We start from the raw sequence: 72,089 nt of genomic DNA on the forward strand, positions 1-72,089 counted from the left end.
CTTCACTGGGGAGGATTCAGCTAATCTTGATCAGAATGGTATAAGTTGAAATATTAGAGTTTTTTCCATGATAAATATGTTCTGTTTTTTCTATTCCTGAACCAGAGAAACATGAGACTTGCTTCAAGGTTTACACTATAGTCTCTTTTAAAAAAATTAAGACCTATTTTTTTTTAAGAGAAGTTTAAGGTTCATAGCAAAATTGAGGAAAAACACAGAGATCTTGTATATGCCCCCATTCCCCACAGCGGATACCAACAACCCCAACTAGAGGAGTGCATTTGTTATAACTGACCTACATGGACACCTCATAATCCCCCAAAGTCTGTAGTTGATGTTAGAGTTGACTCTTGCTCTTGCACATTCTGTGCGTTTAGACAAATGTGTAATGACATGTATCCATCAGTGTGGTATCATATTTCCACTGCCGGAAAAATCTTCCACGACCCACCTATTCATCCTTCCCCTCCCCGCCCTGCACCCCCCCACAACCCCTGGCAACCACTGATCTTTTCACTCTCTTCATAATTTGGCCTTTTCCAAAATGTCATATAATTGGAATCATATAGCATGTGGTTTTTCCAGACTGGCTTCTTTCACTTAGTAATATGCATTTAAAGTGCCCCCATGTCTTTTCACGGCTTGATAGTTCATTTCTTTTGTAAGTTCTGAATAATACTCTGTTGTCTGAATGTATCACAGTTTGGTAATCCATTCACCCACTACAGGCATCTCAGTTGCTTCCAAGTTTGGGCAATTATAAATTGCGCTGCAATAAACATCCATGTGTAGGTTTTTGTGTGGACATAAGTTTCCAATTGAGTTTTTAAAAACTATAAAATAGACACTGATTTCCATTTAAGTCTAGATGGTTGAACATATAGCTTATGTCCACTTTTTCCTAGGGTTTCTCTGAAATGATAGTAAAGCATTTTTTTAAAGGTGTCCAAGGAGAAGGAGAAGGAAACATGAAATTCTGATAGTTAGGGGATATTAACAAGATTTTAGAAGATGGAAAGCTGATGGACAATTGGAAAGTGGTCCAGATAGTGGGGAAAGATGAAGTTTAAATGCCTTTCCTTGGGAAGCCAACAGGAGGCAAACCCTGGAAAAAACTTGGGAATTGGAGTGACCAGGTAACCCTGAAAGCAGGATTTTGGGCCTAGGGTTAAAAATAGATGGTTTGCTGCAATTCCATATAAAGAGGATTTAGACCTACTGCAGCCTGTACAGATAGGCAAATATACCTCACCTGTTCAGAATATGGAAATTTATCTCTGCAGTATGAATTGTGCCTCAGTGAAGGCAGGCACAGCTGAGATCTGAGGTGAAATGTCTTACAAAAATCAGGAGGAAGATGAAAGTTTGCATACTGAATAACAAGACTCTGTATCTGTCTCCTTTGTCTACTCAGCTTCTAGAATACTGGTTGCCAGATGTGTAATCTTCTTTAGGAAAAATATTGGAGGACTCCTATATAGAGAAGCTCATGGAAGCAAGAAAAAAGGTATATTGTTGCTATCCAGAACCCACAACTGAAGGGGGGAGTTTTTGTGTGAACTCAGTTGGTAAGCCCCATACCCACAGTGCCTTACTCTTGGATACAAGTGCACCACTGGTGACCCTTAGCTGTTTAAGGAAAGAGTCTAAAAGAGTCTAAAACAGAGTGAAAAAGAGGAAATTAACAGAAAAACAAGGGCAAAGAGAAAACTAAAAATAGTAACAGCCTTCTGAAAGTATTATTAGCTGCTATTATTTTTAGTAACAGCTGGATCATGCTTTGGGAAAAAAAAGACTAATTTTTATAATATTTCACCAGATACACTATTGCAATATTGTTTTCTGAACTGAGAATGCTACCTGCATCTTCCCTCCACAGCTTACCACGTCATTGCCTGATTAAACTTCTAGGAATGTTACCCTGGTTATTTATAAGAAAAAAAACACGAATTTTTAAATTAAAATCTGAGTTCTCTGAGAGCAAGATCTGTGTATTATTTTTCCACTTCCCTGGTATCCAGCAAAAGACCTAGCACATAATCATAACTTAGAAATATTGAATACAAATGTAATGGAATTAACTTGAAATGTGAAACTTTTTTGTCTTATCCTATTCTGCCTTTCTAGTAACCACATGCGAAGTAACCGCTTGAGCTAAAGCTGACCCTATTCTGCCTTTCTAATATGTTGTTCTCTAATTACTTTTATATGACCCCTTTCTCATTCCAGTGTTTTTAATTTATATTCTAGACCTCAAATCTATCTATTCATCCTTTTTTTTTTCCTATTCATCTATTTATCTATCTATGAAGTACTTTTAAGGTGATAAATCTTAAACTGTATTCTCTCAGTTACAAGTAATGAAAACCCCAATTCAAACTGGTTTAAATATTAATTAAAAGGAACTCAGTGGCTCCAAATTTTGGAAAGTCGGTCTACATAGAGAGTAGGCTTCAGGTGTGGTTTGATCAGATCTCTGACTCTGTTTCTCTACAATGAATGAGCAAAGGGATAGGCACTCAATATCCAAAGTGTCAGCAAATGACCATAGCCTCTTCTTTTTACACAATAAGATCTACTCACCACCGTCCTCACCACAGCATAATGGTGTCTTTACCATTACCATATTTCCATAGGCTGACATAAAAATGTTGTTTAAGTTGTGACACAATTTTTCAGTGCTAGCTAATCGGTGCCATTTTACTCTTTGTACTAGGGAAAACCCCCACACAAATACTATTAATGTTATTTAAGACATGTTTACCGGCTGATTTTAAAATAATTTAAATCAGCATGCTTTAGGTTAGCCTTTTTAACTCAAAGAAATCATTTTCTTTTTCACCACTAGAGGGCAGAGCTTAGAAAAATAGCCCCCACTGTATTTCTTTACATTTCTGTTGCTATTGTTATTGCTGTTGTTTTTACTTCTCCAAACTTGTGATAGGGTATGCTTACAACAATGAAATATTCTGTATTTTAAATATTCTGTCCTATTAAAAACTATGTACTCATATCCTTATTTTGGAAAATGTCACTCTACATATTCTAGAAGTGAAATTACCCTACCTTCTGCCTCTGCTAGCTTAAGTCACTTAGAAAATATGAATAATTTAAAAACAAAATATCTAGATGTTTGAAGCCACGTGGAAGATATCAATAATGTTAGATGCTTTCCTTGAAGGAAGATAATATTCCACAATCTAGAATGACAAACATATGGTATTCAAAGGGAGGGAATCAGTAACCTAGGCTGATGATCCCTACAGGATCCAAAGAGAGAGAAAGACATTTCAATTAGGTAAGATTTCATCAGACTCTAAGAATGTTACATATCACTCATCTCTTAATCTCTTTATTTATCTGTAAAATATCTTGAGTCATGGTGATCTCTGCCTTGGTCTTCTTTATATTGAAGTGCTTATTTCCTTTATTCTCTTTACAAGTTGCATTTCTTTTCTGTCCTAATTTCTCCCAATATTCCTTTATACAATCAACTTTTACTTTAAGAAAATATTTTTGAGAGTTTAAAGAGAGTTAAAAGCCCTTCTATAATTTATCACATTACTCTAGATCTAGAGTATGGGATTCAAAATTAGAAATACTTTTGAGGCATTAGACTAACAGTACTTGGTCTCCAATTACTTTAAGCTTGGATTTCCCTAAGACATAATGATGTGTAGTGAATAAGAATTGTTTTCTCTGAGTACAGAAAGAAAGGACTGGAAAAGATGTATAAATCTTTCTAATGGTAGATTATACAGGGTAAAATGTACACAAAAAGAAGAACACATTGCATCAATGATTATACACATACATTTTTGGTAGTTAAAATCTATATTTAAGATTACAAGTTGTTTTATTTAAAACTTACAGCTTCTAGTTTTTTAATCAAACAGATCATAGGGAAATCAAAAGATGTTTTATACTAGGCCACTAAATATAGCAGTGCAACATATTGGGTTATGCACACAGATGTGGATAAGACAAACTAAATTATATCTTCTATCTCTGGCACTCAAGAAATTGTATAATCATAATTTCTTGGAAATATCTTTGAGGCTAACACTGCAAAGTAAAGTCAAATAAAGCTGAACAAAACACTGTCCACTTAAGAAGCCTTGATAAGAAACAAGTCACAGATGAATCCTAGAGCTTATTTGTATAGCCTCAACCTGAAAGATGTGTGTAATTATTAGAATGAATGTTGATTTAGGAATTCAAGTCAAATAATAAGTGATACTGTAAAAAAAAAAAAAAGAAAAAACCTTTTCAAAGCACCTTTTTTCTTCATATATACTCCCTATGTCTATTATAAAAACCATAATACTTCATTGGGTTACATATTGCAGAAAAGGGCCTAGCCCACCAGACATGCAAATTATCTGTTAAATGAGTATTTGTAAAAAAATAAATAGAAAATGTTGTATTTAAAATAGCCTCAGAATTAGACACCTTGAAGAATTTTTTGAAATAAAATTGTCTTGAAAGTGCTCTAGCAAAATTTATGAATAGCATTAAATATGATGCCTCTAAAATATATTTTTTTGGTAATGGAGAAGGAAACTTATCAAACTTATATTACTATTCCAAAATATTTATAAGATTATCACAATTAATTCTAGGGATTAGAATTTTAACTCATTTACCCCCTGTGTGATTACCATACCATATATAAATCTTAATAGAGTTAAATTTCCTTATAATAACTCTTTGGTTAACTGATTCTTACATAATCAACTTATTTCTTTTTTTTTTTTTTAATTTTTTTTTTTTAACGTTTATTTATTTTTGAGACAGAGAGAGACAGAGCATGAACGGGGGAGGGGCAGAGAAAGAGGGAGGCACAGAATCGGAAGCAGGCTCCAGGCTCTGAGCCATCAGCCCAGAGCCCGACGCGGGGCTCGAACTCGCAGACCGCGAGATCGTGACCTGAGCTGAAGTCGGACACTTAACCGACTGAGCCACCCAGGCGCCCCCATAATCAACTTATTTCTAAAGACATGTATACTTGCTCAGGCAATTGTAAGTATATTGGGCACAAACGTGACTTCATATTTTTAGTTGTAGATATTAATTTAACAAGTACTGAAAAGAGAGGGAGAGAGAGAGAATTGAGAGAAAGAGAGATTGAGAGAAAGAAAGGAAATAGTAGTTTTAATGACATAATTAAGGACAATTGCTTCTAAAATAATTGTATATCCCTCCACCAGAGGGCAACATTTGCAAGTCATTTAAAGGATCTCTCAAATGTATTTCCTCACAAGGATATAAACAAATGCAAACCTATCACATTGTTATTGGGTAATATCTTCTATAAATTTTAAAGAATACTACAAAGACAATTATTTAAACAATTGCATATAAAACTCAATAACCAGTCATAGTAAAATAAGCAATAAATTTATTCTTCTTTCAATATGTAAGAAGATACAACTTTCAGAAAGAAGTAGGGTTTTCTATAGTATAGGCATTTTTCTCTTTTCATTATTAACCATTTAGCTCAAATACAATAGAACAATCTTATGGTGGAATAAACAAGGGAATTGTGGCTTTACATCAATGAATAAATTAACAAAAAAAGTCATAAAATTTTACAAGTAGAAGGTATAATAGAAACCACTTACTATAAACCTTCATTTACACAATTAAGGAACCGAAATTTATTGAATTAAATGATTGATTAAAAATTATAAGGATGAGGGGCACCTGGCTGGCTCAGTCGGTTAAGTGTTTGACTTCAGCTCAGGTCATGATCTCGTGGTTTGTGAGTTGGAGCCCCACGTCGGGCTCTGTGCTCAGAGCCTGGAGCCTGCTTTAGATTGTGTGTGTGTGCGCGTGTGTGTGTGTGTGTGTGTGTCTGCCCCTCCCCTGCTTGTGCATTCGCGCTCTCTCTCTCTCTCTCTCTCTTTCTCTCTCTCAAAAATAAACATTAAAAAAAAAGTTACAAGGATGATAATCCACAGAATCAAGACCCAAACCCAGGTCAGCACATTTCACCTTTCATATCCTACACTGTCAATAGTCAAAGTGTGATTTATGAGCAAGTAGTCTTGAAAACTTGTTAAAACTGCTGAATCTTGGGCTCCACTTTAGACCTATTGAATCAGAATCTGTGTTTTCTTAAATTGCGAGAAACTACACTAACTCATGCTCCTTCTTCATCACTGTTTGCATGTCTTCAGGCAATTCATTAAATCTAATTTTTCTTCTCAATAAATGGGAATAAAATTAGTCTGAAGAATACAAGGAATAAATGAGATCATGTAAATCAAAGTCATTCATAATTTGTAATATGCTACACACATTAAATAAATTCAAAGAAATCTTTTATTTTTAATAATTTTTCATAGCTTATATATTTTGAGGGGGAGGTAGGATCAGAAAGAAGGAGAGAGAGAGAGAATCCCAAGCAAGCTGTGCACTGTCAGCACAGAACACAATGTGGGGCTCAAACTCAGGAACTGTGAGATCATGACCTGAGCCAAAAACCAAGAGTTGGATGCTTAACCGACTGAGCCACCCAGGCACCCCGAAAGCTTTTATTTTTAAGAGTGCTTGGGTAGAGGGGACAATTCCTCTATAAGAAGACTTGTCTAATAATTCCATTTAAAGCACTGTTAAAATTGGCTGGAAGAAGATGGAAGAGGTAAGGAAGGTAAGGGAGTAAGGAGGTAAGGGAGGTGTCCACAAAAAGGAAGTCTTTTCCATATGACTAAATTAATACCATATGTGTAACTACTACTATTTTTGCATAAAGAGAAATCTGGTGATATTAAGGTCACAAAAGTACATGTTCAGTGTTTGAATTTGGGGATCACACATGAAGAGAATCTATTAGATATGTAAATAGTGCCTGAATATTTGTCTCTTATATTGGGAGATATTAATTCAAGAAAAGCCTACATGGCATTCTTTGGTCTCAGGTGGCCTAGTAACAATTCTTGTAATTTTCCACATACAATATTTTTCCCTTGTTTATGACTTTGCTCAAGATGTCCCCTCTGGCTGGGATGCTCTCCAAGTATCACCACCCCTCCTCACCCAATTCCACTAGGCTACCATCACCTTCTTGGAGCTAAGTTTCTCTTAAAGTATTAAGACAGAAAAGGAAACATCATTTCCTAGTTTCTCTTCCATATACTTTCACTCCCAGGCTCGGTCATCTTCTTGTCCAATTTCATCCATAATTATTTGTAATTGTATTTATGTGTCTATTTCCCATAGCTTGTGAGATCTTTCTGGGAATATTCTCAGAATCTAGTACAATTCTTGGCACTAAATGAGTATTTTTAGAATGAATAAATCAATATTAGCAATAATTCTGATTCAAGTACTTGCCCTGTTATCAAGAGAATGGAGGAACCAGATGACATTAATTTCAATAAGGTGAATGTAATTACTTTACTCTAGAAACAATGTTTTCATGTTGGATTTATATTGCTTGGTGCCCCACAGATAATCTATAGTGCAGAGTTAGCAATTAAGTTTATTGGTGGTTTAGATCTCTAGTTATTTGAGGTGAAATGTAAGCAGGAGTGCTGAGGAGAATCAGTTTTATATCACCTTCCTAGCTTCACAGATATTTATTTAACTTCTATTTTTTGCATCACTTCTCAGAATTTCAAAATCATGGATATCCCTAAATGAATTTGGTCTATTGAACTTGTTCACTAAAGATTTGAAAAACATACATATTTTGAAAAACACCCTAGATGAGTAAGGTCCTAATTAACTTGAATCTTTTATTTGGAAGGAGGTAGATTAGTGGGTTTTTTTCCCCTTCTTATACTTGATCATCTTTGGGGATAGATACTATCTTGAGCATTCTGGAGTTTAAGAAAAATCTGGTCCACTGTTTTATAGGGATATATATTTTAATACATGTTTGTAAAAATGAGAGAAAGATGCCTCTAATATTCTTTTCATCATTATAATTCATAATGAAATATAATATGACAACTATCAAATTTAATAATGACAGATGGTTTTAGCTACTTTTGATAATCTTTTTTTTTTTTGGCTATCCATTCAGTGTATACACATCCATAGTATAATTTGTCCTATTCAGGGAACATTCTTACATGATTCTCTATTTAGATCCATACTTTTGAGATTTGGTCCCAAAATCCCTAAGAAAAATCTACTCCCCCTGTTGGCCTAAATAAAATCCAAGGATTTTGACCTTGGCAATGTGACTCAAGGGCAATCAGTTTTGTAATCACTTGGCTGAATTGCATCTAAGAGGTTTGTGATTCATGTTAAATGCATTAATAATTAACATTAAGCTAGCATAGCTTTTTGGCTTTGCTTAATGAAATAGATTCATTGATGCTGTACCTATGTATGTGAAAACAAATGTCTTACATGAATGTCTCTCTATAATTCTGTTTTAGGGGAAGATGGTACAAGGAAAAAAATCACATTTTAAAGAAATGTAAGCAATTTCAAATAAATCATGAAAATATTAATGATAATTTGTTGACAAGCACAAGATACAGCCACAAATTTTGTCAGTATATTGATATTTCCATCGTGTGCTGCAAATTAGTTAAGCAAAGAATCAAAAAAATTCCAAGGAATTTATATTAAACTGCCTATATTTTATTTAACCAAGGGCAATGAGGTTGCAGCTTGTCTTTTCTTTCTTTCTCTCCCCTCCTCCTTCCCTTTCTGCTTTCCTCCTCTCTTTTTCTTTCCTTTCTTTTCTTTCTGTTTTTCTTTCTCTTTTCCTTCCTTCCTTCCTTCCTTCCTTCCTTCTTTCCTTCCTTCTTCCCTTCTTATCAGGAATTAAAACAAAACACAACACATGAACAATGTAATTATGCATTCTGTGTGCATATGTTTTATATCCAAGAGAGCCCAAATGCCCCAGAATTCCACAAACATAAATGAAACATGTACTCTTCCTTCCCTGCAACATTGTCAGAGCTGGCGGTAGTGTGCTGGGCAAAACGTAGGAAACTAGAAGTAACTTATCAATTTTTAATTAAGTCTTCCTCCCTTGAAGAGTCAAATGCACCATTCTCCCTGCAAACTCTGGAGATGATGACATATTTCCACTTGGTTCCCATAGCATCCATTCCTGAAGATCCCCAGAATGGTCTTTGGTCAGGGCGACCACCCAGCTTCCCAAAAAGTTGGCAACCTGGCCAGCCAAAAGCAGCTTTCCCTTTTCCGGAAACTTACTCTGTCCGTGGTGCTGAACAATTCTGCCGAGACGCGCCCTGAGGAGCGCTGTCAGCCGCGCTGAAAAAATCTTCCCTGACGCTGCCCAAATCAGAACTGTGTATCTGTTATTTACTCACGTCCTCAAAGAGCAGCAAGCTTTCTCCATCTTAATTCGACACTACCGCAGAGCAGAGTTGCGCCGGCGTGATAGGAGGAGATCATAGGCAAGGAGGAAAAACTAACATCAGCATTGCTCACCTGAGACCTCAGATGCTCCCATGAGTTTGGAAGTGCTCTGCTCCTTACAGCAAAGACACCATTAAAAAAAATACTATTCTTCTGACTTTGCTTTTACACAAGGTTCTGTGGTATTTCCGCCTTTCGTTTAAAAGCCAGAAGATTTGGCAGCAATAAGGTTTTCAAAATCGGGAATTTGCATTGTTTTTCAGTGGACTGACTTCCAGGACAAGGACTCATCTGCACCCGCCCAAATACCATGGCACTGCGTGCGCCCTTTGCCACCGGATCCTCCCCTTCCAATGAGACTTTCTGATTGTGTCTACCAACTCTCCTATTAGGAAACCCGTGGGTTGCATGCAGCTATTCTGTTGTATTCTCTTTCTCACTCCCTCCCCTCTCTCACTCACACTCTTGCTGGAGGCACACCAATACCGTTCTGCTGAGAAGAAAAAGCCCACAACTACCTTAAGCGATTAAGACAATATGCGCAACTCTCGCCTTTCATAGCGATCACTATACAAATCTGGCAAGAGCCAACACCAGTCTTTGCAAGAATGGAGTCGGTAAAACAAAGGATTTTGACCCCAGGAAAAGAGGGGCTAAAGAATTTTGCTGGAAAATCCCTTGGCCAGATCTACAGGTAAGAGAAACCCATATTTGCCTGGGCAAACCCATATTTGCCTGGGGCTCAGCATGAAAAAATCTGCAGGGCTATTTCCGTAAACCCTGCTTGCTTTGAGAGGTTGTAATATGATCGGAAAGTCTTTTTTTTGTTGGTTGCTGCTATTGCTCAAGCAGGGCTGCTCTGGAAACCTGCTTATTAATTCAGGAATGTTGCACTAAATGAACCTGTGTGCTGTGTGTGTGTGTGTGTGTGTGTGTGTGTGTGGTTTTTGTTTTGGTACCTGCAGATTCTCATCCTTTCCTACCCGGGATTTACCCTCTTTACAATTGAGAAATGACCAGCACCTGTTCAAAGAATCTTTCTTTCGGTGCTCATAGTGACAACAAATTCCTTTAATGCAGACACATGAATTTAGAAAATACAACCCTCAAAGAAATCAACCAAGAAATTCCAAAGAGTAATGGCAGAAAGAAATTTAGACCTCAGCTTTAAAACAACTCAAGTAGATAATCTCCCAGTGGAATCTTCCTTCTGTGCTGAAGGAGGAAGAATCAAAATATATCAATAATTAATAGCTGAAGCATTTCCTCTATCCAAATCCAAAACAATATATATGTGCTTTAATTATTTGACTTTTCTGAGAAGTCTATGTCTTGCATGGCAAATGTCAGTGTTTATAAGAAAAAGCATAATGACTTTGAAAGTACTGGCAATAATTTAATTTTTTATCGTCCCTGTAGTCAATGTACTAATTATGCTGAAAATTTTACAACTTTAAATTATTTTAAGAATATCATATGAGTACACTTTCCTTAATAATATGAGCAAAATCAATAAGAGAGGGCAGAAACAGCAGGATAAACGATTCCAAGAGAGCGCTAATTTTCACATTTGGGAAAATGAAGCCCTTAGAAGTGTAGAGAAAATGTACACAAAATGACCAATGCACTTCCTGATTTTCGAAATCTCTTTGGATCTGGTGGGCTTCATGTAGGCACCCCATCATGCACCTATGCGGCAATAGATACCGCAAGGGCCCTGCAGTCCTGCAGCTGCCCTGGAAAAAAGCTCTTCTTTCCCAGCTCAATTGCCATCAGGTGGGGAGTTCAGGTGCATAGTCCAACTTTGCATATAACAGCCTAGGAAGCCAATGTAAAAAAAAAAAAAAATTGAAAAGAAAAGAAAGAAAGAAAGAAAGAAATCACATTAGTTGAATTTTTTCTCCCAGAATAAATTGCCATGTGTTCTGACTTTGGGATTGAACTTTAAAAATACGAATTAACATAGCTGCAAAAACCTTTATGACTTATTCCCCAGGTGGTATTTTGTAAAATTTGGAAGTCTGACATTTTTTTTTTTTCTGGTAGCCTCAAATTGTTTGGCAGTCAGCTCCTAACCTGTGCATTCTTGGAATTGATCTTAAAATTTCATTTGCTTTACTCCCATGTATGAAAATAATTGTGCGTGAATATATCACTTAAAAGGGCACACAGAAAAATGAACTATACAGTGGATTGAAAAACATCTGCAAACTGTAAACGGAGAGGTTCTTTGTTTAAATATCGAAGTATCCATCCCAAGAGTCCACAGTAATTGTACTGTTCACATTCATTCTCTCTCTCTCTTTTTAATAGACATTTCACAGATATATCGTGGACTAGCATAACAGCCTCAGCTTTTAGCAAAACCATTCCATCACTCCCCATTCCCCTTCTCCCTTCCTCCTCCCCTCAAGGACGAAAACCTTAAAGGAACTGAATTTTAAGGGTGAAATCTTGTGAAATACTGTGCAGATTAAAAAACACAAAACAAAGCAAAAATTTGAGATCTACTGTGGTGTGGGACATCTTACCAGAGTTGATTTGGGGCACGTCCGTGTATCTGGAAGTCGCATTTTACGTCTTTGGAAATGTGCCCAAGCCATTTTTCGGTGTTTGTAACGGAGATAGTAATGACGCAAGATTGTGAATAATTAATTATTCATGTTCTGGCAGTAGGAAGCTTAGGTGTCGGCCATATGCTGCGGAGGCCTTTGTTTCAAACTCGAGTAACAAGGAGAAGAAAGTAAGATGTGTAACGGGAGAGTAAACGGTGAACAGGCACCCTGGGACTGGAGGAATGGGCAATAGAATGCGTGCGTGACACTCTCAGAGAGCGCTCACAAGACCTTCTCGGCGTGGGCGCCGGTCAGGAGCGGCCTTAGTCCCTGGGGGTCCCCGCGCTCAGCTAGGAGGCAGGATCGCGTGTCTTTAACCCAGAAGGTTCAACTTAGCTGTGAAGGAAGGGGTAGCGCGGGTGCAGGTCTGAGCTGGGCTGGCCTGCAGAGCACCGGCCCTCAAGAAGCTAGTGGCTGGATAAAACCGACCATCGCCGGGGGTAAAGCACTGCAGGTGGGAGAAGTCTACACGGTTGCTGACGAGGCGCCGCTCCAGTAACCCACTCCCTCCCAAACCACAGACCCTCGGAGAAAGTTAGGCCCCAATTGCCTGTGTCTGTTAATCCAACCCGCTGCGGGGTGGATCCCGAGGGAATGCGGGCTGGGTGCCACGGGCCAGACGGCATTAAAGTTGAAGAGATGCTGCGGCAGGGAGGGGGGCTAGCAGGAGGCTGGAGAGCCGGGGAGGTCCCGAAGCCTGGTGGCGCCCTAGCACCCTAACTCCTGAAGGAGTCGAGCGAGGCAGCGCCCCTCCCCGCCCCCAGCCCTGACGGGTCCTGGGAACTGGGATGGGTCGGCGTCGGGGGTGCCTAACCCGCCGCGTCCTTGCCTTTCCCCCGCTCTGCCACGCAGGGTGCTGGAGAAGAAGCAAGACACTGGGGAGACCATCGAGCTGACGGAGGATGGGAAGCCCCTGGAGGTGCCCGAGAAAAAGGCTCCACTGTGCGATTGCACCTGCTTCGGCCTGCCGCGCCGCTACATCATCGCCATCATGAGCGGCCTGGGCTTCTGCATCTCCTTCGGCATCCGCTGCAACCTGGGCGTGGCCATCGTGGACATGGTCAACAACAGCACCATCCACCGAGGGGGCAAGGTCATCAAGGAGGTGGGCAGCCGCTGGCCGTGTGGGTTCGCAAAGCCGCCTCACCTATTTGAGCTCCATTCCCCCCCATGAAAGAGGAAGGCCTGAATGCTCGCCAGCCCCCTGCTAGCGGTGCGCTTCTAGAATAGGAATAGACCGCGATAGCCCTTAAGGCCTCCCTTTTCGCTTCCGCTCTCTGGGCCTTCCTTTTCTCACCTGCACTAGCTTCTTGTCAAGAGTGACTCCATACCAGAAGTTGGTGCTTACTAATGTACGCTAAATTTAAATCGAAATATTTTTCTTTCACTCGGAGGAAGGAGTAAGGCAGCATATCAGTGATAATGTCTCCCTGATTTCCTCCAATTCCTGCCAAACAGTCTTAATAATAAAAATGAAACAAAACCGAAATCAGATCAACTGTGAGCATATGGGCAGTTTCCACCCAAGGGCCTTTAGGAGTTGTCCACTTAACTGGTGGAGAGAAAAGCCAAGCTCAGCAGTGCCTTGAAGTCACCGGTCATCCAGTCCGGTAATCTCCTGAAGGGTGTGTTGGGGTGATGGGTAGGGAGAGGAAGGTCAATGTCAAAGTCACTGAAACCTGTGGGTCTAGACGTCCAGTTCAGGGATCTGAGCGACAATTAACAAGGCAGAGCCGGGGTAGTGGGGAGAGAAATTCGGGAACTCACTGTGGATGCGAAGCTGTGAGTGCCGCTGGTCCCCGGGTATTCCCAGAGACCCCGCAAAGCAGATTTAGTTTCAAAATACTACTCAAAGAGACGAAAAGGAGCCTCTATTCCTCAGGAGGTATAAGCCCTCCTCCGCCTTTCGGATGCAGATACTTAAAGGTTCACCCAGGCTGGCGAGGGCGGAGTTAGGCCTTGACCTTCACACACACCCCTCTCCAGCTTTTCTGACCACCCCTGAGGAAATCCTCCTCTCCACTGACCGCCCCCACCCATTCCCCAGGCTACTCCAAATCTTGCCCGCTTCCGCCCATCCCCATTTTGCCTGGAGGATCCTTTCCTCTAGCTCCTCCGACCTCCTCACCTTCCATCCCAAATTCCCCACCTTCTTTCCTCAGAATTTCCCTGGTTGGATTTCATTCTGGAAGAGACCCCACTACTGCTTTAGTACTGGCTGGCATCGGTTAAACGGACCCCGGTCAGGGGTCTCTGTCCCCAGCCAGCAAATGGAATCTCTTCCTGAGGAGTTCTGATTTTCAAAACTGGAGCCCGGAGGACTCCTCATTCATCGAGGTGATCAGATCTGGCTGACAGTAGTTGGGGAGCAAAGCCAGGGCGTCCAGCTTCGCCATTAACTGCAATACATTTCAAACGAACAGTTTTTCAGTTAAAAGAAGCATTTCTTCTCCATAAGAAGGTATAGATTCAATTTTGTTAGAAAACGAAAATTCAGCCATCTCCAACCCCAGAATGCAGGGAGCACCCGGGGGATTGAGGGCTCCTGAGCGTGAGTCTGCAGTCCAAACACTGACTCTCCTCTTTCCCTCCACCCCGTTTCCCCTGTACCCCCCATAGAAGGCCAAATTCAACTGGGACCCAGAAACCGTGGGGATGATCCACGGTTCCTTCTTTTGGGGCTACATCATCACCCAGATTCCGGGCGGCTACATCGCGTCTCGGCTGGCAGCCAACAGGTAACGCGTCCCCAGGGCGGGGGGTAATGGGGCTTGTACCCTCACAAGGGGCATCAGAGGCTGGGGGCAGGGACCACAGCCCCGCGGGGACTGGAACTCTTGGGCGAGGTCTTCTGGTCCGCCGGCACCCCATCTCTCCGGGCTGGAACTGTTCGTGCCTCGTTCCAGAATTAGGCACCCAAGAGGATTTGGGATCGCCAGGCAGGGCCCTAGTCGCCGCTTTCTCTCTGCCTTGGCTGAGCCAGCTTTTCGCCAAATGGTCTACGTGCCTTAAGGCCTGTAAGAGCTGAGGCCAGGCGGGGTGTGGCCGGGCCGGGACTGAGCGGCTGGGTGCACAAAGGCGAGTGTGTTGGGGGGCGTCACGTGCTGCGCTCTCGTCAGGGCGTCCCTCGGGTGCCCCGGCTCCCTGTGGTGCTGACCTCCCGGCAGGGCGAATCGAACGCCGGGCCACCGAGCCCGCCCAGATGGTGCTCTGGGTCTGAAGGATTTGTTTCTATGGAGGCAGGCGGGATTTCAGGCGCCGGGGGTGCGATTCCACCTGTTAATGAGCTCCAGCGAACAGGGGCGGGGGTGGGGAGGGCGCTCAGCTGAGTCCCGCGGCCTCCAGCAATGCAGCGGTGGCTGCAGTCGAGCTCCTAGCACCAGCTCTGGGAATGCCGTCGGGGTCAGCTGCAGAGACACCCCAAAATATGGGGCATAAGGACTGATAAGGTTTGGGATACCAAGGAGCACAGCCTGGCCACTGGAGGGTGAAAGGCAGGTTTATTTGTTTCCTTGTGTATATTAAGATGAATAAAACCAAGTGCTCCCTAAGTCTGAATTGGAAAACTGACAACGCAAGCACTCACGTTTTCAGGTATTGCTTCGTCGAGACTCCAAGTAAAGACTTCCGGTCTTTCTTCAGACCTTGTATCTATGACTTCACCTTTCTCCCTCCCCTCCAAACTCAGATTTTCTGAGGAAGAAATCTTGAACGGGGCACCTCTCCAGTCTTGATCTCTTCTTTGCTTTTGTAAACTGGTCCCTCCTCATTTCTCAGTAAAACCTCCCACGCCTCTTCTAGTGGCTTTTGTCACCTCCAATTCCATTCACCAGCTGTGACTTCCTGCCCAAGACTTTTCAGTCTGCTCCAGAGCCTAGGGAAGAATTCTTGGAAATTTATTTTAGGTTTAACAATCCTTGGACCAGAATTTTTGAACATTTTTTCAAACTGTCAAAAGAAGAGGGCAAAAGATTAGGAATAGTACCTTTTGAATATCATCTTTACCTTGACACCACGATGGTTAGTACTCAGACCCAACAGGAGACAAACCAGTCTTTTAAAAAAGGGATCAGTGTAAAATTAAAATCATTAACTATTTACAAAACCCAATTCTATAGATGAGATAAATCGAATTGAAGAAAATATGTCATTAAATAGTACTGGTAATGTAGTAATGAGCATGTTACATTTTTGGCTTTCGTATCCCTAATGTATAATGTCTTGAATCTTTTTTCCCCTAAAATTTTTTTTAAAACAATATAAACTTCCCAGAAAGATAATCCAAACATACATATATAAGTATTTTCACTTGAGGGGAAAAACAACCGAAAATTCACACACACACACACACACACACACACACACAAATGATACAGCAAACTCAATGTAATGTGAAGTGAAACTATATTATGACTGTGCCTTTAAGTTTTTTTTAGAGTCAAAACCTTCAGCTTGCCAATTGTTAAAATGCTAACATTTTCCTGCCAGGAAAAAACACCAGGGATGCCCCAGCTTTCCCTCTTTGTAACACTGGGAGGTCAGTAAACAGGTTTTTCTGGTTAACAAAAAAAAAAAAAAACAAAACAAAACAAAAAACAAAAAAAACAAAAAAACAAGCTCATTGCTATCATTTGTGTTATGTTTATTAAAGACTAATGCTAACGCAGGTTCTAATTGACTTGGTAGATTTTCCTTAAAGGAAACAATAGTGAACTTTAGAAGTCCTATTTGGATCTGAAATGGATATTCAAGGAAGAGAAACTTAATATTTTCAATGTCTTATGTCCTCCAAGACTGAGAAAATGAAGTTAAAATTTATTGTAAAATACTACAAACATATGGAAAATATAGAGTAACTTCCTTATCAGATCTTAGGATTTTGACATATTTGCTTCATTTAAAAAATATAACAAAACATTACAAATACAGTGGAAATTTTCTGTGAAAACAGGTCTAAAAGATATATAACATTTTCTTTTCTGACGAGAAAACTACTGTATAATAGGTAATGAAAATATATAAAAAATAAAATGTAATAAAAATCATAAATAATTTAATCACACCGAGACCCTATTGTTAATATGGTGGTAAATGTCCACGTAGTCCTATATATGCTACATGGAATTTTATTTTGGAAAAATTTTTTTTAAACATAAAATCTGAAAGACTTTTATAATTGTTTTGAAAGATGTACATTTCCTATGATGTTACCTTTTCAAAAACAGTAAAAAGAACCCAGCGAGACCAGTTTTCCACCTACAGATATCATGTGCCCATTCAAATAAGCCTCTCCCTATAGATCATCTAATAGTAGAACAAGATTTCCCTTGGGGGGGTGGGTACGGGGATAGAGTCCTGTCTGTCTGTTTGTCATCACAGTCATGGGCAGGACTAGAGTAGAGGAACTGAGGTATGTGGAGACTGCTCCTCTAGAGAGAAGAGCTCCTGGCTACGCCCCCTGGCAAATTTCTCAATGAAAAACCCACAGCAGTGATTTTGCCTCTCCATTTTGTGCTTTAAACAAAAGCAGCAACACCCTTGGTCAGAATACAGATACTTGGTCCCTTTCTGGTCAAATTTCAAGTATTCCTGTTTTCCTCCTCATTGAGAGACAAAGCCAGGGGAGTCAAGGGGAGAGAAAGGACTCTTGCATCATTTTTTCCTTTGTCTTTGTCTTAAAGGGCTATTGCACATTGTGGGCAGGAAAATTTGGTCACCTCCATGGAGGGCTTTGGGGTGAGGAAGCCAAGGAGGAATCCTTACAAAATCTGTGGTGTTTTTAGATGAGAACATACTTACTACACGGATAAAAATGCATCGGGGACAAATTCATTTTACCTTTAAACAGTCCAAGACATGGTCTTGCAGTAATCCGGATAATTACAAATGTGGAATTGCTAAGGGTTATTTTTTATCTTGCATATATGGACTGGTGAGGAACCTAGTCAAGTACTTAACAGGAGAAACAACAGAATTTTGACCAAAGACATAACCAAAGATGGCCAGATTTACCAAAGAATATTTGGTCAACGTTATGTTTTTCATGGCCGATATTGTCTTCACAAAGGCTATCCTTTCTGTCTAGGGGCAATATTATTTAAACCTATTTAAAAATTTTCCCTCTCCTGCTCCTGTCCTCTTGATCTTCCAATGCTGATTTGGTTCTTTACAGAGCACTTATTGCCAGCGGTCATACAGGTATTTTACTTATCTGTTTTCTCCATTAAAATGTAAGCTCCATGACAGCAGGCTGTTGTGTCCATGTAGTTCTTCCTGCTATATCCCTAGCATTTCAAGAGTGCCTGGCCCATGACAGACACTTGTCGAATAAAAGTGTTTGGGGTTAAAAAATTTTTTAAAGGCAGTATGGTATAGTGGTTAAGATACAGGTTCTAAGCACAAACCATGTGGGTTTAGACTCCTGAATGTACTATTTAATAACTGAATGACATAAAACATTATTCAACAACTCTGAGCTTCAGCTTATATTTCTGTAAAAGGGGATTAATCAAACTACTTACCTGATATGAGTATCATGACCGCTAAGTAAGAGAATCCGTGTAATGTTCTTAGAAGTGCCTGGCCCGCGGTAATTGTTGGCTGTTACCATTTATTATTAATAACGTCCTGACTTCAGAAGAAAATGAAAGAATAAATAATGTCTTATGGCCATTCAGTATTATTCGTGTTTAAATCTGTCTTAAGCACCTTTAAAATTATTTTTCCATACACATTATTTACAGCTAAAGTTATTGTTCACTGAAAATGCCTTACATCTCATTTGAAGGACTCTCTTAAAAGAGCTTTTCGGCCAATGGTATAGACAGTGCTAGTAATTCAGCGCATTCAGTCTTTGAATTCTAGTCAGGCATTATAAATACACTTAGAGAAATCCATTTAAGTTTGAGGGTAGACTTCTCTGTTGATAGTTACAATTTATTTCCCCCTACGCCTATCCTTTATTTAAATAGTGTCTGATTCTGGTGCAACACTGTCTTTTCAGGTATTTCCTGGGTTTCTAGCCTGACTTTTGCTAAGGAAAAAAAAAAAGCTCTTTATTTGAATTAAGAGATTGAACAGTGGACTTTGGCTAACAGAAAGAGCCCATAGTAAAGCAGAATAAGGGTCATCTAATCCAATCTTCTCATTTAGAGACCAGGAAAGGAAACAGAGAATCAGGGATCACAAGATCACCAAGAGTTTGGGACTAAAACTCAGGTGTCCAGGAATGCATGACCTCAGTCTATCTTTACACTGAAATTTAACATCTCTGCCTGATACCTTGTGCTTCACCACAAAGTTCACTTTCAGCAGCAAGCTGAGCCATCTGCTCTCTCAGTGAGTGCCTACAATCTATCATGCCCCAAATCCAGGACAGAAATCCAAGAATTAGAAGGAGAAGTCTTTAGCAAGCCCAAGGGATCCTTAGATTTTGGTGGTAGGAAAAACATACTGTATTTGTGTGTGTGTGTGTGTGTGTGTGTACAGACTCCCGAATCCATATGAATGATTCTGTTCTTTTCTTTGCCAAAGACAAAACCCAAACTTGGTAACGACTTAAACAAATGACTTGTGATTGTCTATAGGAAAAAGCAGTATTTAGAACTTTTTCTCCCTACCTAGCCCTTTGGCAGTGTGGGCTCCTGCAAGATTATAGAGGTTTGAGCATGACTGGGGGTGGGGGGAGAGGTGGGGTACTTTAGACCTTTTGTCTGCAAAAAAGAAGGGATTTTTCCTTGGGATTTTGACTGATACAACTTAATTCATACCAAAAGAGAGACTGGTTTATACTGAAAAAATCTACAAATTCAAATGCATGGATTTTAAAACTGTTACCTAACGTTGAATTTGCAATTATAAAAATGAAATCTGGTATACTTTAGGTAAATATTCTGACTGGCCTGATTCTGAAAAATTCTCATGTGTGAGGGATTTTCAGAAAAAGAGGAGTGAAGATATTTTAAACTCAACATCTTCATGTTTTAAGCCCAGAAAGGAACAATTTACAGGTGTTATTCTTTTTCTTTCACAGAAATAAAACACTGAACATGTACTTTATTTACTGGAATAAGCATTGGAAATGAATTCTTAAGCATCATTACCAAGCACATATACAAACGTTCTCTGTCTACCTATCATCCATCACCATTTTTTCTTCTCTACTTACCTGTCCATTGCTACCTCTATTGCAAGCAGGGGTTCATGAACCCTTCCAGTGAGAAACATTTGCAAATTCCTTTTGTGTAAGAAAATAATTCAGACTGTGAACATAAAGCTGCTGCAAGAAACCACCATCCTACTGCGGTGGAAATGGTTTATCATCATCCAGTCCTTTAGGGCCAGAGGTGACTCTATTTCACTCATTTAGCAGCCTATCAAGCATCTCACCACCTTCTTATTGTGGGTTCTCTAGGTTATGTGTCTGGGACAACACGGAAGAGACCTTCCTTTTTCTGACAAAAGAAAATACCCTTTGCACAAGACAAATAGATGGATTGAGAGGGGGAGGGGTCCCTAAGGGCTTGCACGTGGTTTGCTGGCTTGAGCTTCTCTTTCCTTCTATTCTCTCCTCTCACCCTTTCTAGCTCTGGCTTCCCCTGCGGCTGCCACATGCAACCTACTGCAGTGCAGAGGCAGCCTCTAGAGGGGAGGGACGTGATTTTGAGGGAGGAGAGAGTCAGGTGGGCAGCTGGTAGAATGATTCTCCCGCTGCCATATGCCACTGTTGGGGCTGTCTCATTTCTCTGTCATGAGTGATGAAGTCATTTTTACAACTTAATGATGTACCAAGGGACCCAGAGGGCTGGCTTGTGCTTGTGTATTCCTTTTTAAATATGGGACCGGGGCATCAGATGTGACAAAGGGAGGCGCCTGAGCCCTGATTTGATTATATTAAATAGATTAAACAGCCTGAATCAGTCTATTCTTACAGACCCTCTAGGAAAGGATTAGTGCCACACCTGGGGTGAGGAACACTAGTTCCCTGTTAAGGGACAAGCCACTGCCCAAATGGAAATGGATTGATTGATTCCGGGAAAATGGATAGCATCTGTAGGAGTGACAGGTCACCAGTGTTCCTGTCATCTCTTCCAGGAAAATCCTTGTGGGGTGGGCTTGGTAGGTGAGGGTGTTTGTGGCTTGGGGGGCAAAGAGAATAATATGACTGAGGATTTCACAGCTAACTCACTCTGGACCACACTGAATGTTAATCATCAGACAGCGGGTGATGCACGTTTTCAGCAAATGCATTTGCTTTTCCAAACATTTCTGTATCCGGGTACTATATGCTTTTCAATTTGGGGAATCTGTTTAGTAATGCAGAGCCTCCTACCACACATACATACACACATGTATGTGCTCACAGGTGCACACACATGTATGCACACACACCAGTGTTCTTAAAATTATTCTGTGTAAGAGAATATGATCATTTCACACTGGAAGACAAAGAAATGTGTGTATGTGTGTGTGTGTGTGTGTGTATGTGTTGTAACAAGTAGAGGAAAAACAAGTAGAAATTAGGTTTTAACTTGAAAATAGGCAAATTAAATTCATTTTAGTGTGTCATTTGCTGCAGGAGAAATCGTGAGGAAAACAACAATTTTAAGTAGCTTTCAAGTAGTTTATCATTTTTAAAAGCAATCTTTTTTTTAATGTTTATTTATTTTTGAAAGAGAGAGACAGAGAGAGAGGCAGAGCACGAGTGGGGGAGGAGCAGAGAGAGAGGGAGACGCAGAATGCCAAACAGGCTCCAGGCTCTGAGCTGTCAGCACAGAGCCCAATGCGGGGCTCCAACTCACAAACCATGAGATTATGACCTGAGCCGAAGCTGGACGCTCAACCGACTGAGCTACCCAGATGCCCCTAAAAACAATCTTAATAAGCAAATGGCCCTTATTTTATTTCACAGAGGTTATAAACATGTTCTGTGAGAAATGGAGAGCACCCATCAGTTTCTAATCCTGTTCTTAAGGCATTGAAATGTTCAGATTTTTCATTTCTTTGCCTTTTTTTTCTTGGCCCAGTTACTGACGCCCATCTCTGACTTATATTCACACTTGAGTGGGTTTTTCAGGTAGGACTTTGTCCATTATAAGGAGAAGGACTTTAGGCAAAATGAAATATGCTAGTTGAGATTCAGCCTACTGTTTGGAATTGAAAGTTCGGCAATACTTATCTACTTAATAACTCTATGGCTTGATTATTTGTTAAGTAAATGAATGGTTTAGTTTATTGCAGAAAATTTTTTTGTAATTTGCCAGAATTTTCAATGATGATTTAGTTTTTAGGTGTAGTACTGACATGAATATATTGCCTGAGATTACATATATTGATATAGCTACTACGTGATATTCTATAGAACCTAGATTTATAATTCAGAAAGTAAAGTAATATATTAAACATGGAAAATGTTTATTTGGGGAAATTTATTTCTATAAATTGTTTTTTTGATGTGAAGTATAATATTTATTTGCCTATACATTATTCACCTTTACTTGGAATAAGTGGTGCATCAGACCTTAAGTGAATTTCTTGACTGACATGGATTATAAAGCAAACAACAAAACAAAACAAACCTGACAATATAAATCAGAAGTCAGCTTACTTTTACAAATGTGTAATTGGTTACCTATATTGAATAGAGTCTTACATTTCTATTCTATAATCGCCATTCGTTAAAACATTCTCAAATAAACTACGTTACTATTTGATGTCATTAAATTTAGCACTTAACCTATTGAGAAACATTGAAAATGTCCCTGAAAAAACCCACAATGAAATTTCAAAAGACAAAAAAAAATTGTAAAAATGAACCTGGAAAGCAGCATAGGCCTACTGAGGTCAAGCAGTAACACGATTGCTTAATTTATATGATGGAGTAGAGGACAGCCTTCTCCTTCCCTGTAAAGAGAGTCTAGAAATCTAGCTTTTAGAATAATGTGGGGAAAAATAAAACCAGCCCAACTGAAAGGAAATATGGAAGAGACACTCTAACCATGTACAATGGACAGGCCTGAGTGAATATCAGAAAAGCTTTTCCATCAATGTGAAGTAGATCATTCAGGGATAAAGTTTCAACCTCTCCCTAAATAGTACATTTGTATTGGGGTAGGAAGAGAGAGGATATGAGTTATTAATTGTTTTTGTAATTGCCTTAGTTCCCCATTTCAGGAGGCAGATGAAATTGAAATTGAATAGAATACTAAATACATGTGTCACTAAACTTTTTATATACATCTTTCTTCCTCATAGAGACTCTGGAAGGCAGACATTCTTAACACTTGTTTTACTGGTGAGAGAACTGAACACAGTATAGCTATTATTTCCTCAAATATTACTAGCTGGTAAGAGGAAGAGCTGGGGTATCAACCCCAGTATGTCTAATTTCAAAGGATGTGCTTCTTTTCTAAACACATTTCTCCTGTTAAATACCTTTGCCTTGTGTTCCTTAAAACATTTTTTTAACAGTGTCTTAAAAAATTTCACTGTATTACTTAGTGATGGGCTAGGTCCATAGGAAAAAACATGGCTGTGGAATAATTTACAGCTTTTTTTTTTTTTTTTTTTTTTTTGCATGAGTTTGGTTTTTACACAAGTCTTCTAATCAGAGGGTAAATCTGGAAAGCCTATTATGGTGGAAACTGCTTTCAGGGCAGCAGTACTATGAGATGCAATTATGTGTCAAAGTTGAAACCAGTGCTAGAGATCATGAAACTCACATGAGTATTACGTGTATAGATTTCCTTCTGTTGAGATACCAAAAATATATTCAATGCTTATGTTTGTTCTTGGAACATCAAGCCAAACAAACCAATGATTATCAAGCACCATACAATATACACAACTATATTAAATATTGAAAAATGGTAGGATTCTTCAAGAGGACAATATGTCATCTCTGAAACATCACCATCTAATTTAGTTATGAAAGCAGAGCTTTAGAAAGAGTGGTTTCAAAGGCTGATGAGGATGCTGTAATAAACAAAGTATAATGGCAGTTGGTTTCAGGAGATTCTACAGTGTCGTTTAGAAGACTTAAGGATGAGGCCAGGCTGGGCCACATACTTGAACTCAGCAACTATCTCAAGTGAGGATTTATCCACAGGAATACTCTAAATTCTAGTCCATAGCTGCCATCCTACAGTTATTCTGTGAGAGTAACTCAGCTTCCTAGGATTATTAAGATACCAAGAACAGCAGTTCATTCCTACTAAAAGCTCAAGAACATACAAATGGTCAATTGATTGAAAAGGATATTGGGATAACAAAGGTTCAGAGAAGAATCTGTTATCACACACATCTCAGGAAGGGAAGTTATCATTGCCTTCTCTTTACAGTCTTTCTACAAAAGTAACTGAATGGTTATTTCTTAAGAGCATGTCATCTACAAAGCATTCTGCTAGCATCATAGGGGTTGAAGAAGTGAGATAAGGACCCTGACTGCGTTCTCCAAGAGACACAAATAATGCAGGGGGTAAGGGAACATGTGATCTCTTGAGTTAAGTCTTATAAAAGCAATCTACAGTGCTTGAGAAATATCTGAGAGGAGATTAGCTGAAAAAAGAGGTGTGTGTGTGTGTGTGTGTGTGTGTGTGTGTGTGTGTGTGTGTGTGTTGGGTGGTTACTAGGGATAGGGTGGAGGGATACTAAGACAGGTATAATTCATTTAGACAATGCTGTACATTAAAAAAATGTTTTGTTTCCTGACAGATATTTTAGATGCTCTACTGAGGCACAGACTGAGCGGCTGATGCAGTTCAATCAATTCTGTATGTCTTCAGAAGGGGAGAGGGAATTTTCAGTATATGTCTTCATACACTTTAAGCTGCTAGAATTTCAAGATGACACGGAACAACTCTGGGTCCGTTGTTATAGAAATAATACTATTTAACTAGGGCAAAAACATTCTGGAAAAAAAAGGCAAAGAATAACAATTCTCTGGAAACTCTATTGAATGTTGGGAAATTCCTGTGTAATGATAGATGATATTTATAAACCATGCACACGCTATGAACCAGGCACTGTCCTCTTTCATAATTGACTTATCTAATCTCCATGATAGTCCTTTGAAGTGTGAAAACTTATTATTTCCATTTTACAAATGGAAAAAGTAAGGCTTAGAGAATTTAAGTAATAACTTGTCCAAAGTTATAACTAGAAAGAAATTAGAGTTGGAATTTGAAATCACACACCGTAACTGCAGCTTTTATTCTCAGTATTATGTTGTGCTGTTTTTATGTCCCCAAGAAAAATATGGCAGCTGCTCAGTCAATTTGGTCAGTGAGGGCAGTCAAAATTAGGCCAGAGAACCTCACTTTTGGTCTTGATCCCACCATCAAATTACAATTTATATTTTGTAAGTGATATCATTTCTATCAGCAGGTGTTTCCATTCCATTCTTGTCACTCCCCTCTATCGTCAAAGGCAACCCCCCCTTTTCTACTTATGTCTACCTCTGTCCATTTTAGGCCTGTCCCCCCACCTCTGCCCCAGATGTGTCCTTTTTGTGATGTCTTCGGGGAATAGCTAGCATAGTCCTGCTAAACCAAAGATTCTCAAGACGGGAAAAGTAACATCAGCATCACCTGGGAACTAGTTAGAAATGCAAATTCTCAGGACCCGCATATACCTACTGAACCAGAAGCTGTGGCACCCAGCAATCTGTGTTTTAACAAGCCATCTAAGGTGATGATCATGAATGATGAAATCTGAAAATCACTATTTTATACTCTGGAACTTGTATTCCATACTTACTTCTATTTCTTCCATTTCTCTGTTAAAACCTAGACTTTGCTCATAGGAAGACAAAACCCTCTCTAAATAAGCTTCTCAATTTAATGACTTTGGAAAATAGGACAGGAGTAGAATCCTTTTTTCCTCCTCACTGCTGCTATCATCCGTTATTCAGCAAGTTTTTGTCCTTCAAAGTTGTTGTTATTTTATCTGGTGCTGCCAGAACAGTGTAAGTATTAGTTATGCTGCTGTTAGAGTACGTAGAACTTAGCAGTTAAGTATCTAGGATCTACAACCAGACTGAGTAAATATAAACCATAATTCTCCGCTTATATCTATGTGACTGTAGCAAGTTATTTAAACTCACTTGCACGTAGTTATTCTATTGTGAAATAAGGATAACGGTGGCAGCTTTCTAATATTATTGTTAGCTTAAAATGAGAATCTGGAACACTGACTGACATACACTAACAATTCAATAACCATTGGCTATTTATTATTATTTCTACTTGACTGACTCATATTTATGGATTTACTATTATGTGCCAGGCACCAGCCTAAGCCTTTTAAGTGCATTATTTTTAGTCTGACAGCAGTCCTATGACATGTAATTTATTAATAGTTCTTTGTACATTTCTTAACACCCCTTAAATGCTTATGATATGCCAGACATTCTTCTGGGTGCTTTACTTGTAATAATACATAGGTTCTGTTAATGTCCCCATTTTGTAGACCAGGAATGAAGCATAGTTAGTTAAGTAAACAGCTCAAGATCACTAAGTAATAAATGACAGAAATAAACCTCAAACCCAGGCCTTAGAATCTGTGCTCTTGACCATTACACAGCTCTGCCCTTTTTTATAGACAAGGAATCAGACACCCAGAGAAGTTACATAACTTTCCAGTTACATAGTTATTAAATGACAAAGCTGGAGTCATAAAAATTCCTGTACCATGTTTATGTCACTATTTCTCCTATCACCATTAGTGACTTTGGCACCTTGCTCCTCTGCAATCCATCATCTTGCCTAAATTTACATGGATCCTGATCACGTTATGTCTCCCTGGCCTTAACAATCCCTTGCCCCTTAATTCTGATCAGCTTTTGTGTTTACTGCACTTTAAGGGCTTGATCATCAATTATCTTCTCTAATCACTCTAAGCTACATTATGTCCAAGATGTCATGGACTTACAGACTCTGCTCTTCCCCTCCTTGTTCAGTCTGCATTTCCTCACACCCTCTGTACTAATTCCTTGCTCATAATCTCACCCTTGATGTTCTCACTTCTCTTACTCAGCCTATAGGGTACCACCATGTCCAGCCATTTTAAATAGTTTCTAGTTTCTGATATATAATGAAATCTCTTCCATGTTTTTGAACCTTTGCTGATCCATTTCCTCTTTTTGGAATTTCTCCCTCCTCCTCCACCTTCTTCCTCTTCTTCTTCCTCTCCTTCTCCTTTTCCTTGTCCTTTCTCCCTTCTTCCTTTTTCCTTCTTCCATCTTCCTTCAACAATTCATCTTCCAAGGCCCAACCTGAGAGTATCCCTACGAAGGGCTTGCTTCTTGGTCACCCCAGCTGGAATGGTATTTTCCTTCTTTTGCTTTTCATTTGTACACCTGTTATGAACTTTGGCTTAAGCTGTCTCTTGCTACTTGTCTCGTTCTTTCTCTTACTACACCAAGGGCCATTCTTATATTTTCTCCTGAGTGCGTAGTAGCACCATATTGGTGAAAGAGCATTGCTTTTCATGTCAGAGAGTCCTAGATTCCAATCTCCACTCTATTGCTTGCTTTTATCTTACACAATTCTTGTCTCCATTTTCCTATTTGTAAAATGAGAAGAAAGTGTGACTCAGAGAGGTAAGGATTACATGAATTAATGTAGGTGGAGAGTATAGTAATTGTTCTGTAAGGTTTAGCTTCCTTTCCCTCCTCAGCACAGTACCCTACTCTAAATACAGTCTCACAAAGAATTGGAGTGTGAATGCATAAATGAATGTTGAGTGAAGTGGCTGCTTTAATTTTGGCTGTGTGTAGCACAGGAAGAGACGGTGTGAAAGCTTCTCATACTGGGCAAGAATTTTGATAGATTTGTAAGTACTTGGATATTGATTTGGATAACAACTATATAAAATTTTAAAAAGAAGATGAGGTTCTGAAAAGTCTGATGGATTTCATTTTTAAATAGAAAAAAAGTCAATGTGTTTTCATGATCCAATAGCAACTATAATGAAAAAGGGATAGTTAAAAGAATCTGGGAACTTGCAAGTGGGAAGCATTTAAACATGCCACATGATTATATTATTACAAACACTCTTCAGGGTGAGAGTGAGAAGTAAACTTTGAAAATGATCTATTGGTGTTTTATTTCAGGAATAGTAGAGTGAGTTCAAGTAGGTTTGTGAAGATTACTACTTAAATTTACAGTTAGAATCCTGAAACACATTACTGACTACATGTATGCATAATCAGATGAAAACCCTAGTGGTAAAACCTACTGTCTTTGGAATCAGACAGACTAGATTTGAACCAGGGTTCTTCTACTTGGAACTGATTAGTGACTTGTGCCAATGATCTCACTTATCTGAGGCTTAGTTTCGTCATCTCTAAAATGGGTATATTAATAATATCCATGTCATTGGGTTGTTAAGTGGCTATGGATTTTATGGCATGTGAAGTGTTAGCCTGGGGTTTAGCAAGGTGAAGAAGCATTTATTAGATTTAGGTCTAACTATAATGGATGCTTAATGAACAGTTCATAATTGATTCAGTTCTACTAGTGGGTGATTTTGTCCCCCAAGGGACATTTTGCAATTTTTGTAGACATTTTTGGTTGCTACAACTTGAGGACAAATGCTACTGCACCTAGTGCATAAAGGCCATGGGTGCTGCTAAACATGACACAATGCACAGACAGTGTCCCACAACAAAGAAGCATCCATCCTGAAATATCAATAGTGTGGAGGTTGAGAAATCCTGAGCTATAGAATGGGTAAAAGTCATCTCTACTGACATTTCTAGAGACAGCCATATTTTAAAACACTTCATGGGGCTCCTGAGTGGCTTGGTTGGTTGAGCGTCCAACTTCAGCTCAGGTCATGATCCCATGGTTTGTGGGTTCGAGCCCTGTGTCAGGCTCTGTGCTGACTGCTTGCTCAGAGCCTGGAGGCTGCTTCAGATTCCGTGTCTCCTTCTCTCTCTGTCCCTCCCCAGCTTGAGTTTCTGTCTCACTCTGTCTTTCAAAAATAAATAAATGTGAAAAAAAACACTTCAAATGGGGAGAAAATGATGGTTGAAAGTTATATTCATAAAAAGTAAACTTCATGCATCATACTTTCAAAAAATTATTGGAAAAGAAGACACACATATTAGATAAGCCTGGATATATACCTTATGGTGGTTTTTGTTTGTTTGTTTGTTTGTTTTTTGGCAAACCTTAGCATGCAAAATTATCACCTGGATTTCTTATTAAAACACAGATTTTCAGGCTTCACTCCCAGCATAGTCTGATTTGGCAACTCTGGTGTGAAAAATCTGCATTTTTAATAAGCATTTTAATAATATGCATTTTTAAATCTGCAGCTGGTTCATGGACAACAGTTTGAAAGGATTCTTTTGAAGGGCTGAATGGGGTAGATGCATAACTCATACAAACACCTTCAAAAGTGCCGTCGCATTATGTAGCTCTGGTTCTCATTATCCTTAAAGCCTGCAGCAGGGTCAGTCTCTTTAGTGTGGAGGATAATAAGCAAAGTGAGATACAGCTACAGGATACAGCAGAGTGAGTTTGGCAGGACCTAGACAGCCTACCCACATGACCAAAACTTCAGTGTCTTTTGCCCTTCCTGCCTTCATCCTGTTGCACAGGTAAAACAATACTTCCAGAACAGTAGAAACATGTGCATCACACTGGCCTTTGGAAACAGACACCATTTACCACTAGGTCCAGGAAACATGCCCTATACCTTTTCTCTTGCTTCCTATCAGTCTTAAAGGAAGCCTCCAAAAGGTCCTGGGGTTTGCACACAGCCACGTTCGGATTGCATTTTTAAGAGAGGTTGAAATTCTTTCAGCTGGAAGGTAATAATCAATGACAATACATTTTAAATCAATTTTTGTACCAATTTTGGACTCTTATTTTATAAAGGCAGGTCATTGGAATTTTGCATTTCTTTTCTGAAAAAATAAATCCATGTTTGGCAGAAGTTTAATGTCACTGGATGGGTGGCATTTTAATGAGAGTAATCATTTTTAGAAATAGAAAGTTCCTCTTTTGTGACAGACATTTAGGAAATAAGTCATTCTTTGACTCAAACCTAAAGATACCTATTCAGCAAACAGCAAAGAGGAAGAATGGAACAGGATATTTACCTCCTGAGAAGCCACTGAGGACAGGCAGATATTAGGTTACATGAAGTAAACAAAAGTATTTGACCTGATCTATGATTCATAGAAAAACAGCTGATCCACTTTAGCCTTTCATAAAGTCATTTCTCAAATTTCAGTAGCTGATTAATAATGACCAAGGTCCCTTTCAGAAACTCCAGGCTTTAACTCTTACACTTAAATGTGCCCCATGGAAGAATCAGAGCTTCTATGAGGCAACAATCTTCAATGAATTCAAGGCTCAGTGGTTGACTTGAGAAAACTTGCACAGGATGCACAAATTAGCTCATTAGAGATAGTGTGTTCCCATACTTCTCTGCAAGAGAATATTTCTAAAGCTACCCAGTTAAGGGAATATCTTTCTTACTTAGTATGAACATTGTGGAAGATATTTTGAAAACAAAGTGGAATTTTTCCTTATAGATAGATGAAGGTGTGAGTACCATAGCTAAAGCAATTCTTTTCTGACGTATTGTGTGTATGCACACCGCTAGAGGTGTGCCTCAGACACTATCCCCACAAAAAAGAAAAAAAAAAGAAAGAAAAAAATATGTATTAAGTAATAGTTACTTTCACTATAAATACATGTGCTGCTGGATCCTATCATGAGATTTCTTGGGGTATTTAAAATATAATTCCGTTCATAACATTTTTATGTATATGCAGCTTTTAAGAAAGTTGAAAATAGTTGTATAATGTGAGACATAAGCCCATTTAGGCATTTATGATTTTTTTGACAACTTTTCAGTGAATATCTACCATGTGTCAGGCACTGTGCTGTATTGGGGATATAACAGTATACCTGAAAAAAAAATCCTCTTGCCCGTAAGCAGCTGACATCGTAGACTGAGATATAAACCAAAAACATGTACAAAGATTTGTCAAATATTTGCAATTTGTGCTTAGATCTATGAAGAAAATAAATACAAGTAAATATAACTGGATTTCTTGAGTCTTTCTTTTACTTCTTGTGCTTTAATAATATAACATTTCAAGATGGTCAAGGTCTTTATTTGTAGTGGCTAGTCAATCAAGTCCAGAACACATTGTATTCTTTTGGAAAAAGCAATGTACCTTAAAATTGCTTTTAATTAACTTGACCTGAGATATTTAGATCTGCTAACTCCTTTTCTTTTTCAGGGTTTTTGGAGCTGCCATACTTCTTACCTCTACTCTGAATATGCTAATCCCATCGGCAGCCAGAGTGCATTATGGGTGTGTCATCTTTGTTAGGATATTGCAGGGACTTGTTGAGGTATGGAACCGCAGGATGACATCATCTTAAGGTTGGCATGTTAATCAGAACCAGCAGGCTATCTTTGTCTTGATCTACAAATAAACATTTTATAAGGTTGTGTCTACACACTATGCTTAAAAATTGGAAAATTGGGCAATCAGATATTTTGTGTTTAAATAATGCTAAAGTACAACTGTGACTGCTCGTCTCCTCTTCTTGAGAATTGAGTGGTATTAAAGAAATGTTTAATGACTATTTAACTTAAAAAAATAAAAAGGACATGGGCGCCTGGGTGGCGCAGTCGGTTAAGCGTCCGACTTCAGCCAGGTCACGATCTCGCGGTCCGTGAGTTCGAGCCCCGCGTCAGGCTCTGGGCTAATGGCTCGGAGCCTGGAGCCTGTTTCCGATTCTGTGTCTCCCTCTCTCTCTGCCCCTCCCCCGTTCATGCTCTGTCTCTCTCTGTCCCAAAAATAAATAAAAAATGTTGAAAAAAAAAATTTAAAAAAAAAAAATAAAAAAAAAAATAAAAAGGACAAACACTTTTGTTAATGTGCTATGATAAGAATTTTTGAGTCCATCCTTTCCTGGTGATAACCTGAATTAATACCTTTTGGGAGTTTTATACCAAGTTCCCGTTGGACTCGAATCATGATTCGAGTTTTCACTAAAACGTTTGTTTCATTGACTATATTCTTTGGGAATTCAGAATTCTCCTGAAGTATAGTGAGAGTAGGTAAATCAGATAAGTATTAAGGCCCTTCTCTCCAAAAAAGAAAGATAAACTTGATAGGATCAAAATAACACAAAATGGATAATTATTTTAAAGATCTTAAGTTCTAGATACTACTTTTAGGAAGTGTGAGCTTCAAGGATCTAAGCTTTACCTTCTTCTGTATGGATTCCTTATATTTGGGAATCACTGTATTTAATGCCTCAAGAAAAGGCCTCCCACATTCCTCGAGCTGTTCAGAGTTGCAGATGAATGGAGTAATACCTGAGGGTTGGGGAGAATTTGGACAGGTCACTAAAAAGCCATGTCTTACTTGATCTGGGCTGAAAGTTTTTAAGGTGAAATTTCAGGGAATTAGCAAAGAGCTGTGAGTAGCAGCTTTCTCTAATACCTTGGGCCCATTTGAAGGAGATAGCCTCAGAGAAGGGAATGAGCTTATTTTTCAGTTACCCTGCATCCTAAATGGTGATATATATATGTCTTCCCCCATCACAGGGCGTCACCTACCCAGCATGTCATGGGATATGGAGCAAATGGGCTCCTCCTCTAGAGAGGAGTAGATTGGCAACCACCTCCTTTTGTGGTGAGTACCACATGCAGATGGAATTATGGTAGGTAAAAGTTTAGGAACAACTTGGATAAGAACCGAAAGTCAATAAAGCACATCTCTAAAACCATTTGGGGTGTGTGTGTGTGTGTGTGTGCATGAGGAAAGGTTTTTGACCACCAGTTCAATTTCTTTAATTCTTATCGGTCTCCTTAAATCCTCTATCTCTTCTGCATTTTGTATTTTTCTAGGAGTTGATGATCCATTTCATCTAAGTTTTCAAATATATTCATAAATAATTTTATCATAGTCTTTTTACTTTATTTTTTTATTATAGTCTTATTATTTTTATACCTTTTTTGTGTCTTAGGGAAGTAGGTCAGATACACTTGTGTAGTCCTGTATCACTGGCTGTGTATGTAGACATATATATGTATTTGTAGGTACAGGGGTACAAGTGTGCCTGTACCTAAGTGTGCAAGTATGTGTTAATGGGAGCCAACCAATAAACGTGAGATGAAGTCAGAATTTGTATTTATTTCACTTACCTTCCTCCCATTCTCCCTTCTACTTTAGGTTCATATGCTGGAGCTGTGATTGCAATGCCTTTAGCTGGCATTCTTGTACAGTATACTGGTTGGTCCTCAGTATTCTATGTCTATGGTATGTTGCATTTCTCTACAATAAAGTTATAAGAAATGTATGTAAACTAAAACAAAGTGATAGATCACTGAATAGGCTCCTGCATTTACTCACGTTTCCCCCATTAATAATCCTTTGTTCATATTTTGGGAAGATCAAGGAAAATGTCTTATCTTTATGATTCTCCCTACCTTGGTATTTATTGTTTTTAAAAACAATTACATTGCTGGTGGCAATGTTGTGATGTATGACATATATTGTCCTTGAATATGAAAAAAAGTTAGCTCTTGATTCATAGCCAATTAAGAGGAAAGAGCTAGGCAGCACCCACTTTTCTTTCTTTGCTACTGCTTTCTTAGTTATTCTCCTGACCCTGCTTTTTCAAGGCTGAATAGGGGTAGAAAGCTGGAAAACAATAGTGGGGTTAATGCAGCAGTGCAGTTTTGTGATGAAATATTAACTGTCAGCTGCAGCAACAGACATTTTCGTCTTCATTATTCCAGAATTAAATGCGATGAAACCTTCAAATGGAAATAAAAAAGGACCCGAAACTCTAAGTCTGAAGTCCCTTTCTGTTCACTTTCTAACCAGAACCAGAAAGCTTACCCCTTCAAAGTACCCCTAATGTCTCTCTCTAGATTCTTTTTTTTTTTTTTTGTAACAATCAGAAAAAGAGAAATATAAGAGAGCTGGATTCCAACTGATGTCACTGATTAATACCATCTTTGGATGTGGGCCGAGAATGTGAAATATTAATGAAGTCATGAGGTAGAACCGGACAGTATCTGGCTGCTTCCAAATTTGGCATGATCCATTTCCATTTCAGAATGTTCTCATCAGAGCAAATTCTTATATTTGCAGAATATTATTAAATATGCTTTATAGCAGGAGCTCTTATTCTGGTTCAAAAGCCATGGATGTGTTTTAGATTCATGAATGCCCAAAATTATAAGCCATACATGCATTTGTATATTTTTTCCTGGGGAGATATTTTTATCAGATTTTAATCCATATCTTTCATTAGATTTTCAAGAGTCCATAATTCTAAGAAATTTAAAGCACATGTGTATAGTTTAAAGCAAATGTAGTACAAGTTAGGATGGCCAGCCATTAAATCCTCTGATTTGTGCCTTCATTTAACCCATTACTTAATTGAAAATATGAGGTGACGGTAAAGGAAGAATATTAATTTCCACAAAGCACTCATGAAAATCAATCCCCTTATGTAAGTTGTATCTCATTTAATATTTATCATTGAATGGTACAAAATTTAGATATTAGATACACTGAAAATATCACATTATAGCACTTGCCTACTGTGTGTAACAAAAATTAGGTCTTTGAGCCAGCCACACATTCACTATTAATAATTTAAAAATTAATAAGATATGAACTGAATAGTGGCTTACATTAAAACAGATGATGCATATATAGCAATTAGCTAAATGTCTGGCACTGCAGATGCATTCAGTTAGTGGTAATGATAATTACTACTGAATTACACGAGCTTTCATTTACTGAGTGCTTTTTTTGTGCCATCCACTGTGCTAGTTACTAGTTGCATTATCTCCTTTAACCCTTCTTTGCCACAGTCTTATAAAAAAAAAAAAGAGTCATCTCATTTTATAGTGGAGGTTTATGGAGATTTCATCATTGATTAGAACATACATCTAATGAGTGACACAGCCAGGATTTGAATCTGGGAGACCCATATGCCACAACGACTACACTCTACCAAATGTTCACATACTATCTAACCCCCAGTTGTGTTCACTGTCATGTTTGGTAATGAAAAAAAAAAGCACGGCATATCAAAATCTGTGGTATTAAGAAACAATTCTTAGAGATTGAACAAGCAGGAAAAAAGTATTAGAGAGATCAGGAGTATTTAGACTGTTACCCAAGGGATAAAGAACGGTAAGAGGCAAAAATAAATGACCATCCTCTGGGAAACCAGAATAAACCACTTGAAATTTTTTTCTTTTATTAATTCCTTAGGTTTACATTGCACAATAAGGGCATGATTTAATAGTGAAAGTGCTAAAGAAAGGGATGGAGAAGAACTTGCAAACAGTTTATTGTATTTAACTTTCATCTGCCCAAAGAGTGATCCATAGACAGCAGTGTGGTACTGAAAATGACATGGTATAGAGTCATATAAAGTGTTAAATGTTACTACATTAATTAGAGAATTTTTTTAAATGAACGATAGCCACTTAGGCTAAAATAATCTAGATTTTATTTAATAGTCTGTTTACTAGACCTGGAGGTGCTAGTAGGAGAGTGAAAGGAGTATTTTTGTGTGTGTGGAAATACACTCACATATTCATATGGAAGGCAAATAAGAAAAGAACTCAACCTCTTTGAAGACAGGAATTTTGTCTTGTGCACCAAATACCTCTCACTTAGCAGAGTGCCTGGAATAGTAAGTGCTCAGTAAATGTTTGTTGGATGTATGAACATCTTCCAACCATGCCATTCAATAATTGTTCATTGTGAGTTTCCTGTGTATCACCGTTACTTAATAAAGAGATAAAACTACAGGACCAGCCTTCAGGAAGGTTGAAGTCTAGTGGCATAACACAAGCATAGATGGCTGAAGTCAGTTGGAGAAGCATAAACTCCAAATCACATTCTATAGAATGTGTCTGTCATGAGATTCCTATCATTTTATTCCAGCAAATGATGGTTAACTAAGGACATTTATGATAGATTTTTGCCTTTTTTCTTTTGAACTTTTGCTTGCAGGAAGCTTTGGAATGATCTGGTACATGTTTTGGCTTTTGGTGTCTTATGAGAGTCCTGCAAAGCATCCTACCATTACAGATGAAGAACGTAGGTACATTGAAGAAAGCATTGGAGAGAGTGCAAATCTTTTAGGTGCAATGGAAGTAAGAATTTTATTATGGTGTATATTCCTGTTCTTATTCCTCATCTCACCTCCCTTTGACCAACCAAACTACTTTCTGAGTCCCAATTCAACGAAACCAATTTGGTGTCAATCATGATTGTTTTCTTTCCTCCATCCATAGTTTCTGAGTTAGGAATGGTCACTACTTCCTTTACCTATAACTTCTTTTTTTCTTTATCTTTTCTCAATCATCAAATTTTCCCTTGGCTGTAGCTAGGACTATAAACCTAAATAAGCTTTTATAAACAGTTCAATATGATCCATAATTTAAACAAATTCAACAAATATTTGTTAATTTCAGATCACAGGAAATGCCAGATCAGCTAACACAATCATGAAAAGGACTATTATTAGTGTATTGAATTGTCTAAATGTAGGTTTTACACATATCTATTTATGCTACATGTGGTTTAAGAAATCTTAAATTATTGGAATGTCAATAATAGCTGACATGAAAATATTCTTAGCATAATACAATCTTGTTATTGATAAAATCTTACAATTTTCAGGATTATTGTTATGAAGATAAAGTATTCATATAACATGAACCCCTTTCCTTATTCTGATTTGCTTTCTTGAATGGAATCTATGGAGACAGAAATGCATTCTGTGTCAATAATGCAAATATTTTAGTCCCCGTGACATTAATATATCATAAATATTAATTGGTAAATAGCCATCTGGTACTATTAAAAACTGGGGAGCAAAACTCACGTATTTAGATAGGTGCAATAATTCAGCACCTGAACAGAAACTCAATTTCCTTATGCTGAGAGATAGAAGGCACCATGCATGGCTGAAGAACCAGGGTCTCTTAACATTATGCTTCTCTTTCTTTTAAAGGCTCTTCTCCTCATTTGAATTGTATTTTATTCCAGCATATTCTCTACTTCATTTGTTAGAGAAGGCCTGTCTTCGACACCTCATCCTAGGTTCAAAGGTCTATCAGCCACTAGTGTTGAGGCCTTTAATGAATAGGAAAAATCCCATATTGGATATCATACAGAAGTGAAACTTCAGTACTTAAAAACAGTATTCTTATGGTAGTCCCATGAATGGGACAGACTGGCATTAGAACTTTCCCCTTCCTGTTTCCTTCTGTAAATGGCCTGATGGTTTCTAATGGTGGCTACTTAGGAAACAAGTGGTGATGTGGGGATGGCATGGGTGTTGGCAGTGCACTCTGGTGCCCACCAGCAGTGGTCGCTGTGCACAGAAGCTAAATATAGGCTGATCCATGGTGAGTTCAGAATTTAGCCTCAATTTCTAGCCCAAAAATGATCTGATCGGCCTATATTTTCATTGTTTAATATACTTCTTTTACTTGCCAGTTCTTGAGAGATTGTGTGTCTAAATCAGACATGTTTTTAAACAGTTAAAAATTTAGTCTAAGTGAAAACCAATTTCTGGAAATGACATTAAAAAGGGCAGCTAGTAGCTTGATAAAACAGCATAGATAATCTCAAACTCCCCATTTCCTTACCTTACTGCTTTTCTGAAAATAGTATTTACTTCTTATTGATGTTTTATACTTTCCTGAAGCTCCAAAAGAAAATTAAAAATGAGATTATATTCCAGGTATTGTACTTGGACTTTAGTTATTTTTAGCTTTTTATTGTGAACAAATTTAATATATAGCAAAGCAGAAAGAACAGTAACAGAAACATCCATGTCTCCACGGCATAGATGCAACAGTTGTTAACATCTTGCCTTATCTATTTCACTTTTCTTATTTCTGAATGATTTCAAAGTAAATGAGGTATTAAAACACTTGACCCACAAATACTTCATATGCCTCTCTAAAAAAATAAAAATCCTCTTTCACAATTTAAGGGCTATTATTATACCTAAAACAATTAAAAATAATTCCCTGATAGTGCCTAATACCTAGATCGTATTCAAATTTCTAATACCCAGTCCCAATATGAATACCTGGTCTATATTCATATGCCCTGTGCAGCTATTTCTTTGGAATCTGCATCCAATTAAGGATCACACATTGCAGCTGACTGTATTGTCTTTTAAATCTTTTTTTTCCTTAAAAAATTAAATATAACATGTATACAGAAAAATGCATAAATCTTAAGCAAACAACTTGCCTAATTTTTGTAAACACACTTATGAAGCAAACAGCCAGGTCAGTAAGTACACTGTTATCAAAATGGTATAAGCCCTCCTACGACCCCTAACAATTTTTAAGGTATAAAATTAGATATATCTTACATTTGATGAAATATTTTACAACCTGAAGAAAAAAGTTCTTAGCAGAGATGTTCCAGGTCTGAATAATAGAAACACTTTCCCAGCAGGAAAAAGTTATTTACTTTTAATAATATTCTGAAGTTATTTCTCATACAAACATAATAGTACAATGCTGACATCCCTGTATTTGACAATTTTTATTACCTGTGAAATAAGCATATTTATCTGGCATTGTTTTCCCAGAGCATATTGAATTTTAAGAAATTCATCTATGATGTTGTCACTGGATATTTTTATTCAAAGCCACAGCACTCATATGGCTGTGTTTTTGTTTTTGTTTGTTTTTCTTTTTTGTCTTATATATATTTGTGATCACAAAATATAATTTCTTACTATATTACTTTTAAAGTGATCTTGAAAGGTTTAGTTAGAGTCACAATCAAGACTAGCAATTCTAAGGTTCTATATCCAGGAATAATTACCAAATCTGTGCAAAAAATGGTTGTCTCTTCTTTTACTAATTTGGTCGGTTCAAGGATCCCAACCTTGCGTTAAACAGAGTTATTTTAGGCTATTGTTTCTTCACCAAACTCTATTTTGGCATTCAAAATAAGGTCATTGAGAAAGTGCTTGAGAATAGGAGAGACATTTTCAGGTCTGAAAATATTAGTCTTGAGGGGGAGAAGATAATTGCTTTATGTTTGGGCATATAGAGGATCTTTAGGAATATTAGGTATAATTTTTTAATGGTTATCATAAGCAAAACCAATCATGTTTAGGTTGTTAATTTTGAAATGTTTTCAATATCACAAATAACTAATTATCATGTGCCCATGGTGTGATGGGTGGCCACTTTAATCTAGCTGTATACCATATGAGTTTTACAGAACCTTGCACTTTAGCATCACAGAATTTATATTGAAATCCATTGTCTTTCAAGAGAATTTATAGATCTGTAGTCGTATTATTGACTTTAGATAGGGTCTAGAATATTGCACTCTTAATTTTTCTTATTTTTCTTCTGACTATATTGGATTTTCAATGTTTTAGATAAGATATTTTGGATACTAACAAGGTCACTGATATGGCAATGATCTTTAGCTAAGTCATGATCTGTCATTGCAAAAAAACGTCTTAGCAACTAGGATCTGTGCTTTTGGAATTGTTTTCTATAAACATAGGATCTTACATATTCCTAAAATGTGAACTATCTAATCAGAAGAGGCTGATAAGTTTTTTTTATTCCAATGATTATTCATGCAGCAAAGATTAATTAGACTTGCAATGAACTGTTCATTACCTCCTACTCATGCCCCAACATATACATCCTGAAAATGCAAAGCACTTATTATTCCCATTTAAGTTAGAACATATTTTAAATGGTCAGAATGGCTCTCTGTTTGGGATTTCAGAAATTCAAGACTCCATGGAGGAAATTTTTTACATCTATGCCTGTCTATGCAATAATTGTTGCAAACTTCTGCAGAAGCTGGACTTTTTACTTACTGCTTATTAGTCAGCCGGCATATTTTGAGGAAGTCTTTGGATTTGAAATCAGCAAGGTATGTAAAAATTATCCTGTTTAACTAGTGCATTATTTTTGTATTCAGCTGAATATTAAGTTTCTTTGCCAACATTCTATCTTCTAAATTTTATAAGTTACTCATTTATGGTCATCTATTTAACAAATAACTTCTGGGAAACAGACTGAGTAAGGTGTTTGAATGTCTGCTTCATTCAGCTGTCTTTGTTGATGGAAATACAGGCAAAATCAGCCTGGTCTCTGCTCTCATGGAGCTTATATCTCAGTTGGGGTGGGCAGCTCTGGAGCCTTTCCCCTATAAAGAAACATAACTTCCTTTAAGTCTCAGATCAGAGATAGTGTTACAGTGAACAAAAAATGGAATTGTATTTATACAATTACCAATCTCTTCTTCAATGCTTTCAAAAATCTGTCTGGCTCTCTTTTCCATGTAAAAGTTTATTTTGATTTGGTCCTGATTGATAGACAAACGGATAATGAAGATGTCATACATAACACACACACGTACATACATGCACACGTGCACACACAGTGGAATATTATGTGGCCACAAAAAGGATGAGATTGTGCCATTTGTGACAACATAGATGGACTCGGGGGTATTATATGAGATGAAATAAGTCAGACTTTGAGAAAGACAAATACCTTATGATTTCACTCATATGTGTAATCTAAAAAAAACCTAAATGAAGAAACAAACAAAAAGCAGAATCAGATGTGTAAATACAGAGAACAAATTGGGGGTTACCAGAAGGGTGGGGAATAAGGGATGGGCAAAATGAGTGAAGGGGAGCAGGAGATACAGGGTTCCAGTTATGGAATAAATAAGTCATTGGATTAAATGACGCAACGTAAGGAACACAGTCAATGATATTGTAATGCCATTGTGTGGTGACAGATGGTAGCCACACTTGTGGTGAGTGTAGCAAAATATATAGACTTGTGGAAGCACTTTGTCATACACCTGAAATTAATGTAACATTGTGTGTTAACTACACTCAAGTAAAAGAAAAAAATTTTAAAAAATTCCTATAAACTTAAAAAAATCTGTCTGGCTAAAAGATTTGAGATAGCAAAAAAAAAAAAAAAAGCTGAAAACAATCTTACGTGCCATTTATTCAATTTATTCATTTAACAAGCTTTTGTTGAACATGAGATGTGTAGGATTCAGAGATAAAAACATGGTTCCTGTCCTCAAGAGTTCACAGCTTGGTGGTATAGACGAAAGCAATTAGTTACCAGTTACAGCACTGTATGCTAAATGCTACAGACATTCGTTCGTAGCTGTGAAAATGTAATCATTTTGAGACATTCCGTAAAGATAAAATGAAAATGAAAATACAACTTCATATTTATAGAAGGATTTGAAATTTACAAGGTCCTTTCATATTCATAAACAACCTTGTTTGGTTGACCAGCTGGATAACGATCATCATTTCTATTGATGAGGAAACAAACTAGGGAAGGTATTTAAATTGCCTACGGCCAAGCTGGTAATATATGCCAGGATCGAGTTGAAGCCCTGATCCTTTAATTTATGTTTCATTTCCCTTTACTATGCTATTCAAATTCAGGTAGACCCTATGTTCATTTAAGCACTTAGCACAGTATCTGTTGAATACCGTCTCTGCCAAGCCCTTTGCCGAGTACTGAATACACTTGTCTGTGCTGGCAATGGACTTGCCATTTCTCTTCATGTCATTACATACGTCCAGCTGGGCTCGCTATTCATATTATGTCTCTACTTGAAAGACTATCAGAGGCCTGGAATTGAAGAAAACCTGAGTTTAGGAGAAGCTATTCTAAGAGCTCTTTTGTAATCCCTGTTTCTAAGGAAACTGTTTCCTCCATTCCTGAGAAGAATGGCTGCTTTAGATAGGCCTCTTCTCTCTAGAGCTGATCAAACATTGCAGGGTAGCCTTTGGAAGCTCTGAGAGGTGTTATACTTCTCAACAAAGGCTGCTGGAGGTGTGAGTCCATTTTCATAATCTAGGACAAATATGACACTGAGACGCTATTAATAAAGTCAGGTCTCATGGGGAAAAATTGAAGGAGCCAACTGATGTTAATGAAACTGTGTGGTCATTCTGGCCCTGTAGCTCCACTTAATTGAAAATGCTTGAGTAAAAGCAATGATATTTTGCAAAACCTAAATACAATAACCAGATGAGTTGATTTGATTCACTTACTATATTTTTAACTAAAATTGTAGGTAAATTCTACACACACAGATTGGCTTGAAAATTTTCATTATACTGGCCTAAAATAAGTCACAGACTTCCTTGAAAAATGTGTAAAGGAGGTAGTAAAGTAAATAGAACATGGGTTTTGGATCCCAGCTGGCATGGCTCTGAATCCAAGCTGTACAATAAACAACTGATACATAACCTAGTGCTGATGTTTGAATGCTTGCCAGCCCCAATTTTCTCTTGTACAAATAATTCCATTAATATCCTCTTTCAGAACTCAGCAAAATGTAAGCAAACTAAAATATAAAATATTTAAATGGAGAGGGCTCAGTTGGTTATGCTCTGGCTTTTGATTTCGGCTCAGGTTGTAATCCCATGGTTGGGGAGATCAAACCCCGTGTCAGACTCTGCTCACAGCATGGAGCCTGATTGGTATTCTTTCTCTCTTTCTCTCTCTCTCTCTCTCTCTCCCTCTCTTAAAATAAATAAATAAATAAATAAGTAAACATTAAAATATATTTAAAAGGAGGATAATTTTCTCCAACCTTAGTTAAATTGAGTATCTTGCAGACTCAATGACAAGTATAATAGCTTAATCTTCAAGTAGACTGACTCAGGTAAAGCAGAAACATACACACACACACACACACACACACACACACACACACATATACACACATATGTATGTTGAAAATGGTATATCAAGGGAAGGCCAGTGCTTGGATTAACCAGTCCTTTGAGAGGTCAGGTTAAAAGAGATAACAAGTGACAGGAGACATTGATTCCTTTTGAGTTTCACATTTAGGGGCAGAGAAGAAGTGTTGAGTGGCTGCTCTTTGTTGCGTGGTAACCTGCCAATTTCTACAAAGACTGTGACACAGGTCGGGAGAGAGGAAATCCAGACTGTGAAGCACAAAGAGGAGAAGCACAAAGAGGAGGGTGCACAAAGTCTAATGACCTGGAGTTTCTATGAAGAACCAATCAGTTATAGTCTATATATACTGATAAAAAACTATATCTATATATAGATATAGCTATCTAAACTCTATCTATCTATCTATCTATCAAGTATATGTATCTAACTATATTTAGATGTAAAAACATTTAGCCTTAAAATAATGAGCAAAGTACTGTGTGTTTATCATAAATAATGATACTCCCAAAAAGTCTTGATCATTCTGATAACATGTGATTGCAAATGATTAATTATGATAAGTCACCAAAAGCTGAGAAGATAGTTGAATAAGTTACACAGAGTTCTGCAACTTGGCCCTGATGAGGTCGCATACAGAATATATAAACGTTGTCTAAGGAACTGGGAGATTCAGTACCTTCAAATATTAAGTCAGCGTGCTAAAATATTCTCAACTTCTGTCTCATTAACCTTGAGATTGTTAGCTTCTTGTACTTCCCACAGTGTTTTCCTGAAAGAATAAGTAATAATCATAGCTTTATTCTTTGTTTATCCAAAGGAATAAAATGTTTATTGAGTAGATAGTAAATAGCAAAGGGTGTTCAATTTGAGAACTTTTCAGATGTCTCAAACACTGGTCAAGATGCAGGCCAGTTGTGTGGACTTCAGAAATGCAGGTCACTCTTAGGCTTTGTCTGCCTCTGAATATCAGACACATGACATACAATTCTACACAAATCCAGCATGGTGTATTTCAGAATGTTTTCTTGTCTGATGGTTTCTCTCTACACAGTGGTTGCTTTAAATATATCTACCGTAGTTAAGAATAAAGAACACTCTGCTTTTTTCAAGGTGCTGTTCTGAAAAGCAATAATGTTTGCTTTAATGTCAATTTAGCTTATACTTTTACTTCGTTCACATTTGTGGAGCCTCTACTAAATGCCAGTTTTTTTTTTAATATGAAATTTATTGTTAAATTGGTTTCCATACAACACCCAGTGCTCATCCCAACAGGTGCCCTCCTCAATGCCCATCACCCACTTTTGCCTCCCTCCCACCCCCCATCAACCCTCAGTTTATTCTCAGTTTTTAAGAGTCTCTTGTGGTTTGCCTCCTTCCCTCTCTGTAACTTTTTTTCCCCCTTCCCCTCCCCCCTGGTCTTCTCTTACATTTCTCAGGATCTACATAAGAGTGAAAACATATGGTACCTGTCTTTCTCTGTATGACTTATTTCACTTAGCATAACACTCTCCTGTTCCACCCACATTGCTACAAAAGGCCATATTTCATTCTTTCTCATTGCCAAGTAGTATTCCATTGTATATATAAACCACAACTTCTTTATCCATTCATCAGTTGATGGACATTTAGGCTATTTCCATAATTTGGCTATTGTTGAAAGTGCTGCTATAAACATTGGGGTACCAAGTGCCCGTATGCATCAGCGCTCTCGCATCCCTTGGGTAAATTCCTAGCAGTGCTATTGCTGGGTCATAGGGTAGATCTATTTTTAATTTTTTGAGGAAACTCCGTACTGTTTTCCAGAGTGTCTGCACCAGTTTACATTCCCACCAACAGTGCAAGAGGGTTCCCGTTTCTCCACATCCTCTCCAGCATCTATAGGCTCCTGATTTGTTCATTTTAGCCACTCTGACTGGCATGAGGTGATATCTCAGTGTGGTTTTTATTTGTGTTTCCCTGATGAGGAGTGATGTGGAGCATCTTTTCATGTGCCTGTTGGCCATCCTAAATGCCAGGTTTTGAACCGAACTAAAAGTATTCACACATGTTAACTGGTTTTATTTGATTTTTCTTTCTCAGATGGTTAATAGTACTAACCATAAATTGTTAAAAGCCCATTTTTTGACTCAGGTGAAAATGGCTCAATATTTGGTTCTGGAAATCACTTAGCCCTTTTAAATTACACTCTCTTCATCAATACGAGAGAATATAATAAACTTTCATCTGGATAAAAGAGATAGAATTAAATAACTCATATATTTAAGCTATTTAGGAGTTATTCACTATCTCAATTAATTATTGTAACAGCCTGACTCTGTGGTTGTGGTACAATACTTATGCCATTGTAAAATACAGCAATCTTTGTCTCAAACTTTCAATGATCTAACATGGAAGACATTTTTATACACAAATAACAGGCTTTTTCTCAGTACTTATAATTTGCCAGGAACTGTACTTCAAATTATACTTAGGGAAAACACTTCCTTATATGTTTATATTCAAAATTTACTAAGTCCATGTATACAATTAAAATGCATTTTCTTCATACTTCCTGCCTTCATGATGCCTAGAGAAGAGTACCTTGCACATAATTACTGGCCAAAAAATGTGTGTTGAATTGATGCTTCTAGGTTAGATATGAGCCATTTCGTATGAAATTAATACAGAAACTATATACCACTGCAGGACAATGTGACCAAAAATTGACATTTGACATAGAAAATACCTAAAATTAAAGAACTTATTTTCATTTTCCATGCTAAATTTAGCTTAGAAACTAACTATGAAACTCATAAGAGATACACATTTAAATTGCACTTAAGGTTTTTAGCCTTATTAAGAATTTAAAAAAATTTTTTTAAATGTAGACTTTTCCAGCCTTATCCAATATGTTTCTTGTGCCTCTGAGTCTGTCTCTGTCTCTATCTCTCTCTCACTCACTAATGATGAAGTTTTCCAAACACATTTAAGAATATAATGGGGTGCCTGGGTGGCTCAGTCGGTTAAGCGTCTGACTTCAGCTCAGGTCACGATCTCGCAGTCCGTGAGTTCGAGCCCCCGGTCGGGCTCTGGGCTGATGGCTCAGAGCCTGGAGCCTGCTTCCGATTCTGTGTCTCCGTCTCTCTCTGCCCCTCCCCCGTTCATGCTCTGTCTCTCTCTGTCTCAAAAATAAATAAAACGTTAAAAAAAATTTAAAAAAAGAATATAATATGGGCACATAAATGTGAATCAGTCTGTGATAAGATTCAAGATAATTTATTCATAAACTCAAATTTTACTGATTCATCACACAGAAAAAAAGCATTCTCTTCCAAAAGACAAAAAGTAAATTTACTTAGCTTTTCTCATTTATTCTGTGGAAGTTATTGCTTATTCTAGGACTAAGTGGTCATTTGGAGACAGTATTTTATTTCCTTTCTTTTTCCATAAAGAGTTTATGATGGATTCAGAAAACCAAGACCATTAAGTTGCCCATATTACTTATGGTCACTTATATGTCTCTTCTTTTTTTTCCCCTTCAGGTTGGCATGCTATCTGCTGTGCCACACTTGGTAATGACAATTATTGTACCCATTGGAGGGCAGATTGCAGATTTTCTAAGAAGCAAGCAAATTCTTTCAACAACTACAGTAAGAAAGATCATGAATTGTGGTGGTAAGTACATAAGTGATGTTAAGGACATGATTTTGGCTCACAAACTGCTGATCTACAGGAGTGAGTAAATTTTTCTGTGCGTATCAAATATGCAGCACAATTTGTGTCTTCGTTGTTCATTTATAATCATTTCTCTATCTTCAAATTTTCATAATTTCTAGTTTTAAGTAACCACATAACCAACTTTCCCTGCCCACCACTGAAACTGAAGATTGTCTTCAATGTTTTTATTAAAATGAAAGGCTTCAGTAATCCCTGTGCATATACTGTTCTTATTATTTTTAAAATAGACTTCCTGAAATGGTTTGCTATGTCAGATAGGCATGAACGTTTTTAGCAGTTTTAGCTCATTGGAAAAATTTACACAAATTTGTGAAGTGTTTCTATGTGTTTGTTTCTGAAGGTTTTGGCATGGAAGCAACACTGCTTCTGGTTGTTGGCTATTCTCATACTAGAGGTGTAGCTATCTCATTCTTGGTCCTTGCAGTGGGATTCAGTGGATTTGCTATTTCTGGTAAGATATGTTTTTAAATTTATAAATGTAACACCCTGATTTTTGCTGTTAATACACACACACACACACACACTTGCTGTTAATACACACACACACACACACACACACACACACACACACTTTCCTTTCCTCTTTAATATTCTGGCTGTTGAAAAGTTACTCATAATATTTTCACTAGAAAATAAAAAGAATAAACATTTAGAAATAATTATTTGGATCTGTTACCACTAATTTCTCTCCTGCTTACCCTCCTCCTCCTTCTTCTTCCTCTCCTTCTTCTTCTTGTCCTTCTTCTTCTTCTCCTTCTTCTCTTTCAGAGAAAATCTCTCTGTAGTGTGAGCATCACATTTTAAGTATTGTGTAAGAAATAATACCTCATACTCCCATTATATCCCTGAGCTAGATTATCAAAAAATACTTATTGAGCACAGGCTGTATACCTAGTATCTTCTAAAGAGGGCGATGAGTGGGGTAGAGAATATTCTACAGTCACCCACTTCTAAGAGGTTTAGGATTCTCTGAGTTTAAGCTTGTGTGTATGTTTCAGGTTTCAATGTTAACCACTTGGATATTGCTCCGAGATATGCAAGTATCTTAATGGGCATTTCAAATGGTGTTGGCACATTGTCAGGAATGGTTTGCCCTATCATTGTTGGTGCAATGACAAAGAATAAGGTAAGATGGAAGTGTTAGTTTTAGAAGATTCTCTCTCATGGTAAAAAAAAGTTCCTGTGTTCTGTTTGACATTCTCTTTGTGGTCCTGTCACCAGACCTCTGAGTAAGGGAGATAAAGGAGGCTCAGAAGAAAATCTCTCTCGAGGAACTCTGAGGAAGGTTTCTTTCCCAACCAATAAACAATATGGTTTCCAACACCTTTTAATATTTCTTATATTTCTGGTTTGGCGAAACAACGAAAAAACTTTTTTCTCTTAGCTTATTAGAACATGAAAATAGAAGTCTTCTGAGCTTTATTTGGAAATGTCAATTCAGAATCCACAGGTATCAATGGAAGAATATTATTATCAGGTATTTGTCCTTATATGTAGAGCTTCAAAATTATGGTTCACCAAAAAGAAATAAACAAAAGAATTAGGAGGAAAAAATATATAAGTACATGAATGGAAATTAAAAGAGAGATTATGGGTATTTTAAAAATTAGCAGACCACAGATATATTTGGAGTTTTATTTCAGATCCTGAGATTTACAAAAAATGTTAGTTAATGAAAAGGCATAGGATTATGGAAAATTTCTATCACAGTATTTGCTTTATATAATCAGAAGAGGGGTTTCCCCTAAAGATAGCATTGTATGAAAAGCTTGATGGTGGTGCATTCAAAGAAGATGTTATGCTTTTTTAAACACAGGGAGTTTGTTCTCACAATGCCAATTTTTGTCACTACAGTCACGTGAAGAGTGGCAGTATGTTTTCCTGATTGCTGCCTTGGTCCACTATGGCGGAGTTATATTTTACGCAATATTTGCCTCAGGAGAGAAGCAACCCTGGGCAGATCCTGAAGAAACAAGTGAAGAAAAATGTGGATTTATCCATGAAGATGAGCTTGATGAAGAGACAGGGGACATTACTCAAAATTATATAAATTATGGTACCACCAAGTCTTATGGTGCCACAACACAGGCCAATGGAGGTTGGCCAAATGGCTGGGAAAAGAAAGAGGAATTCGTACAAGAAGAAGTACAAGACTCATACACCTATAAGGACCGAGATGATTATTCATAACAAAGCTAATTGCTGGATTTATTTTTAGTGTTTGTGATTAAATTAATTGTGATTGCACAAAAATTAAAAAAAAAAAAGTGATGTAAACACATAAACATATCAACCAGGCAACTCTTGCTATAAAAATGAATCAAAAAGACAAACAAACAAAGAAAAAAACTCATGAAGTTTCCATCAAGTGCAATCTGTAGAAGTTGTGAAATGCCATCATTTCCATTCAGGTCATCCATTTTTGCGTTTGTGATTTAATGGTTGACTGGTCAAAATTGTAGAAGCAAGTAGTTACTCTTTGGATTCATGTGAGCTAAAACTCATCACCATTTAATAAAGCACAACTAAAACAGTTGGCACATCCCATCCTACACAGGTTAGGAAGCCAAAGCTACTTGATCATGCAAAATGCACTTATATATTTGTTACACTGTATTGCAAGGTATCATGCAGAAGTCCTGTTAAGAAAACTAAAGATGTCATGTTGGCTGCATCAGGTGTTGGCAACATTTATTGAATATAAATTATAGAGTTGATATATCTCTCAATAAGAGAAGAATATTGTGGGCTAGCAACTAGCAAGGTGTACTAAATAATTATTGTTATTACATAATGTGGAATATTTTGTTGGTTCTGAAAAGAAATATCTTGCAGTGTTTTATATGAAATGCTTGTGTGCATATACTTATATCTGTGAAAGAGAACTTGTAAAGTGGGGGGTATGCTTCATGTTCTTCCATTCATTTACCTAACAGTATAAAACACTTCACACTTCAACAAAATCTGACGTTTCATGTAGCATATCACATAACTTTTTTGCAAAAAAATATAAAAAGTAAATAGACTTTAATGTATTTTTTATTACAACTTTGTACTGGTTGTAACTTGCATTAGAAAAAAAAAAGATACACATGCCATAAAGAATCTAATAAGAAATTTACTACGGAGATATATCCCTTAAAATGCAATATTAACAACAAAAGAAATAGAAAATTGTTTAGATATTCTTCTTCCTTAATAATGAAATACTATATTAACCTTGTGCCACAGAGCTATATATAATATGAAAAGATAAACTTAATAGAGATACTGTAAGTAGACAATTTTATTATTTAAAGTCCCATTTAAAAGATCTTTGTCTTAAATATATAGGACAATAAATTATATTAAAAATTATATCTCTATATATATCTGTATATCTTATACATATCCATACACAAAAACATAATAAACAATCTTCACAAAAAACCAAAAATAGCATACACCTCATGTTGGGTTAGGGGACTGCAATTTCTACTTTCATAGAGTCATAGAATTTTAGATGGGGCAGAGGCATTTTGCTTGTCATTTCTTAATATAACTCAACAGGAATTGCAACATTTGTGTTCCAAGCAATAAGTGCAATGCATACAATTTCCTGTCTGTATATTATCTTCATTTTGCTTGTGGTAGCTGTCTGGGTGGTTGGAATGATTTTTTTTTTCTTTCAAAAGTTGACATCAGACCTCTTTATAATGTTCTAAATGATAATAACACATTTCCCAATTCAATGCAAAATATGATTGGTGTATTTAATTGTCTATTCTGGATATCTGATCTGTTCATTGTTTCATTGTACTGTGCTAGTGACTGGAAATCCCGCTACTGCAAATAGAAAACATAACATTTGTTTTAAAGATGCAAACCATCCCTGAACCTTGAGAAAATAAAAACAGCCTTTGCTTTGTGTCTCAAAGTGATATAATGTGATCATGGCTTTTGTTGTGTTGAATGAAAAGATGTGGACTATCATTTTGTTGCTGCAAAAAAAAAAAAAAAAGTTAATAAAATGCTCTATTTATCCTTTTGTAAAAATACAATACATTAATTTGGGTTTATTTTATTTAGTTTGTAACATTAATGCAAATTTAACTTTTGTGTGCTCCAATGAAGCCAAATCTAGGCTCAAGAATAATAATCTTTTTAGCTACTTGAGATTTAATGGAAAAACATGGCATTCTTTAGATTGTATGGGATGCGGTTCCCTAGACAGAGTTTTACATCAAGGAATAGGTCTCTGAGTCAAACTCTATCTTTCAGTGATGGACTTCTCATAACATTTGTGCTAAGCTTAAAAATTTTTAGGAAAAAATTCAAGTTGTCAGGTCAAGGATGCTATACAGTTTGGATTGCATTTGTTGGTTGTGCTGGACACTGTCCTAACCATTCTACATAAAGTATCTCACAAAACTCCACAATGACCCACAGTAGTTACTCTTTTTATTCCCAGATTACAAAGGAAGAAACTGAAGCTTGTAAAGTTTGAATAAGTTTCCCAAGGTAAAACAGAGTAACAGCATCATAGGGTATAATGTGTCAGCCAAACCAGCAAGCGGTGAGAGATTTATCAAGGTAGCGGCCAATGGAATGTCTGTGTTACTGGAAAAGTGATCATTTTGCTCTGATTCCCAATGTTACAGACATGTGGAAGGGGAAGACCATAATTATATAGCACTGGGATCTTAGAGTCATAGAACTTTACTACTCAACAGGACTTCTGGGATGATTTAGTTAACACTCCTTGTTTAACTAATGATGACACTGAGGGTCAATACATGAAACTGACTGGATCAAGGGACACAGAGCATGTTGTGGATGTGGAAAGAAGTAGCACAGTAAGCTGTGCTTGGTTTTTATTTTTATCTTCTTTTTTAGCCAGGACTTAATTTAAGAAATTAATTGGAGAATATTTATCAGTTCAACCACTACCCCGTATCCACGACTTACATAAGCTCAGTGTGTGTGTGGGAAGTGAAGGAATGTATTGTCTCTTCCTGAAATCCTCTGCACAAAGAAACAACAGCCAGACACCCAGACACCCAGACTAATTTTTATGGAGGCTGACATGCCATCTTTGCATATCTTTGGCAGGAATGAAAGTGTCTTGGACCTAACACTCTATAATTTCCCCAATTCTGTAACACAAAAGTTTACAGTTCTGTAAGAGAAGCGTTCTATTGTCTCCAGATATTACCATGGGCCACCCTCATGTGCTTTTACCTCTTATCTACCCTTTCTCTTCATTCTCCCCTTTTCCTCCTCATCCCAATGGCTATCCCCATGTGGAGTGTTATATGTTCCAGGTATGTTGTAATTTGCAAAATGCTTTCTTATGTGTTACCCCATTTCATCCACACATCTATCTGCCTTGTAAAATTGAAAGGCCACATATCAGTGTTAGTATTTGTATTTTCCAAGTAGGGGAACCAGGTGTAAGATGGCATAATTAACTTCCTAAAGATTCCCTAGAACGAGATACAGACTATTTGGCCACAGCAAAAGAGTGATTTATTTTTATCTTTAAATCACTTTATTACTCTTCTGATTATAAATGTAGTATAAGGGAGGGGAGCTTCATTAGGTAAAGGACAGTATTGAAAACAATGAAAGTGAAGACAACTGAAAATCTCACTATCCAGGGATAAGCACTGTTAATATTTCTGGAATCTTTATAAGAAAAATGGACAAAAAGGTTTTGCAATTTTCGAATTTGAAGTCATACTTGAACTATCGTTGCAAACCAATTTTTCCACTGAACAATATTGCATGCATAGTCTCCTATTTGAACAAGAGTTCTAGAGTCTAATATTCTGTTACATAACATGAGCCATATTTAGTCTACGTAACCAGTATCTTATTTATGAAAATTTTAATTTTACATCTTTTTTTCCCTTTATCTTTCTGCTTGTGTGGATGATTTGGGGAAATGCAAAGTCACATATACACACTTATAACCTCTATAACCGTGTTGGATATTTAAATTACTATCTGTAGCTTATTATTCCCGTGTTTGTTTACAGACAGTGCTCCTGACAATTGGCTTTTCTGTGGCTCATTTACTAATTTACGTATTCATTTAACAAAGGTTTATTAGCACCTACACTGTGCAAGTCACTGTCCATAGCGTGGTGAGAAATCAGCCCCTGCTCTCATGGATCCTTAAGTCCAATCTCCTCACTGAAGTGTCTGCAGCATGCCCGGATGCCCAGACAGGCCACACAGAGGTGAGAGGAAAGGCTTTTGCACACCAGGACTTTGCTGAGAAAATATTTTTCTTAATCCCCCAAGTTCCCAAAGGTGGGCTGCCTTCAAGGTGCTCCCCATGACAATTTTTTTAAACATTTTAAAAAATGTTTATTTATTTTTGAGAGAGAGAGAGAGAGAGAGAGAGAGAGAGAGAGAATGAGAGCAGGGGAGGGGCAGCGCAAGGGGAGACACAGAATCTGCAGCAGGCTCCAGGCTCTAAACTGTCTGCACAGAGTCTGACACGGGGCTCGAACCCGTGAACCCTGAGATCATGACCTGAGCCAAAGTTGGACGCTTAACCAACTGAGCTACCAACCCTGGCACCATGTCAATTTTTTTTTTTAAGTTTCAGGTGAGGAAGCTATTCTCAGCCTTAGAGATCTCCACGCTGCATGGGGTCCAGGCTGTGCAGGAAGATCCACATCAACCATCTCCAGGGTCTGAGTCTCCGCAGGAGAAGAGACGGATGGGCTGAACTTCTTACGCTCATTTTCCTGTTCTCCTTCACATTTCTTTCTGTTTGTTTTCCTCCCCTGGGTTTCTAATGACCTGTACATTTTCTCTTTCCATTTGTTCCCCCTGCATCCACATACTGCCTTGTCAGTTCTAATGACAAATAATGACGATTGAGATTTCATTCTTACTGTGGTGATATAATGAGCGGGGTTGTTTTTTTATCCTTTGCTCTCCATCCTCATGCAAGACCTCAAACCTGAATTTTCATTCAGCTGCTGTCAGAAACACTTTATTTGTGAAGGTGCCTCTGTGCAATACAGTCCCTTAAAATGCTCAAGCTTCTCCAAGCTTCTCCCATGAATATAGCCAGGCAGCTAAAAGCTGCATAATCTGGACTTATTACCCTGTCCCTTGTCCAAAGTCAGCCACTTTTGTTGAATGAAACCCTCAGATTTCACCAAGAGCAAACAAAATGAAGAAACCTCTCCAGTTTTGTTAAATCACATCGGAGGACACGTTTTATTACTTTGCTCAATATGCATTAGATGAAGATCCTTGCATTTCCAAGAGTTTGAGGAATGCTTTCCCTATGCATTAGTGCACTGTGGGCAAATAGAAATGAAAAGACATGGAGCTCCACCATGTCTCCTTTTCTTTGTCTCCTTCTCCAGAAGCTTAGAGACATGCTGTTTGACTCAGTGCTGTTTTTATCTTCATTCCTCATTTTCATTTAGTTTCCGTTTTTCTTTGTTTGTTTGTTTAGGTGTTATTACCTTTAATTTTTTTTTTTCAACGTTTTTTATTTATTTTTGGGACAGAGAGAGACAGAGCATGAACGGGGGAGGGGCAGAGAGAGAGGGAGACACAGAATAGGAAACAGGCTCCAGGCTCCGAGCCATCAGCCCATAGCCCGACGCGGGGCTCGAACTCACGGACCGCGAGATCGTGACCTGGCTGAAGTCGGACGCTCAACCGACTGCGCCACCCAGGCGCCCCTAGGTGTTATTTCCTTTGATTACATTTTAAAGGAGGATGTGAGTAAGGGATCTGATGATGATGATGATGGTATTAATACTAGGAATCATTTATATGGGGCTTATAAAATTCCAGACACTATCTTGGGGTTTCATATATGCATACATAACTCATTTAATCTTCCGAATAACACTTTGTGGTAGATATTGTTGTCAACTCTGTTTTGTAAATGAGAGGATGTAGGCACAGAGAAGTGAAGTAACTTATCCAAGGTCATACAACTAATGGAGTAAAGTTAACAACATGAGAGCAAGCCATCTGGCTCTAGATCCTGTACTCATGATCGCTACAGTTGATTGCTTCTAAATAGCTGTATGATTTGGGGAAGTGACTTAATTTCTCTGAGACTCAGTTGTTGTTTTTTCACCAATAATATGACACTCTAATCCCTAACTTGTAACTGGGATTGTGATGACATAAAATACCATATAAAGCGTGTAACACAGCATCTTGCACTCTAGTTTTTAACAAGGGTCATTTTGTTTGCACCTTTCCCCATTGTGCTAAGGAAATGCAAGGTGTTAATTCTTCAAGTATGACCTCAGTTTGGAAACTATCTTCAGATATTTTTATCTTTACCAAAACGAAATGGCTCAGGGTGATTACCTAAATTATTTTTCTATTTCTAGCTTATAGATTTTATGTGACAGAAAACAAGAGCAGATAATAGGCACTGTAGGATGCTATTTATGTAAATTATAATATACAGAATTCATCGTGGTTACACCTGGAAAGGAAGGAGGAGAATAGATTTGGGAAAAATATAAGAGAAATTTCAAATTGTCATTTTTTAACTTGGAAAGATGATCTGAAGCGAATATAATAAAATTCCAATATTTGTTTACTCTGGGAATTTATATATGACTTTTTATTATATTTTTCAGACAATTTTCTGCATTGTAAAATACAAAATAAGCAAACCAGAAAAGATATTTTCCCGAGAGAACACAAGTCTTATTTCTCTCCAGGTTTTTATTTGTTTGTTTGTTTGTTTTTAAATCTCTGGGCTGCCAGTGAAGATATTGTCATAATATTCCAGAGTGTTTGACAGCTTTCAAAATAGCATTTAATGCAACAGCTTTCGGGGGATGATTTTATTTTATAAAGTCAAGATAAAGGTAGAATTATACACATTTGTGAATAGGTTTATGAATCCAAATGAAGTTCTTGGGTACAAAGCCAACAAAAGTGTGCATGAGAATAAATGTCACAGATGAAAGCCTTCTTTCTAACAGATCTCCTCAAAGTCTATTGGACTGCTTCTCAAAGATTAAAAAAGGGCTTTGGGGGGTGTACCTATCTCCTTGAATGCAAAGTAGAAATTAGTATATCACCATTAATCTAAAGGAATATTAATTCTCAATTCCAGTTGCAAAGGGATAGTATAAAAATGAGAATTATCTGGATTGAACTCCTAAATCTGCCAAAATAAAGGAATTGGTTAGCCTTGATGGTTTCTAAAGATCCTCCTGGCTCTGAAGCTCTGAAGTTTTCTGACTTTATTCTGACATATAGCTGAGTTCCTCAAGTCAACTTAAAGAAGTGTAATTGTTCTCAGAACCCCATTACATGTAAGACTAAAGTTTCTCTTTCTGTCTATATTCTTATCTGACATTTTTTAAAATCCTGATGGTTACTGGAGGTTCGCTTCATCCTGGTGGGCTTCTTTCTGTGATGCTACTCTCTTCCTGACTCTTACAAAACTTAGAATTTAATTTAAGCTAGTCATTAACAGAAGGTAATGTTAGCCTACATCTTAGGATTCACAACAGAGCTTTTGAGCTAATTAAGAACCACTCTTTCACTCAGGAAGTTAGGTAGTGTGTCAAGCAATAAATATTTATTGAGAATGTATTATGTGGCAGGTACTAGAAGTATGGTGGGGAAAATAGCTAAAATGATCCTGCCTTCATGGAACTCTTAATACATGGAGGTGACAGATAATAAATAAATGAACAGAAAAATCTATGAAATACTATGAAAGAGATGGATAGGTGCTTTGAGAAGTTCAAATGGAGGACTTGACCTAGTCTATGGGTGGAAGAAAATTTTCTCAAACTACCTAAATGTCGGTGAGTATACACACAGAACAAGTTAGATGTATTTAATATATAGAAATGTGGGGCACCTGGATGGCTCAGTCAGTTAAATGTCCAGCTCTTCTTGACTTCAGCTCAGGTCCTGATCTCACGGTTCATGGGTTTGAGCCCCAATTTGGGCTCTGTGCTGGCAGCATGGAATTTTCTTGGGATCCTCTCTTTTCCTATCTCTCTGCCCCTCCCCTGCTTGTGTGTGTGCTCTCTCTCTTTCTCTCTCTCTCTCAAAATAATTAACTAAACGTTTAAAAAGAAGAAATATTAATCAGCTAAGCTTAAATCTATCATACTAAAACATTTTTTCAAGAGTTACAGTATTTGCTCATTCATTACTTCATTCAACGTCTATTAAGCTATGTGCAGACCTATTACTAAACTATGGAGACAGAAAAATGAATTAGGCATATTGTCTGCTCTTGAGAAGCTCATGGTTTAGAAGAGAAGACAAATAGAAATAGAAATAACTGTAGAAAGAATGTTATCAGAGAAAAAAAAAGAAAAAAAAAGAAAGAACTTCGTGTATGTAGAACCTCTCGCATTTGGGTAGCAAATTCTGCATATCAGTCAATATTCACGATCATTCCTGACATAGGCACACCACTGTATAATTTCACTTTTACATATGATTTATCACAATTTGTAATTAGGCATTTATTTGTTTGTTTATAACTATAACATTAACATATTTTTCCCACTAAACTGTGAATGCTATGAGGCATATCTTTTGCTCTCCATACTATATCCAAGGCCTAACATACACATTAGGAACTCAACAAATAATCAATGGGAGAATGCATGGTCATAGTTGAAATGCAAGCACAATGTTATCCTCCTCATTAAATCAATTCTTCTTTTCAGAAGGGAAGTCTGAGACAGAGAGAAGATATTGAACTAGACTTTGAAAGCGGAATAGATGTTTGCCCACGTTCTAAGTGGAGGAAAGGCATAGCAGCAGAGGACCCATCACTGGCAGATCATGGAGGTGTTACTACTGTGGTGTGTTTGAAAGAGCCAGAAGGTGGTGAGAATATAATATCAAGTGTGCTTAGGAAGAGATATGAGACTAGATAGGATGATTAGCCTGGTTGTGCAGTGTCTTTGGTGCTAGACTATATTGTTCAGATGCTATTTTATATTTGAAAGAATTTTTAGTGGAGCCTGAGATGAGCATTTCTGTCTTACAGGATGTTGCATAGGAGAGGGGAGGGGCTGGTACAAGAGTGCCAAGGCAGACATGGTGTGGGGGAAGATGATGTACTCTGGGGATCGTAGTGTCTTTCCAGATGTTAATATAAAAGCTTGTTTCCTTCATTGCATATACACCCACTCACAACCCAAGAACAGGATGTGGATAATCAAAATATATCGACAAATACATGATTCATGCTTTCCGCACCTTGCATAATGAGTCCAAGGCAGAGTGATCCACTTGTCCCTGGCTTTCACAACTCTAGACAGAAAGAACCAAGCACATTATTTATGAAATAATACTTCTCTCTTTTTCTTTCTTCCCTTTAAAAATCCTGTCTGGATCTCAAGGTTATACACAAGGACAAGACAAAGTGTCTCCAATTTTACTTTGTCTTCTCTCTCATATCTAGGAGCATATTTGTTTCAGAAGTAACCCCAAGTTGGTCTCTTTTTTCAAGGAAATGAATGCACTCAACTCAAGGAGCAACAGGCTCATCCAAATGGTAGATTCCAGTTAATCTTTGACCATACTCCATCATTTTTGGTGCTTTTTTATCATTGTATTCCTTAATTTTTTTTCTTGATAGAGCATGGTTCTTTTATGATATGTCTGGAAACATAAATAAAAACTGGAAGTGTAACCAGAGGGCTTTTAAGGTCAAAATCCTAGTTCTTCATCAGTAATGGTGGACATTATAGTTGCCTGCCTTAAGAATTTATTTTTGAAAACATAGAAAGGAATGGGTGATCCAAAATATCACCCTTACTACGAGTTGCCAAAAGGAATGCTGGAGTTGGCTTCACACCATACCTCCAACCACTTAGGAGAAAATCATTTCGTTTCTCTGAGCTCAGTATCCTTATCTTCAAAATGGGCATAAAAATGCAGAGCTCACTAAATTGTGGTAATTTTTTAAAATGTTTATTTATTTATTTTTGAGAGAGACAGAGAGAGAGAGAGAGCATAAGTATGTCAGGGACAGAGAGAGAGGGAGACAGAGAATCACAAGCAGACTCCGTGCTAACAGCACAGAGCCCAATGTGGGGCTCAAACCCATGAACCGTGAGATCATGCCCTGAGTTGAAACCAAAGGTCTGACAGTCAACCAACTGAGTCAATCAGGCACCCCAAATTGTGGCATAAATTTAATTGGATGATTTGATTTGTGGAGTTTGTAAATCTTAATAAAGTGCTAAGCAAATGAAAGGATTTCAAGTTTCTCCATTTCAGGGAAGGTGGCAGCTATGCAAAAGGCTCACAGTAAAAGGGAAGTATTTAACTGCATGTAAACATATTAGCAACTCTGAATATTTTATGATATATTATAGGTTTTCAAAATGCCTTTAGTCGGGGCACCCGTGTGGCTCAGTCGGTTAAGTATCTGACTTCAGCTCAGGTCATGATCTCGTGGTTTGTGAGTTCAAGCCCTGCATCAGGCTTTGTGCTGACAGCTCAGAGCCTGGAGCCTGCTTCAGATTCTGTGTCTCCCCTTCTCTCTGCCCCTCCCTTACTCATGCTCTGTCTCTGTTTCTCAATAATAAATAAACATTAAAAAAAAATTTTTTTTAAATGCCTTTAGTCATTCTCCCTAAATTTGATTCTCACTCCAGTGCTATGAGAAGGGCCATTTTTTTCATGTTTTTCAAATAACAAAAAATCAAGACTCAGAGGTAGTCTTTGATTTGTTGAATGTTGGGCTAGAACCCAGGACTAGTACTAAGTCAGATATATCATGGCACCCGTTTCTGGGTGGGATAGGCCCAAGTAAAGTGAATCCTGGGAAGAGCTGCTCTCTAGGCAGAGTAGGTTCAATAGGGACATTCTTGGATGGGGGTGGGCAGGAGCAGCCACGTGACCCCATGAAGATCCTGTGTGGGATGAGGAGAAAGGGGCATAGAAAAGGAAAGGAATGGCTCCGGAAGGCTGGTATGCCATGTTTTGTTTTGCTCACTGACAAGTTACTTTTATTTTCAGGTAACCTTTATTATTATTGTTTTATTATTTGTGCTTCCCCAGCAAACTTACTGAAGGAAGGAGCCCTGTTTTATTCTCTTCATGTTTTCCCACAGTCCCCAAGCTATGCCTCTCACCTAATACAGAATAGAGTGGAGAGAAACTCAAAACATCTCCGTGTTGGTTTCCTAGGGTGTCATGATAAAGTATCACAACGTGGATGGCTTAGAACAACAAAAATTTATTGTATCACAGTTCTAGAGATCAGAAATGTGAAATCAAGGTGTCAGTGAGGCCATGCTCTTGCTAAAGTTGCTAGGAAATGATCTGTTCCAGGCCTCTCTCCTAGTTTTGGTTAGTTTCTTGGTTTATGGCAGAATAACTTTAATCTTCACATGACATTCTTCTCCCTGTGAGTCTGTTTGTCTCTTCACATGGCATTCTTTTTATAAAGCTACCAGTTGTACTGGATTAAGGACTCTTCCTAGTTTAGTATGACATTATCTTCACTCAGCTAGTTATACCTATAAAGACCTGATCTCAAATAACGTCACATCATTTATATACCTACAAAGACCTGATCTCAAATAAAGTCCTCAGAGTTAGGATTAACCTGTGGGGGACATAATTATGGGAGGGAACATAATTCAAGCTATAACAACATCCCTCTGGGCTTAAGAGAACCTAAAAGTCTCTTAGTTTATCAGAGCTTATTCAATTAGGGACCACAAAGCAGCTCTTCTTAATAATCTCTCCATTTCTTCCCTTTAGTATGGATAATAAAAGTCTTACAAAATATTCCAATACTTAGCTTATTGTGGGCATTAGTTGCCCTCATTCTCTCCAAGATGTACAAGAATGTGATTTTCTAACATGACCAGAAGTGGGAGAGTAAACATGCATCCTGGACAATGAGGAAGACATCACAGAGACAGTGCACGGCCATTCTGTTGACAAGGAGTCAGTCTGATAAGACACGCTGTCGATCCCCTCAAGAATCAGATGGCAGAAGTCTTAGATCAAAGGGCAAGAAATAAAATGAGCACTGGAGACAAGGGCATAAAACAAGTGTACTTGGCTGTGTGACTGGTATCCCAAATCATTCGTGAGTCTGATTTTTTTCCACTTGGCAGTTCATCTCAGGCAATACTTAACATTACTCAGAAAATTCAGTGGATCTATCCAATTCAATGTCAACGTCAGTCACTGCAGAAGGTAGAGCTGTTATTTGGAGTAAATATTCAAGATTCAACTGTATATATCTCACTGCGAGATCTGCAGAGTATGTGCAAATGAAAAGTTGCCTGAAAATCAAATAAAACCAGAATCCCTTTAGGTTGCTCTGGGTTCTAATGAGATCACACAGCAGTTAAACCTGAAGTGTCACTCCTGGCTTTGATGTTGAACTATCCTTTTTTGGCAAGCGTCCCTTGGGCTGCCCTTATTCATCTGAGTCACTTACTGGACTTCTGCTGAATTTGGTGCCAGAGAACTGATCCATCCGTGAGTTGCTGAAATGTTACCCCTGGAGTTTCCTGGGGCTCTTCCTGCTACCACAATGCTACCCTGAGTATTACTCTCTCAAGCCATAACTTCTACCTGTGGCCTGCTCTTTGCCAATGAATTACAAAGAGGAAGATTTGAACGGGACATCTTCCTTTCAGTTGTCAGGGTATGTTGTTGGTACAGAATTCTAGCTGCATTTCAGTCTCAGCGGTTCCTTCCACCCAGACCCGTTGCCCCTTTACCACTCCAGTCTTTCCTTTAGTTACAACAGCTCAAGACAAGCTGAAGATTCTACAAAGTTTGGTCCAAAAAAAGATCCAGAATAATAGAAGATGTTCAACTGGTCACTATTTAGGATCATAATTCAAAGGCCTACAGGGTTCAAGCATAATACACAAAGGAAGGAAGGCTAGTGGGGATGGGGGATGTGGTAACACAGAAAATTCACACCCCAGCAGAAAGGGGAAGCAGCCCCTCAGTTCCAGTTGGTTATGGCCACGTGGAAATGGTGGAATTTTTCCAAGAGGTAGAAAATGGAGATATTTATGTGGCATCACAGAATTTTGGTTTTTTTTTACTTTAAATGTTTTATTTATTTTTGAGAGAGAGTGCAAGCAAGGAAGGGGCAAAGAGAGAAGGGGACAGTGGATCCAAAGCAGGCTCCACACTGACAGCAATGAGCCCCATATGGGGCTCAAACTCACGAACCCTGAGAACATGATCTGAGCCGAAGTCAGACATTCAACCAAGAGAGCCACCCAGGTGCCCTGGAATTTTGTTTTTAAATACTGGCAGATATAATGTCAAATTAACAAACAATGTGAACTAAACAGAATGTCTCCAGGCCAATTTGGCCCTTAGGCTTCACTTGGAAGTCTCCAGGCTGGCAGGTTTTTGCTTTTTTTTAATGTTTATTTTTATTTTTGAGAGAGAGAGAGAGAGCCAGAGCGAGAGGGAGAGAGAGAGAGAGAAAGAGAAACAGAGAGAGAGAGCGAGAGAGCACATGAGCACGCATGGGGGGGGGGGTGCGGGGCAAAGAGGGGGGAAAGAGGATCTGAAGTGGGCTGTGTGCTGACAGCATAGAGCTCAGTGCAGAGCTCAAACTCATGAATTGTGAGATCATGACCTGAGCTAAAGTCAGTCGTTCAATGACTGAGCCACCCTGGTGCCTTGGGGCTGACAGTTTTAGAGGCTGTGTGACTTGGGAATTCCTCAAGCTTCTCTTACAGGATTCCTCACACTCATTACAGACCTGACTCCTGGCAAGATCTAGGAATAACTCCCTGACATGCTCTTAGCCTGTGTCCTAGTCGCATATATCACCTTTCCCCCTTTACCTGTGGTTATGCTCCTAAGCGTCTACCCCCCTCAGAGACCCGCCTTAAGAAATGTAAGTGCAGACAGAAATAAGCATTTTCCTCCTCAACCATTAAAGCCTGCATTCCATTCATTCCGCCAATACTGACTGTGTGACCAGGCACAGGCAGGTACTGTTCCAAGCATATGCATGTTTGTCATGCAGTTTATGATATGTCTAGAAGACAGATTTTTAAAAGTAAACAAATAAGTAATTTCAGAATGGAATGTGTTAGGGAAAAATAAAAGAGACTAATGGGATAGCAAATGTGGAAGGGTATAGTTCTACCTTACAGCTGGTTGTCAAGAAAGTCTCTCTGAGGCGGAACCTTACATAGAATTTCTTAGAAGCAGAGCTGAGATGAGGATTCGTTAGTAATTTATTGAATGTGTACTCTTACGAGGAGGGGAACTAGGGGAAAAAGAGGCCAGAGAAAGAATGCAAATCAGGGATGTGGTCTCAGATGCAGGGCCCTTAAGCCTAGTCCCACCAAGGACTTTAGAACATGAGTTACACCACACAATTGGTACCACCTTGAAGCAAGAGGGCTGGCCTTTTGTATCTCCCCTGTCAGTCAGTCACTGTCTCCATTACTCCCCTCGTGAGTGGAGCATACCTCTTAAGCTACAGGGCTGAAGGTAATTCTTTGGAAAAGGTGGCAGCTGTGAACTGTTAATAACCAATGCACCCAACAGCTAGGGATGGGTGCAGCAGCATAACAATGGGGCTATGGGTAAGCACTAACCATATTCACTATCAGGGGCGATATTTGAGTTTGGCTCTGGAAGTAAGAAGCAGCAAGTTATGCAAATATCTGGAGGAAGTGTACTTCAGGTTGAAGGAAGAGCTCATGGGAACAAGCTTGGCCAATGTTTCTGGGGTTTAATGGGATGTGTGGAGCATGGATGATATGTAGCTAGAGGAGTAGATGGGGAACCAAAACCCGTATGAATTTTTCATAAGTGCTGTGGTAAACTCATTATAAGTTTTTAAGTGAGCAGTGACATGATATGCCTTAAATTTCAGAATAAGGTCTGAGGTCCCTTTGTGGAGGATAAATTATAGGGAAAGCATGAATAGAAGCAAGAGACCAGTTAGGTTACTGTAGTATCGAGTTAATAGACAGTGGGGCTTGGACTAGGATAGTAGCCATGAATATGATGAGAAGCTGTCAAAGTTGCAAAATATTCTGAAGACAAAGCTGATAAATTTTCTGATGGATTGGATTACGAGGTTAGGGGATCAGGGATGAGATATTTTGGATTGGGGTAGGTCATAGTGCTATTAACTACCTTGAGTTAACAGAATAGGCAGAAGATAGAAAAAGTTTAAAGTGGAGAAATGAATAATTCTATTTTGGATATGCTAAATATGAATACTTATTTGACATTCAAGTGCAGGTGTTGTATAAAATAGTTGGGAAAATGAAACTAAAGTTTAAGGTGCGGTCAGGGTTAAGACGTAAATTTGAGAGTCCTTAACCAATAGATAATATTTAAAATTATGAGAGAAAGAGACATCAGCCAGGGAGAGGGTATAGAGAAGAGAATAAGGTCCAGGGTCAAGTTCTGGAGCATCCAATATTTACAGCTTGGATAGGGGAAGGGAGCCAGGAATGAACACTAAGATAGATTTGTGTGAAACAACAGGAAGCTATCTCACCAAAATTGTATTTGAGTAACCTTGTATCTGATTAGCCATCATCAATTTCTCCCTTTTTTCATGGTGCTGTAGTTGTAGAATTTGGGTGGAATTGTCTCCCCACCTGTAGAAAGTGCCCCAGTTAGTAATGATCTGTCAGGATAATCTCACTCCCCTTGACTCAGTAATTGGGTTAGTTGCTGTGGCTTAAGTCAAGTAGCACATGACATTATTTTGACTATAAGATTCCATTCTAGTCTGTTCCAATCAATAAGAAACATGGGTTTTTATTTTTCCATAGTTAAAGCAAAGCTATCCATTCTTCCTGGGTATAAATGGGAAGCTATTAACCCTAGATGTGGCGAGAAGCTGTCGTATAAACATAAAGAGCACAGCTATGGATGAAGCTGACTCTTGGAGAAGGGCAGAGCTGAAAGAACTATATATAAATGGAGCCAGAACCTGGACTAAACTCTACCTGAAACCACCCTGTGCTACCTCTGAACTTTTCACATTTGTATAAACCAATCAATCCCTCTTCGTTTTTAAGCCAGATTTTGTAACGTTGAGTAATGCAATATAAGGCCTTCTAGTTGATGCAGAATTCAGAAGAGAAGAGTATTTCAGGAAGTAAGGAGTGACCACTGTGTTAAATGCTGTTGCATTATTTAAAGAAAAACAGAAATTGACGCTTAGATTTTACAACATGGAAATTGTTGGTGATGTTGACAAATGTTGTTCTCTTGTGACACCATAGTCCAAAGGAAGAACGTATGATGCCATGAGATATTTTGAAAACACATCCTTCTAAATCCATACTTGCAAATTAGATCATCTCTAAGGTAACATCACATTCAGAGATGTAACTATGCCCGTCATTAGCAAACATTCATATTAGCACATCAGGCAGTTTAGCACCTTAATCCCACAACTTCTGAGACACCTCTATATCTGATTGTAATTTCTATAAAGCCCACTTAGGGCACCTGGGTGGCTCAGTTGGTTGAGCTGATTTGGGCTCAGGTGATGATCTCATGATTGGTGAGATCAAGCCCTGTGTCAGGCCCGCACTGACAGTGTGGAACCCACTTGGGATCTCTCTCTCTCCACTCTTTCTGCCCCGCCCCTGCTCATGTGCACTTTCTCTCTCTCTCAAAATAAATAAATAAACATTAAACAAAATTTCCTCAAAGCACTTGCATAAGTACATGACCCATTGGTATATTTTTCCAAGAACCAAGAAATGTTCTACCACAAAAGTATAAATTCCCATTTCTTGTGTCATCAGAAAGTAATATGACAATTTCTCTATCAAGGTTTAAAGATTCTAAGGGGTAATATTAGCGAGATTTTAAGTAAGCTATCACCTGTTCCCCTTCATCTGGTAATCCATGTAAGAAGAAAACCCTTTCTAAGCCCATGACCCAAGAATGTATCTAAGAAGTAAGTTGATGCAATGGAGAATCCATTTTGCCTTTCCACATATTTCTCTGGGGAATCACTGCTTTTCACCTGGGCAATTGGTAACTGATCTTCTTGCCAAGTCCACACTAAACCTTGCTCAGGTTGAGCTGGAACATTCTATTAAAGATTTTTTTGTAACCTGAGACAGAAAACCTAATCTGTCTACAAAAATATAAGTGGCTATGTTGGTACTTTAGGAATATATCTGTGTTTTAACTGGTGAAGCTTACCTGGCTGTACTTACAAGGATACCATAGCAGATACTCAATCATCTTGGAATTAACTACTGAACAAGTTTGGAACTATCTTCTCTACAACAGACTTGTTCCAGTACTCTTCCTCTTTGATTTACTCTTTCAGTTTACTGATTTACTGAGTTGCTCAATTAGGATGCTTTTATTTATAAAAATTTGTTCATTTTTGGGGCGCCTGGGTGGCTCAGTCTGTTGAGCATCCGACTTCAGCTCAGGTCACGATCTCGCGGTCCGTGGGTTCGAGCCCCGCATTGGGCTCTGGGCTGATGGCTCGGAGCCTGGAGCCTGCTTTGGATTCTGTGTCTCCCTCTCTCTCTGCCCCTCCCCTGTTCATGCTCTCTCTGTCTCTGTCTCAAAAATAAATAAACGTTAAAAAAAATTAAAAAAAATTTGTTCATTTTTGATATGTTCTGCTGTTTCCTAGATTCTGCTTTGTTTTCTTTTTCTGGAGCAGTGTCTCCTTGAATTGATGAAACTGAATTACTCCCTGCTTGTTTCTATATTTATTAGTAGCCAGGACTCTGTCAAAAGAGACAGAAGCCTAATCCAAATTGTTTTGGATGTCTTCTGCTTTGCTTTCTCCTAAGTTTCAGCCACGCTCACACAGACTTTCCTTTGCTTGAAATAACTGTTTGGAGAGGCAAATAAGATGTTTTAATTAAGCAGACACAGGTTTAATCCCTGACTCCTGGCTGGAGTCAGTTTCGTTTAAAGTACATGATTTGAGAGCAGTAGAGGGGATGATTTCCTGAAGAAAATAGGGAACTATTAACAGCCCCCCAAAAAGTGAGTAGTTGACAGGTTCCAAATATCCCTTTTGCTTCCTATTCTTCCAAATGCATATCAGCTTTTGGAGCTAATCAGTTCCTGCGACCTCAGATTTATAGTGGAAAATTTCTCACTAACATCATTGTGAGATGTTAAAAGAAGAGAGAACAGGACCAAGAAATGGATAGAAAGAGAAAATGGAATTTTAATGAGATACTTCCACAAACAGAAGTGAAAACTGGAGTATATAGTTAGCAATTTGAGAACCAGGGATATGACTATTTACAGTAGGCAGGAGCTATCTATGCAATCATTTAGTTAATTTTCCAAGAATATTTATTCACATGAGAAAATACTATGTTGTATAGATAAAGTGGATGCTCATCAAGAGTGACCTTTCCTTCCTCAGCTCACAGCTAAATTGCACTTCCCAGTCTCTTTATTTAAATGTTCTTAAATGTCTGATTTTCAGTCAATAGAATGTAAGCAGAAGCCTAAGACCTGAAATCTTCCATGAGTTCCTCCATGCCTCCATGCTAACTCTTATCTCTTTGCCAGATCCAGAGAATGCAGTGCAGGACTTTGAAGACCCGAAGATGGCATAGCCACTAGAGGGAAAAGCTTGGGTCTCTGCATGATTAAATGGAGTAAATGTTCCAGATGAACCATATTCAGCTAATATTTAAGTGAGAGACACACCTTTGTTATGTTAACCATTGCAACTGGAGTTGTTACAGCAATTGGCATACTCTGATACATATAACGTAGAGTTCAGTTAGTTTTTTTTTAATGTTCATTTATTTTTGAGAGAGAGACACACACATACAGAGCATGAGTGGAGGAGGGGCAGCGAGAGAGGGAGACTGAATCTGAAGCAGGCTCCAGGCTCTGAGGTGTCAACAGAGCCTGATGCGGGGCTCGAACTCACGAACCCACAAGATCATGACCCGAGCCAAAGCTGGACGCTTAACCGACTGAGCCACTCAGGTGCCCCTAAATGTGAAAATTTAAATGTGAAATTTAAATTCAGTTAGTTTTTAAATGTGAGATTTATTTTAAAAAATAACAAATAAAATAGGGCAATATCGACCAAATACTAAATGTCAGTGGAATGGTAAACTCTGGGTGCTGGGCTTATTGACAATTTTAAATTATCTTTTCCAAGCATCAACACAATTTTCTAAAATACAAACAAACTAATGTTGTTACTGTAAACAAAGTTTTAAGACAAGCTAAATGCGAAGGATGTTGGGAAAGTGTTAAAGTTTTTTGTTCTTCCTTATTGGTTTGACTTTGTGGCTATACAGGTTATGGAGCATGAACAGGGTGATAGAGTTTAAAGGTCAGGGGTGGTCCAGACAAATATTTCCTGGAGAATCTCCATCTGCACACTCAGGAAACTTTGATACCTACAAGGTGCTCTTCTGTAGGGCTATGAAAACAAAGAAATATGACTTCCCGTGTACGTAGCAGATTACAGTGGGTGCACTGGAATGAAGAAAATCTTGTTTAAATTTGGCTGATGGCAACTCCAAAACCCATACTTCAGACAATTACAAACCAAGACCTCTAGTCAATAGTAGACATCCTGGTGTACGGAGCGACCAAGAAGTGAAAAACGGGGTGGAACATGAGTAGAGTACAGTAGTTAGAATGTGGGCTTGCTTACTGTAATCAGAAGACTCTAAAACATAGTGGCTTCAATGGTTTAAACAAGTTCAAAGTTATTTTTCTCTCATCCCTGAGAAAGGAGTCCAAGACTGGTGGGGTGACTTGACAGTACAGAAGGGCAAGGTCTGTTCATTTTATTGCTCTTAAATCTGAGAATGCTGCCTTTACGACATGTTCGTGGATGGCCCTCCTCTACTTTTATAGGCCAGTGTATAGGAAGAGGCATGATACAGACGTTAAACACATTGCTCTGATCAAATTCCATTGGCCCAAACCTAATCACATGGCCATGCATGTCTGCAAGGAGGGCTGGAAAATGTAGTCTTTATCTGGGTAACCACGTATATAGCTAAAATGTCTCTTAAAAAGGGGGGGGAAGAATGGGTACTAGCAGTTAACTCACATTAGACACGACACATAGAAAGATCCTGAGCAATTAAAGAAGAGAAAGAATCAGATAAAACCAGAACTAATAGTAGTGGGAAAGGAAGAAAATTTTAAATTAAATACAGACTGTGTAGTATTTACAGTTTATTAGATATAGCAATGTTGAAATTGCCTTTATTGATTAAAAAGCTCATGAGTGGATTGGATGAGTTTGAAAGTCTTGAGTGAGTAAAGGAACTCTTCAGAATAGTGGTCTACATTGATAAATGGAGCTGGTTGGACCACATTGACTCTTGTTATGAATTTTAGGCCTGTTACTAACTAGGCAAAAGGAGCTTTGGGTAGAGGCAGGAGCTGACTTGGCTGTGGTCAAAGTATCTGAGAGAAAAGTATTTAGCTAGGAGATTCAGAGACATGTAGTACAAAAAGTAACTAGGAAAGGTAAAACAAGGGGAAGACACCTATGCCAAGACTGCTTCTTGCCAGCCTCCTTATTCAAAGCCTCACATCCTGTTAAGATGCTGTTCACCCAGACAAGAACTTGTCTGATAAGTGGCAGATAGGACTTAATATGGAGGAATCGGACACTTTTCAGGCAGAATCTTTTCCTAGACTCTAAGAAAACCTTGTTTGGAGAGACTGTGCTTTGTACCTGTCCGTTTCATAAACATGGGCATTTATAGGAATTAGATTACTTTCCACCTTACATTCATCAACCTTGACTGTCCCCCACTGATGAAAATGTCTTCCCGCTGGGTCTGCTTTTTCCCTTTGCTACAAATCTCCACTCCTCTCCCTTACCATTTCTCACCTCTTCCACTTATAATTTATCTTGGTGTGACCTTTTGATAAGCTTAAAAACCACAGCAACATGTGCTCTTTAAATGCTAGAGAGGAGCACATATTTAAAAGAAAGTTTTGATTAAGACAGACAAAGTTTAACCATTTTTAGAACCCACTTGATGTGAATGGTATCACCTGTAAAATCATTATCAAGAGAAATTTCACAATTAGTCCTTTGGCATACAAGATGCTTTGGCTTTTTTTTTTTTTTTTTTTTTTTTTTTGCAAAAGCAACTGGAATAAAGAAGAGAAATCAGGCCCCATTGGAAAAGAGAATCTTTTCTGGCTAAGAGTTTCCACACGTTTTTCATTAGGATTAAAATCTATGTATTAGGGGTGCCTGGGTGGCTCGGTCAGTTGAGTGCCTGACTTCAGCTCGAGTCATGATCTCTCAGTCTGTGAGTTTGAGCCCCGTGACGGGCTCTGTGCTGACAGTTCGGAGCCTGGAGCCTGCTTCGGATTCTGTGTCTCCCTCTCTCTCTGCCCCTCCCCTGCTCATGCTCTGTCTCTCTCTGTCTCGAAAATAAATCAAATATTAAAAAAATTTTTTTTAAATCTATGTATTAATGGGGCTCCTGGATGGCTCAATGGCTCAGTCATTTAAAAGTGTCCAATTTCGGCTCAGGTCCCGATCTCATGTTTTGTGAGCTCGAGACCTGCATCGGGCTCTGTGCTGACAGCTCAGAGCCCGGAGCCTGCTTTGGATTCTGTGTCTCCCTCTCTCTGCCCCTCTCCCACTTATGCGTGCGCACGCGCGCTCTCTCTCTCTTCCCCTCCCTCTCTCAAAAATAAATAAATAAAACATTTTTAAAAATTAAAAAAAATAAAGTCTATGTATTAAACATGTGTGCACTGGACACCTTCTAACGACCGCAAGACAATGCAGAACTTAGGTGCACCATCTCTCATATTAAGTAGACCTGTGCTCCTTTACCAAAGCTGTGTAGTTTGAGCAAAACAACCTCCTTCGTGTTTCAGAAACCTCATTCATGAACTGCGGTAATCAGAGTAGCTGCATGATAGTGGTTGGGAAGATTAAATGTGAGAGAATGCACCATAAGGATTTAGATCAGGGACTGGTATATAGTTAAGTACTCAATGGGCAACCTATTAGCCTACATAGAATGCTGTTGTCTATTTTTCATAAAAATATTCTTATCACTAGAAACCATTATATTACAAATTATTTATTTATTTTCGATCTCCCTTTTCTGACCGCAACTCCATGTGGGCACGATATTTTCTGTTTAGTCTATGGATGTAACCTTAGTGCTTTCTTAGAATACCTAAAACATACTTGGTGCTCAACTAGCATTTAAAGAATGATGGATCTCTCTCTTTTTACTAATATGACCAACTTTTGCTTATTTATGACCTCATTCAATCAACAATCATCTATGAGCTTAATGTGTACAGCATACCATGCTGCGTTTTGAATTGTCATGGCCTTAGTTGACCAAGTCTTTTTCGGTTCTCCCATCTTCTGTGATCAATATTGAAATAATACTTCTCCAATTCTATCTCACAACACAGTTTCTGGTGTTCACTTAGTATGTCAAAGATGCCATAATAGTCCGCCTGTCATCACTCCTTTTACGAAAATTTACCCCAACCACAGGACGTTAAGAAAGAGGGCACTTGAGTAGGCATATTTGAACTACCTGGCTTTACTTCACTGGACATAATTAAACGGGCCAGAGTCGATACCTTGCCTTGGGGAAATCCAAACATATGATTCATTTTCTCCATCTTTGGCTCTATTTTCCTGTCACCCTTTCTTTCTCTCATTCCACATGTAGATAAAGCAGTTTAGTCATTTATATGGTGACAATCACTAACATTAACAGGTCACTGAGACTTATGTTTACAGTTTTTACCATTGCTAACAGAGCCTCCAAAGACACACACACACACACATACACGCACGCACACACACACACACACACACACACACACACAAAAGAGCCTGACAGAGGGAGCAGTTCTTTAAAGAAAATAAAGTGGCAGATTGGTGCAGAGAGAATCGGAGAATATAGAGTATTGGGGCCCAATAAGAGATGAAGAGTGTATTAAATGATCTGACCATATTTTTAACGTTTCATTGCTGGCAGCTTTCAAGCACCCTCCTTTCTCTTCTGCTCCACATCTCAGTGAGCTGGTAAGAAAGCCTAGGCACTCCCTCCCTCGGCACTGGTGGGAAGTCCAAACCATGCAAGACCTTGTTTGAGAACCCTCACCTGAGCCCACCCCCTAACTACAATAAATTCCAAATCCAATTGCTCATCATGTCACTGGAACTGAAATGGTGCAGCCCTCCTGGGGAAACATGGTAGAGTCATTCTTTTGGTTGTCAGAGTTGCTGTTAATTTTGTCTGCAATTGCCAGCAAAGTGCAGGAAGATGTATGAGAATGAATTATTGATTTTCACTTGCATTCTGGTTAGAGCAGGTTTGCAGCTTATTTCCAAGTAACTCTTTTCATCTTCATGGCAATAAATACAAACATCAATTTAATTTATCTCTTTGCGTTAGTACCTTTCATGATAAATTGAATTTATAAAACAACTAACCCTTTCCTTATTGTAATCAGCAAATGAAAAGCTACAGCTGAACAGATTGTTCCGTCATACCAAAATTCAGAAATAGCAACTTTCAGTGTAAAAAAAAAAAAAAAAGATTCATGGAAGGTGAACACAGCTCATAGAAGATTTTAAACACAGTAAGACATATAGGCTTGAGCACGAAAAAGCATCCT

The 72,089-nt window shown here is 38.2% G+C and overlaps 1 protein-coding gene across 1 annotated transcript; it reads left to right on the forward strand.

The window, feature by feature from the left end:
• Positions 1-9,922: 9,922 nt before the first annotated feature.
• On the forward strand, positions 9,923-50,397 carry SLC17A6 (solute carrier family 17 member 6). The gene is made up of 13 exons (XM_042904950.1): positions 9,923-10,048; positions 12,822-13,084; positions 13,510-13,511; positions 14,589-14,707; positions 31,234-31,348; positions 32,556-32,643; positions 33,184-33,270; positions 35,998-36,140; positions 39,775-39,924; positions 46,271-46,403; positions 46,807-46,917; positions 47,465-47,592; positions 48,321-50,397. Exons 1-13 carry the CDS (start codon positions 9,963-9,965, stop codon positions 48,654-48,656), a joined length of 1,761 nt encoding a protein of 586 aa, XP_042760884.1. The 5' UTR covers positions 9,923-9,962; the 3' UTR covers positions 48,657-50,397.
• The last annotated feature ends 21,692 nt before the right edge of the window (positions 50,398-72,089 follow it).

Source organism: Panthera leo, chromosome D1 (genome assembly GCF_018350215.1).
Source record: "Panthera leo isolate Ple1 chromosome D1, P.leo_Ple1_pat1.1, whole genome shotgun sequence".
NCBI lineage: Eukaryota > Metazoa > Chordata > Mammalia > Carnivora > Felidae > Panthera > Panthera leo.

Coding starts and splice junctions, on each gene's coding strand:
- SLC17A6 (XM_042904950.1), top strand. CDS start 9,963: ATGGAGTCGGTAAAACAAAGGATTTTGACCCCAGGAAAAGAGGGGCTA. Junction 14,708..31,233: donor TCTCGGCTGGCAGCCAACAG/GTAACGCGTCCC, acceptor TTTCTTTTTCAG/GGTTTTTGGAGCTGCCATAC. Junction 46,918..47,464: donor CAGTGGATTTGCTATTTCTG/GTAAGATATGTT, acceptor TGTATGTTTCAG/GTTTCAATGTTAACCACTTG.